The 72,089-nt window shown below is 42.8% G+C and overlaps 1 protein-coding gene and 2 pseudogenes across 7 annotated transcripts; 1 reads left to right on the plus strand and 2 right to left on the minus strand.

The window, feature by feature from the left end:
• Nucleotides 1-2,207: 2,207 nt before the first annotated feature.
• Nucleotides 2,208-33,692, minus strand: FAM221A (family with sequence similarity 221 member A; the record flags this gene model as incomplete). Of its 5 annotated transcripts, none has more annotated exons than XM_080701625.1 (7): nt 2,208-2,276; nt 7,813-7,913; nt 10,861-10,962; nt 20,171-20,377; nt 20,840-21,030; nt 25,764-25,937; nt 33,628-33,692. In XM_080701625.1, 7 exons carry the CDS (start codon nt 33,690-33,692, stop codon nt 2,208-2,210), a joined length of 909 nt encoding a protein of 302 aa, XP_080557751.1. The 5 variants fall into 5 exon arrangements, with proteins under 5 accessions (XP_080557751.1, XP_080557750.1, XP_080557753.1 ...); XM_080701624.1 differs by having other exon boundaries at nt 7,813-7,895; nt 10,837-10,962; XM_080701627.1 differs by lacking the exon at nt 25,764-25,937.
• Nucleotides 30,387-32,807, minus strand: LOC308267227 (follicle-stimulating hormone receptor-like; annotated as a pseudogene). Its single transcript has 2 exons — nt 32,795-32,807; nt 30,387-31,717 (listed from the first exon to the last, which is right to left on the minus strand). The product of its transcript is annotated as a follicle-stimulating hormone receptor-like (transcript).
• A 26,558-nt stretch (nt 33,693-60,250) lies between the features above and the next one.
• On the plus strand, nt 60,251-61,233 carry LOC308266758 (translationally-controlled tumor protein-like; annotated as a pseudogene). Its single transcript has 2 exons — nt 60,251-60,554; nt 60,787-61,233. The product of its transcript is annotated as a translationally-controlled tumor protein-like (transcript).
• The last annotated feature ends 10,856 nt before the right edge of the window (nt 61,234-72,089 follow it).

The raw sequence follows: 72,089 nt of genomic DNA on the forward strand, positions 1-72,089 counted from the left end.
TGGGGCTCCTGGAAACCCTTCTACCTCTGGGCTACACTCCCAAACACCTATTTTATTTGGAAACAGGGTCTCTTAAACCAGCGCGGCTGGCTCCGAACCAGCGCGATCCTCCTGTCTCCGCCTCCCAAGTGCGGGGATTACAGGCGTGCACCACCAGGCCCGACGATGGAGGCCCATTTTACTTATTACTTCTGTTTCTTTTATCTCATCACCATTACAGTATGTCAAGGTAGAAGCAGGCAAGTATATTCATCTAAAGTTTTAAAAGTCCTGAAAGTTATTCTCGTTTACCATGAAATATAGTTTATGAGACATATTTATCAGTTGGTTCTCTTCCTTTATTGCCCACATCAAATGTTCTTCGAGGTGAGGAATACTGTACATGTCTTAGGATGCTGTGCAGCGTTGAGCAAGAGGTAAATATGAAACATATTTGGGGTGTGTGTGTGTGTGTGTGTTGTGTGTGTGTTGCCGGGAATTGAACTCGGGGGCATTCGACTTCTGAACTACACCCCCCAGCCCTATTTTTTTTTTTTTTTTGAAACAGGGTCTAAGTTGCAGAGGGCCTAAGTTGCTGAGGCTGTCTTCAAGCCTGCAATCCTCCTGTCTCAGCCTCTCAAGTACTGGGATTACAAAGCGTGCACCACCACGCCCAGCTTACTTTTTTATTTGGAAACAGGGTCTCATTAAATTGCTGAGACTGGCCTTGAACCTGAAACTTACAAGTATTAGAATTATAGGTTTGTACCACCACACCTGGCAAAACTGTATTACAGTTGGCCACTACTACAGGTGGCCAGGTGCTCGATTCCATAGGGTTTCCGAGGAAGCTTAAGAATGCACCTCAGAGTTGCCTGGCCAGCAGTGCATTGGCTTCCACCTCTCACCAGTCACGGTTGGGCCTCACGTCCCATCAATCCTGCTTCTGTACTGGCCTTCCACTTCCCACTAGTCAAAGGTAGGTTACTTGCCCCTCACATCTTTGGGCTGCACATGTATGATGCAGAGGGGGCTGGGGAGGGGCACCCCAAGCCACATGTCCAGGATCCCTGTGGAGAAAGCGAGAGCCATGATGTAAGCCCAGGACAAGGTGCCATCCAATGGCGTCCATGTGTAGTTGTCAGAACCTGCTGAGAAGTGTCTGGCAACAATAGTGGAGGAGTGCCAGGAGGGCTTGAAGTGCCACAAAGAGGTGTCCAACAGTTATATACAACAAGCCGGGCATGGTGGCCCGCCCATACCTATAACCCCGGTGCCTGGAAGGCTGAGGCGAGGATCCAGGTTTAACAAGACCATTTCAAAATGTAGTTGGGCGTGGTGACGCATGAGTAATCCCAGTACTTGGGAGGCTGAGACAGGAGGATTGCAGGTTTGCAGCCAGCCTCAGCTACTTAGGCCCTCCACAACTTAGTGAGACCCTGTTTCAAAATAAAGGATAAAAAATAGGGCTGGGGTGTAGATCAGAAGTAGAATGCCCCTGGGTTCAATTCCCAGTACTGCAAAAAGAGAGAGAGGGAGAGAAGAAAAGTAAAAAAGGCCCGGGGTGTAGCTCAGAGGTAGAATGCCCTTGCGTTCAATCCCTAATACCAATAAAAAAAAAAGCAATTATGTACAATAGGTAGTTAAAGATACAATGTCAATAGATCACTAGAAATGACTGCAGAATTCTAAAGGACAGGATATTCCAAAGCTTGAAAAAATTAGTAATTTTAACTTGCTATTGTGAATGAAAAAGTGACCCTTATATATTTATTAAAAACCCTTGATAATGTCTTTAAGTTTTTAAGTAGGCTGAAACAATTTAATTATGATAGACTAAAAATATTTACTTTCAGGGTTTGAATCACATAAAAATAACTACAGAGATGGGTGTGGTGGCACACGCCTGTAATCCCAGCACTTGGGTGTCTGAGGCAGAAAGATCACAGCAGCTTAGTGAGATCCTCAGTAACTTAGCAGGACCCTGCACTTCCCAGTGGACAGAAGGAGGGACGGAGGGAGGAAGGAAGGAAAAGTAACCTCATTTGTTAAGAGAAAGAAAAGGTGTATGAAGTGAATTTTATTAAATATAAGGTAATCTTGCTCATCTCAATGTTGGAAAACACCCAAAAAGACATACTTTCATAGTTAAAAGAAAATGTATTATTACATTTAAGCAAACAAACATATATGTATTTTGATGATGGTTTGCATTTGTCCAGTAGGCTTCATGAAGGTTTTGTAGTTGATGGCAATGGAGCTTTTCCTTTCTGCTTAGCAGCCTTTTCCATTTTTATCTGTAAATTAAACATTTTATTGATATAGTATTTCATGAACATTCTGTGGGGGGGAATGCTATACATACCATATTTGGATTCATGCCTTATCACAGCCATGCCAAATACTTAAAAGCCAATTTACAGCTGGGCGTGGTAGCACAGGTAATCCCATCACTTAGGAGGCTGAGACAGGAGGATCTCCCAGGTTCAAAGTAGGTCTCAGCTACTTAGGCTCCCAGCAACTTAGACCCTGTTTCCAAATAAAATATACATTGGGGATGTAGCCCAGAGGTAGAAGGCCCCTGGGTTCCATCCCCAGTACCACAAAAAATAAAAGCCAATTTACAATTCTCATAAAATCCTTCCCTACTCCAAATGTTACCAATGATTAGCAAAGGACGGAAGTAAAAACCAGATGCCACATAGTGTTGCTCTTGAGAGGCGATGGGCCACGAGACACAGCTTTCCATCACCCCTTTATCCTCAACTGTTTTGGGGGAAAACACAAGTACTAACAATGGGCACCTATATGGCGCCGTAGTTTTATACCCCATTAATCAAAAGGATGGAAAGCTTATATGCTGTGTCAAGTCACATGGGTTAGAAAGAGTTTAAACTACATCTCACAAATCTACAAATTCCAAGTCTCCTATCAAGAAATACATATGGACAGGCCAGGAATAGCCTTTAAAACATTCAGAAGGAGCTGGGTGTGGTGGTGCACGCTTGTAATCCCATTACTTGGAAGGCTGAGACAGGAGGATCGCAGGTTTGCAGACAGCCTCCGCTACTTAGTGAGGTCCTCTGCAACTGAGTGAGACCCTGTTTCAAAGCAAAGTTAAAAAAGAATAGGGCTGGGAGTGTAATTCGGAGGTCAAATGCCCCTGGGTTCAATCCCCTGTACTGGAAATTCCCCCCCTACCCCGCGGGTCTGGAGATGGGACCCAGGGGCATTCGACCTCTGAGCTACACCCTCTGCCCTATTTTTTATTCTTTATTTTGAAATCGGGTCTCACTGAGTTGCAGAGGGCCTCACTAAGTAGCTGAGGCTGTCCGCGAACTGCGATCCTCCAGTCTCAGCCTCCCGAATGCTGGGATTACAAGCGTGCGCCACCATGCCCGGCTAAAAAAATTTTTCAGAAGTAGCTAGGCATGGTGGTGCACAACTATAATCCTAGTACTTGGGAAGCTGAGACAGGAGGATTGCAGTTCGAGGATAGCCTTAGCAACTTAGCGAGGCCCATAGCAATTTAGTAAGACCCTGTTTCAAAATAAAAATAAAATAGGGCTGGGGGGTGGTAGCTCAAAGGTAGAATGCCCCTGGGTTCAATCCCCAGTACCACAAAAATCATAAATAAGAATAAGCCGGTGTGGTGGCACACGCTTGTAATCCCCGCGCTTGGGAAGCTGAGACAGGAGGATCACACAGGTTCGAAGTCAGCCTCAGCTATTAGTGAGGCTCTCAGCAATTTAGTGAGACCCTGTTTCCAAATAAAATATAAAATAGGTCTGGGAGTGTAGCCTGGAGGTAGAAATTCCCTGGGTTCCACCCCCAGTACCACCAAAATAAAATAAAGAATAACTCTCGTTATCTTTCCACAAGCAAATACCGCTGGCATGTTCTCAACACAGTCAGCACTACCCCAAGCTTCTGGAGGAGGGACTGAGGAGTTCAAAAACCTAGGAAAACTAAAACTACTCTATGAATTTGTGTGCTGCAAGAATAGAGACCGAATTTATTATAAGCTTTCCTAGTGATGTTGCAAAAACAGCCTTTGATCACTTTGCTCATTTCCTCTCCTCCCTGATCCCGCCTCTCCCTCTGCGATGGCCAGAATGTTTGAGTCGTCCAGCACTCACATGCTGAAGCTTGAGCACTAGCATGAGGACATTAGGAGGCCCCGCCAGGGCAGTGCTGAGGTAATGAGAGCGGAGCCCAGGAGCTGGTGGTGCTCTCCTGCGAGGCCCAGAGAGCCTTGCCCTCTACCATGTGAAGACGCGGGAAGAGAGCGCCATCTGTAGAGCGGAGGCGGCTCACACCGGACAAAATCTGCCCACAGCTCATACATCTCAGCCATCCCAACCTCCAAAACTGTGAGAAATAATTTTTTTTTTTTCAGAACTGGGGATGGAACCCAGGGGCATTCTACCTCTGAGCTACACCCCCAGCCCTATTTTTTATTCTTTATTTGGAAACAAGGTCTTGCTGAGTTGCAGAGGGCCTCACTAAGTACCCAAGGCTGTCTGCAAACTGCAATCCTCCTGTCTCATCCTCCCCAGTACTGGGATTACAGGTGTGCGCCACCACGCCTGGCTTTGTGAGAAATAAGTTTATGTTGTTTCTAAGCCACCCAGTCTATGGCCCCTTGTTATAGTAGCCCAAACAAGTGAAGACAACCTTAAGCTAATGCTTTCTGAAAGAACTCTCTCCAGTGGTGGAAAAGTGTTTACCTGTGCTAGCTAGTAAGACAGCTATAGCCACAGTTGACCTCTGAGCACCTGAAACGGGGGTATGTGGCTGAGGGAATAGATTTTAGATTTTTTTTGTGTGTGGTACTAGGGGTGGAACCCAGGAACATTCTCCCTCTGACCTACAGCCCCTGCCCTATTTTTTTGTTCTTTATTTCGAAACAGGGTCTCACTAAGTTGTGGAGGGCCTCACTAAGTAGCTGAGTTAGCCGCGAACCTGTGATTTTCCTGTCTCAGCCTCCCAAGTCCTGGGATTACAAGCAGGCGTCACCACACCCAGCTTAAATTTAGATTTTAATTTATTTCAATTTAAATATATAGAATCACATTTGGTGAACAACTACAACAGCTATTTTTATCATTGCAAAAAGTTCCACTGGTTAGCTCTGCTTTAGAGCTCATGTCCAGGACTCTCCCCATCTACTTCAAGATTCTTCATCAGGAAAACCAAGCTAATCTACCTCTCACTTCCTCTGCTCTTGGATGGCGAATATATTTAATGTTCTTTTCCACATCTTCAGTTACTCAATGAGCTCCTGTCTAAAAGCTGTAGAAGAAGCTGGGCGTGGTGGCTCACACTTGTAATCCCAGCATTTGGGAGGCTGAGACCGGAGGATCGTGGTTCGCGGACTGCCTCAGCTACTACTTAGTGAGGCCCTCCGCAACTCAGTGAGACCCGGTTTCAAAATAAAGAATAAAAGCCAGGCATGGTGGCGCACGCTTGTAATCCCCACGCTTGGGAGGCGGACACAGGAGGATCGCGCAGGTTTGTAGCCAGCCATGCTGGTTTAAGAGACCCTGTTTCAAAAATATAAAATAAGTCTGGGAGTGTAGCCCGGAGGTAGAAGGGCTTCCAGGAACCCCAGTACCACCAAAAAAAAAAAAAAAAAAAAGAATAAAAAAATTGGGCAGGGGGTGTAGCTCGGAGGTCAAATGTCCCTGGGTTCCACCCCCAAACCCGCAAAAAAATAAATTAAATAAATAAATAAATAAATAAATAAAAATAAAAGCTGTAGAGGATACCCAGAAAGAGACAGGAGGGTGGGAGGATGTATCGCAGCATGTGTGAGGCCCTGGCTTCCATCCCTGGCACAATGAAACAAAACAGAATGAAAGGATAGACAGGATTGTCTCTATGGAGTTTATTACTTAATTGGAGAGATAATAACATCCACAACTGCCGGGCGTGGTGGCGCACGCTTGTAATCCCAGCATTTGGGAAGCTGAGACAGGAGGATCGCAGGTTCGCAGACAGCCTCAGCTACTTAGGCTCTTTGCAACTCAGTGAGACCCTGTTTCAAAATAAAGAATAAAAATAGGGCTGAGGGTGTAGTTTGGAGGTAGAATGCCCCTGGGTTCATTACCCAGTGCCGCAAAAATAATAATAATGATAATAATAATAATAATAGCCACACAGCTGAAATATTTCCCCAGACCTCCTGAAACCAACCTTCTTGCATCCAGCATGCATACATGCACACACACACACTCTCAAATAGAAGCAGTGCTATGAAACTTACTAAAAATATTAAGTGAAAAGGTATAAGTAAAAAAAAAAAAAAAATAGGGTCTCACTGAGCTGCAAAGGGCCTAAGTAGCTGAGGCTGGCTGCGAACTGTGATCCTCCTGTCAGCCTCCCAAATGCTGAGATTACAAGCATGCACCACCATGCCCAGCTTAAATTTTTCTCTTTTTTTGGTGGTACTGGGGTTCCTGGTGTAGTAACTCTGGGCTACATTCCCAAACCTTTTTTTTTTCATATTTTTATGTGGAAACAGGGTCTCTTACGCCAGGGCGGCTGGCTTCGAACCTGCGCGATCCTCCTGTCTCCGCCTCCCAAGCGCGGGGATTACAAGCGTGCGCCACCACGCCCAGCTCCCCAGCTTAAATTTTTAAAAATGTATAAGTAGTTGACATCTACGAAAGTGAATCTCAATTATAGGTTCTTTTTTTCAAATTTCCATAAATATTTATTGAAAACTTTTCATATATAAGTCGCTGTACTAGCTAATAGAGGAAACACAAAGATGAATAAAATACTATGCTGATACCCAAGATGTTTAAACTCTGGTGGAGAACTGATGAAGCTGGCCACTTCTGAAGCTGTGAAAGCATCAAGACCTGAGCCCCGGAAGTGTTAAATGTTTGCTTTCAGTGGTCTCTTTCTTAAAAGTTACTGGGTATTTGAACTTGAGTCTGGATATTAAAAAAAAAAAAAAAAACACTAAAAAAGAAATGCTACAAGCCGGGAGTGGTGGCCCAGGCCTATAACCCCAGTACTTGAGAGGCTAAGACAGGAGGATCACAGGTTTCAAGCCACTGTCAGCAACTTAGCAAGAACTTGTTTTTTTGTTTTTGTTTTTGTGTGTGTGGTACTGAGGGTGGAACTCAGGGGCTTTCTACCTCTGGGCTATACTCCCAGACCTATTTTATATTTTATTTGGAAACAGGGTCTCACTAAGTTGCTGAGAGCCTCACTAAGTAGCTGAGGCTGGCTTCGAACGTATGCGATCCTCCTGTCTCAGCCTCCCAAGCACGGGATTACAAGCTTGCACCACCACGCCTGGCTTTAGCATGAACTTGTTTCCAAATAAAAACAGGCCTGGGGATATAGCTCAGAGATGCGATGCCTGGGTTCAATCCCCAGTGCCAGAAAGAAAGAAAAAAAAAAGTGAAGAAAAAAAAAAACCCTGAGATGTTTCTAGGGCCTGGGTTGTAGCTCAGTAATACATCACTTGCCTAGCACATGAGAAGCTCCGGGCTCAATCCTCAATGCCACAAAAAAAGAAAAAAGATACATATAACTTATAAATATGCTATAGTATCAACTATAGTTGATAGTTATTGTTTCATCATATATTTTATCAATGTTTATGACCTTGTATATCAGCCAGTGTATCATAGATCTATTATGCATTAGCTCCGTGTCTTTCTGAACTATTCTAAAGAGTCTCACAGTAACACCAGCTGTAAGTGAGGACTTCACAAATCATTTTTTATCAAGTCCCACAAGCAGTGCATAATCACTCTATAGGGTCATGTTATAATTAAATGCTTATACAAGGGAATGTCCTCAAAAGCCTACCCTTTCCTGGTACCGTCTTTCAAAGAAAGCCATGTCATCCTCTTCAGGCCTCCTTGAGGAAGAAACTTGACTACTTGTACCTACTAACACAGAAAAAAGTTCTAAGTAATGATATACTTATAACATGATATATGTCCCCTAAAATTGAAAAAGAAACCAAACAAGAAGAAAAGTTTCTTTCCAAACCAGAAATGGTCCAAATGGCCCTAATACCAAATTCTTCTTGAAAAAAATGGCATCACAAGACAAAAGCACTCTATAGCAAACAGTACCCAAATATTCAACTGGCTCATATAGCTATTCCGGATAACAGTACAGTTAATTTTGTCTAACTACTTTTTTTCTAAAGATTAAACTCAGGGGCACTCTACCTCTGAACTACATCCCTCAGCCCTATCTTATTTTTTTATTTTGAAATAGGGTCTCACTAAGCCGGGCGTGGTGGCACACGCTTGTGATCCCCACGCTTGGGAGGCGGAGACAGGAGGATCGCGCAGGTTCGAAGCCAGCCATGCTGGCTTAAGAGACCCTGTTTCCAAATAAAAATATAAAATAGGTCTGGGAGTGTAGCCCAGTGGTTCCACCCCAAGTACCACCAAAAAAAAAAAGAAAGAAAGAGAGAGAGAGAGAGAGAGAGAGAGAGAGAGAGAGAGAAAGAGAAAGAGGGTTTTACTACATTGATGAGAGTCTCACTCACTACTTACTGAGGCTGTCCTCAAACCTGCAATCCTCCTGTCTCAGCCTCCCAACTACTGGGATTACAGGCATGTGCCACCATGCCCAGCTGTCCAACCACTTTTGACATTTTAGAACTAAAACTCAATGTAACACTCTCTGAGATAATGCACAGCTGTATGCCCCACTGGGGCTTTATAGCAGCAACATAAGAGATGACCTGGTTTAAAATTTTTCAAAACAAATATTTCATGATATTTACTTAGGTTTCTTTCTTTTCGGTACTGGTAATTGAGCTTAGGGGCGTCCACTGCTGGTCTAGACGTTCCCTCCAGCCCTTTTATTTGAAACAATGTCTCACGAAGTTGCCGAGACTGGCCTCCAACATGATACTCCTTTCTCTGCCTCCCAAGTACTGGGATTCCAGGGATGCACCACCACATCTGGCTATGGAATTGACTGTGTAAAAATTTAGCCCTAGTTTGTGGGCTGAAAGAAATTTAGAACTGCTTTAGTAAGGAAAATCTAGTTTTCTTTGTAGGTACTATAAAAGCCTAAAAGAAAAGTTCACCTTCACTACTGGTGAATGTCTCATTGAGTCTTTTTATTTCCAAAACAAATAGCAACCTGAACACCTGTTCTTCTAGTTTCTAAAGCATATGAGCTCACCGACAACCAGCAACATAAAAGTATCTAACTCCATTCACCACAGAGTAAAACCATATGTCAGTTATCCTTAACAAAGGCCATATCTAGATAAAAGAAAAGGAAAGAAAAAAAGAAGCGAAAAAAGAAAAGGAAGGAAGGAAGGAAGGAAAGATAGAACAGAAGAAGAAGCCAGGAATGGTGGTGCACACCTATAATCCCAGTACTTGTGAGGCTGAAACTGGAGGATCGCAGGCTTGAGGCCAGCCTCAGGAACTTAGTAAAAACCTGTTTCAACATAAAAAATGAAAAAGAGGCTGGGGGGGGGGGGGGTAGAAATCCCTAGGTTCAATCCCAGTACAAAAAAAAAAAAATAGCTTAGAATATGTGAGGAATAGCCAGACCTCTGGAAACTGTGTATGTTATGGTAGACCGTTTAGCTCAGCCTTCTGCATACTCTCCTTCACAGAGCTGCATTTTAATAGTGTATCATCAGACTTATCAGAGGTGACTGCGGACAACACACAGCCCTATGCTGGACTTGCTGACGAAGCCCTCAGAGGACACTGGCCACTGCATCGCGGAGGCCGCTGGGCGGCTTCTGTCAGACTCAGTGTTGATACGACGGCAACGGCACTGAGGACCTCGTGCCTCCTCCTTTCTAGTAAGGAAAAGTACTTACCGGGTCGATTCTGCCTCGCTACCTGTTATTACTCTCAGTTTAACCTGAAGCTTAACACAGCAGTTCTATCAGTCTTGAAAGCTACCACCGTTTTGTTCTCTTGGTTTTTATTTTTTATTTTAAGCTGTATTTTATCATTGCTTCACTGAATGTTGTTTTTGTAAGCAACCTTGTGGAGAATGTCAGAAGACATGAAACTACAAATAAGTCAAAAATTTCTCATTTTAAAATATTAAATATCAGCTGGGCAGTGGTGTATGCCTGTAATCCCAGTACTTGGGAGGCTGACAGGAGGATCACAGGTTCGAGGCCAGCCCCCACAACTTAATAAGGCCCTCTGCAACTTAGCGAGACCCTACTTCAAAATAAAAAATAAGGGTGTATTCATTTCAAGTCACCCCTCCATGCCAGTCTGGTATGGAGCTATATTTCTATTTTCTGTATTTCTATCTTTCTAATAAACTTCTTTAAATCTTCAAAAAAAATAAAAAATAAAATAGGACTGTCAGCCTGACCCTGGGTTCAATCCCCAGTACAACAACAACAACAAACTTTAAATACCTAATAAACTGTACAACGCCCAGGGCACTTGCCTAGTATTCATGGGCCCCGGGCTGGATTTCCTGCCCTGCTGAAAACCTAAACCAAAACCTTTTCAATTTCCATCTTCAATGTTTTTATTCTTTTTCTCAGTAAAGGAAATATAGGACACTAGTGCTTAAAATGAGTTCTATTTGCTTTTGATTCATAAACATCAAAATCCTAATTTGTGGCTATCGCTGATTTACATCCCTATGAGAAAACGCAGAGTTTAAGTAATCGTTCCACTAGAGGGCGCTCTTATGGCAACACCAGGACAACCTGTACCAGAAGCAGGCTTAAAACTTACAGTATTATCAGAATCCTTATAATTCTGAATCTTCAAAATGACCGATTAACTTGAAGTCAGACTGTGATAATAAGAGAAAAAAGAGGCCTAGTAACAAACCAAAGCACTGTATTCTTACTACATGCAAAAATACTTCTCATTCCGATTTCATTCCCACCTGCTAGTGTTTCTGGAGAGCTGGCTGGCGCCTGTAGTGCTTTTACAAATGGATGGTCCATGGCCGTAACTGGAGAGTCTAAAAACTCAACAGAGGGTGCACCTGAGAGCAAAACAGAGAATGAACACCTCTGCTGATAGAATTCACACGGGTATTTCTACAGACGTTACTTCTAATGTTAAATAATTTAGAACCTCAGAAGAATCATTAGAAACATCCTTTCTTTAGAAAAAAGGGATGTTTAAGCTGGGCGTGGTGGCGCATGCTTGTAATCCCAACACTTGGGAGGCTGAGACAGGAGGATCGCACAGGTTCAAAGCCAGCCTCAGCTACTCAGTGAGGCCCTGTTTCCAAATAAAGTATAAATAGGTCTGGGAATATAGTAACCCAGAGGTAGAAAGCCCCTGGGTTCCACCCCCAGAACTACAAAAAAAAAAGAAAGAAAGAAAGAAAGAAAGAAAGAAAGGAAGGAAGGAAGGAAGGAAGGAAGGAAGGAAGGAAGAAAGAAGAAAAAAGAGATGTTCAGTTGGTGCAGTGGTGCAACTCCTCAGGAGGCTGAGGTGGATCAGCTGAGCCCAAGAACTGGAGACCAGCCTGGGCAATACAAGAAGACCCCATCTCAAAAGAGAGAGACAGACAGACAGACAGAGAGCGAGCGACAGAGACAGAGAACACGCGCTGGGCATGATGGCGCACACTTGTAATCCTAGTACTTAGAAGGCTGAGACAGGAGGATTGCAGGTCCAAAACCAGCCTCGGCAACTTAGTGCAGCTCTCAGCAACCGAGTGAGACCCTATTTCCAAATAAGAAATAAAATCAAGCTGGGGGTGTAGCTTAGAGGTAGAATGCCTCTTGGTTCAATCCCCAGTACAAAAAAAAAAAAAAATTTTTTTTCAATTTTTACCTGCCACATAAAGGCAAATAGCTTAAGAGGTATTTTGCATTTCCAGATATTTGGGGGGAGAGGTTTGAGGAGCATTCTACCTCTGAGATACACCCCCAGTCCTATGCAATACCCCCATTCCTACTTTATTTTTTATTTTGAAAAAGGTCCCACTAAGTTGTGAGGGGCTTCACTAAGCTGCTGAGGCTGGCTGTGAACCTGCAATCCTCCTGTCTCCGTCTTCCAAGTGCTGGGATTACAGATTACAGGCATGTGCCATCATTCCCAGCTCAGAAACCTTTATTACAGGTAAAAGATATTTTACACTAATACACTAATGTAACTATGTCAGCAAAGAAGTACTGAACCCTAATATAGTTATAAAACGCTATCTAAACAAGACATTCCCACCCCAAACCACAAACTATAAAAACCAGCTGCTAAACGCTTTGACTCTTGAAAAGAAGGAAGCTGGAGAGAAAATGTAAATGGTCTAATCTCTCCAAGACTCACTCTTCCCCTTCAGTTCCATCCACATAGCATGGGTAGAGGGAAAGAAATGAACTTTTACTCCCAACTGGTTTAAAAATCAGTCCTCTGTTGTAATGTGAACAGTGCAGGACAGCTGTTCATCCTTCCCGGTTCCTGCACCTTCCTCTCCTGGGCTACCCTCACTGGGGCAGGCGAGATAATAAGGGCCTCGAGTCCACCGGTCCCCGTGCGGTCCTCGGCGGCTGCGTGTGCTACAGGCCTCAGGTGCTCAGCTGGAGTCAGCTCTCCCAGCTTGCCAGGCCCTGGCAGCCTCTCACTACAAGTACAGACCCCTCGGTGCCTGCCACGTCCTCTATCAAATCCCCAGCCCTGGGGAGCCACCTTCAGCTCTGCACTGGGGTCACCTTGCCCCCACTCTGACAGATGCCAGAACAGTGCATTACCGCCCAATGTAGCTGCCTCCCAACTGCTCTCTACGAGCTGGGAATTGCAGGCTCCTCCGTGTCGAAGAGGAACCAAATCCCAGCTAGAGGTCACCTCTGTCTCAGGGACCCAATGGCTAACAGAGCAGAAGCCCCTCTGCCCTGGAGTGCCCCACACCTGACACCAGGACAAACACATCCTGATATCTTCTCTCCCCACTCTCACCTTTGTCCTACCCCAGGGGCCAAGAGGGCAGGTTTTCTTTTTTAATACCATGAAGATAACTGAGTGATTAAAAAAAAAAACTAGAAATTAGAAAAAGACAATGATACCAGCTAGCACTCTTACTTAGCACTGTTATGAAAGTCATAGCCACTGAATTAATCAAAAGTACTGGTGCGGTGCTATGCACCTGTAATCCCAGTACAGGGAGGCTGCGACAGGAGAATCTCAGGTTCAAAAGCAGCCTCAGCAGCTTGGCGAGACTCTCAGAACCTTGTGAGACCCTGTTGCAAAACAAAATAAAAATAAAAAGGGCTAGCTGGGTGTGGTGGCACACGCTTGTAATCCCAGCATTTGGGAGGCTGAGACCGGAGGATCGCAGTTCATGGACAGCCTCAGCTACTTAGTGAGTTCTCCGCAACTTAGTGAGAGCCTGTTTCAAATTAAAAAGAATTAAAAAAAAAAATAAGGCAAGGGGTGTAACTGGGAGGTTGAATGCCCCTGGGTTCCATTCCCAGACCCGCAAAAATAAACAAACAAACAAACAAATAAATAGGGCTAGAGGTATAGCTCAGAAATAGAATGCACCTAGGTTCAATCCCCAGTAACACACACACACACACACACACACACACACACACACACACACACACACGAATCAAAACTAAAAAGGGCCATAAATACTGGAAAGAGGCAAAAAAAATAAACTAAAAAATTATTTAAAATTCTAAGTACCTAACCACGGAGGTAAAGACCTCTACAATGAAAATTATAAAACACTAAAAAGAAACTGAGGATCTTAAAAGATGGAAAGATCTCCCTTGCTCTTGGATAGACAGAGTAAATATTATCAAAATGGCCATTCTACCAAAAGTCATCTCCAGAGTTGATGCAATCCTTATCAAAATACCAGTGTCATTCTTCACAGACCTTGAGGCTGAGACAGAGAATCACAGTTTGCAGACAGCCTCAGCTACTTAGTGAGGGCCTTTGCAACTCAGTGAGACTTTGTTTCAAAAATAAAGAATAAAAAAATATATATAGGGCTGGGGTTGTAGCTCAGAGGTAGAATGCCTCTAGGTTCCATCTCCAGTACTACAAAAATAAAATAAAATAAAATAAAAACAAAACATTTCTGCTCATCAAAGGAAATCATCAAGAGTCTAAAAGAGAAAGCTTACAGAATGGGAGATCTTTGCCATTTATTCCCTCTCTAATATCTAGAATATACAAAGAATTTAAAAGACTTTACACTAAAAAAATCAAGAAATAGGCAATTGAATTGAATAGACACTTCACAAAGAAGAGATACAAAGAGCCAATAAATACATAAAAAATGTTCAACATCATTGGCCATCAGGGAGATGAAAATCAAAACTATACTGAGATTCCATCTAACCCTAATCAGAATAGCAATCAAGAAGTAAAATCAAGAAGTAAAACATAAATGTGGTGAGGATGTGGGGAAATTGCAACTCTTCAACACTGTTGGTGGGAGTGCAAATTAGTTCAGCCGCTATGGAGATCAGTGTGGAGATTCCTCAGAAAACTGAAAATGAGTCCACCATATGATCCAGCTATACCACTCCTGGGTATTTTTCAAAAGGAGATGAAACCAGAGAACTACAGTAATACATGCATACCCATGTTCATAGCAGCACAATTCCCAATAGCCAAATCACGGAACCAATCTAGGTGGCCACGAACGGATGAATGGCTTACAAAATTATGGGGTATCTACATAATGTAATTCTATTCAGCAAAAAAGAACAAAATTATGTCATTTTCAAGAAAATGGAAGAACCTGGAGAACATTATGTTAAAGGAGATTAGCCAGTCACAGAAAGTGAAGATTCACATGTGTTCTCTCCAGATAACGGGGAAGAAACCTCAGTGGAGCCATAGGTGGTCTAAGGGAAGGGGAGAGGGAAGAGTGAGGTTCACCGAAGGAATTACTACATGTGTGTGCATATGTGAAAATACCAACATCAATCTCAGTACTCTGTGTGGGGAAAGGGGAGCGGGGAGGCAGTGGGGGGCACCAAGTGTGTGTGCACGTATGTCACTGTCGGCATGATTTACATTCTGATGTGAGGCTATAATGTACCAATAAAAGCATATAAAAAAACATACACACAGATTTAGACTTTGTGTATATACAGTGTAATATATGAATGCATTTACAGTTAATCCTCCCAGAGACCCTCTGAATTAGGTTGTGCTGTTGTTAATACTATCCTTAAAATTTGGAAACTATACTTATACTGCTTAACTCATTCACCCATTAGGTCAGAAGGTGCACAGGGCCCCATGGGTTTCACAACTACAGCTACGCAGGTCTCACAAGCACAGCTGTGCTGATAATGCAGGGCAGATTGACCCAGTCTAAGGAGCAGTTGCCAAAACAAGAACATAGTCACAGGGGAACATTCCAACCCTGACCACCAAGGCCAGCCCCCACTACCCATGAGCAACCAAGCCCGGATGTTCCTGAAACCAGGCCCTACTCTCTCCCCTGAGCCCCTGATATAAAAATTTTCTCATTAACCCCTAGCACGGCTGCTTTCCTGCAAGAGACACCCAGCAGCTTAACTTCCCTGCAAGAAATTTTCCTAACTGGACTGGCCTCTGGGTTCTCTGGGTTCTCTAGTCTCTTGGGTCGTGCCGGTCACCATATATCTGGTGCCAAAACCTGGAAGGGTCCCCTGTCCCTGGACCACCTGGTCCTCAGACTGGCCCTCTGCTAGGCCGTACCCTGGAGAACCCTCCAGTAGCTGCCACTTCTCTTGGCCACTCCAATCCTTGGCCCTGTGGGTACCCCACCAACCACTCATCACCTGTCCAGCCTGTAGGAACTCCTCATCCTCCTAACTCCTCCTTTCTGACCGCCAACAATGGGTAAGTCCTCTTGCTGCACAGCCTGTGTGCGCTCTGTAAGTGTACCAGTACGCTAGGAGTCTCCTCTCACCCTGTGCTGGGCGCCCCTCACCCAGCCAGGGGCACTTGGTCTGAGTGAAATGGGCATTCTCAGGAGCCTGCTTCTCTTGCATGGGGATGCCCTCAAGAGACAGGGCCTCCTCCCTCTAGGTTCTTGCCTGCCCCATGGGTCCTCTTCCGGCCTCTGGCTCTTGTGTTTCTCTTTCTCACCCTCCTCTTTCTCGCCCTTTACATGGGCACTTCCTTCCTGCAGTAAACCTCCCTCAGATTCTCCTCTCTCCTGCCTTCTCAAGCCCCTCACCATTCTGGGACTTCAGGGATAAATTAAGGCTGCCATTTCATTTTTTGCTGCAACACTGTTTGGCCCCAATACAAACTCGATAACCAGTCCCAATGGCCTGAAAAGGGCACCCTAGATTTTCAAACTCCCAGCCCTCTCTCTGCACTTCCTGCTCTCTCCAGCAGCTTCTCCTGGCTAAAGGCCATCCCCAAGGGCCCCGCTTTCACAGACCTGCTGTCCACTTTCACCCCTGATATTGAGGACAGGGTGAATCTGAATTGACCCCAGAGTCCTCACGCTTCTACTCTTTGATTTGCTCCATACTAATGTGTCCAAAAGCCTTAAATCTGTATGTCTTCTTTGATCGTGGCATCCAATTCTAAGAATTTACCCTACGCAGCAATAATGGACATGTAAATGCAAAGATATATTTTAGAACATATATAATGATGAGAGCTTTTAAACACCTGGCTGTTAAACAATAGGTGATACGGTGAATATAAACCTTGTTCTCCAAGAGACTGTGGTCTTGGTTAATCACTCAGAATATATTAATAAGAGTAAAAAGCATATTACAAGCCTAAGGAAAGATGGTCATTCACTGTACTGTAGTATTAGAGATGAGATCCTGGAATTATATTTAATTATCATGTTTCCAAGGCTGTAACATGCTATTTTTTACTCTTATTTTGGAATAGAAAAATGGCATTTGGTTAAAACTGAGGAAATCTGAATAAAATACAGACTTTAGTTTAAAATGTATCAAAATTGGTTCATTTATTGTTACAAACGTTCCATACTAAGATAAGGTCTTAAAAATAAAGGAACTTTGGAGCCGGGCGTGGTGACGCACACTTGTAATCCCCGCGCTTGGGAGGCTGAGACAGGAGGATCTTGCGAGTTCGAAGCCAGCCTCAGCTGGCTTAAGAAAGCCTGTTTCCAAACAAAATATAAAATAGGTCTGGGAGTGTAGCCCGAAGGTAGAAGGCCCCTGGGTTCCATCCCCAGTACCACCAAAAAATAAAAAATAAAAAAAAATAAAATAAAATAAAGGAACCTAGGTATGGGGTACATTTTCAAATTTATACTATTTTCACATTTTTCTGCAAATCCAAAACTTTCAAAATTAAAAGTTTATTTAAAATGCCAAGTGTGGTAGCACACACTTGTAATCCCAGTACTTGGGAGGCTGAGATAGGATGATCTTGCAGGTTAGAAGCCAGCTTCAGCTACTTACTGAGACCGTTTCCAAATAAAATATAAAATAGGTCTGGGAGTGTAGCTCAGAGGTAGAAAGTCCCTGGGTTCCATCCCCAGTAACACACACACACACACACACACACACACACACACACACACATATGTTTATTTAAAACAAGTTACAAAGCACTATGTCTAAAGAAAAATATAATAAGTGCTATTTAAAAGCAAAAAAATAATAAAGCTCTAAATAATAAGACTGGTAAGAGAAGAAAAAATATTTGCTTTTTTTTTTTTGCAGTAATAGGGATGGAACCCAGGGGCATTATACCTCCGAGCTACATCCCCAGCCCTATTTTTTTTAGTCTCTTTTTATATTTGCAATAGGGTCTCACTGAGTTGCGAAGGGCCTCACTAAGTAGCTAAGGCTGTCTGCAAACCGCGATCCTTTAGTCTCCGCCTCCCAAATGCTGGGATTACAAGTGTGTACCACCACGTCCAGCTGCATATATGTATATATGTATATATGTATATATGTATATATGTATATATGTATATATGTATATATGTATATATATACACACATAACCAAAAACATAATGGAAGAAAAAACCCAATATATGGTATCTATTTAAAAAAATACTAGCTGGGCTGATGGCACACACTTGTGATACAGTATTGGGGATGCTGAGACAGGAAGATGGCTGATTCAAGGACAGCCTCAGCTACTTAGTGAAGCTCTCAGTAACCTAGGAATAATACCCAGTCACAGAGTTGTGAGGACTGAGAGAGGTGATGTTTGTGAAGTGGCTGGAACAACTCTTGCAATACAAAGCTTCTGTCATTATCCTCCTCATTACTTCTGACTTGTATTTGGGTTTTCTGTAGCTGTTACATGAACCTGCCCATTAAAACTGCAAAAGAATGAATTACTCACTAAAATTGCAAAATTAAGCCATGCGTGGCGGTGCATGCTTGTAATCCCAGTATTCGGGTGGCTGAGACCGGAGGACTGCAGTTCACAGACAGCCTCAGCTACTTAGTGAGGCCCTCTGCAACTCAGTGAGACCCGGTTTCAAAATCAAGAATAAAAAATAGGGCAGGAGGTGTAGCTCGGAGGTCAAATGCCCCTGGGTTCCATCCCTAGACCCGCAAAAATAAATAATAAATGAATAAATAAATAAAATTCCAAAATTATTTATGAGTTTTAACAAGCTTAGTTGTTTAATTACCTAGAATAAAGTGAATAAAAATATCAAGACAATCTTGAAATATGAGCATGAACAGGAGCAATACCGAATATCCAAACATACCATAAAGCTCTAATAATTATAAGTTTCCAGTTATTTGGGGAAGAATTGTGTTTAGATAGCCAGCCACCAATTTGGACAAAAACTGAAGTTACACATACCTACTTCATATTTTCACAAAAAATAAGTCCCAGATACATGAAAGAGCTAAACATAAACAGTAAGACAGCGGGGTGTGGTGGTGCAGCCTGTGATACAAGTACTTGGGAGGCTGAATCAGGAGTTCAGATCACGGGTTCGAAGCCAGCTGCAGCAACTTAGCAAGGCTCTCAGCAACCTAGCAAGATCCTTTTTCCAAATAAGAAATAAAATTGGGCTAGAGGTACAGCGTGGAGGCAAATGCCTCTGGGTTCAATCCCCAGGAACCCCCCCCCCACACACACACACACACAAATGAAGAAATGCATATTTATAAAAATTAGAGTAGAAAAACATTGAAACAGGGAAGGTCTATTAAAAAAAAATTTTTTTTTTCAGACCTGGGGATTAAACCCAGGGGCATTCTCCCTCTGAGCTACACCCCCAGCCCTACTTTTTATTCTTTATTTTGAAACAGGGTCTCACTAAATTGTGGAGGGCCTCACTAAGTAGCTGAGGCTGACTGAGAACCTGCTGAGACAGGAAGATCACTGGTTCAAGGACAGCTCTCAGTAACCTAGGAATAATACCCACTCACAGAGTTGTGAGGAGCCTCCCCAGCATTCAGGAGGCCGAGACAGGAGGATCACAGTTCACGGACAGCTTCAGCTACTTAGTGAGACCCTGTTTCAAAATAAAGAATAAGCCGGGCGTGGTGGTGCATGCTTGTAATCCCCGCGCTTGGGAGGCGGAGAATGGAGGATCGCACAGGTTCGAAGCCAGCCTCACTAGCTTAAGAGACCCTGTTTCCAAATAAAAATATAAAATAGGTCTGGGAGTGTAGCCTGGAAATAGAAGGGCTTCCAGGAACCCCAGTACCACCAAAGAAGAAAGAAAGAAAGAAAGAAAGAAAGAAAGAAAGAAAGAAAGAAAGAGGGAAAGAAAGAAAGAAAAGAATTAAAATTAGGGCAGGGGGTGTAGCTCAGAGGTAGAATGCCCCTGGGTTCCATTCCCAGACATGCAAAAAATAAATAAATAAATAAATAAATAAATAAATAAATAAATAAATAATCGGGCTGGAGGTATAGCTCAGAGGTTGTGTTCCATCCCCAGTACTGCAAAAACAAAACAAAACAAAAATACAAATAAAAAACAAGTGACACTATGAGAAAGTATCTGTAAAATAAAGGATTCGTTTAAAATACAGGGTAACAGGTAAACTGTATCATGTCAAAGGAACTATTTGGCTCTCACAAACAAGGGGGATACGGATTGGGATTTGGAATAGTCTCTTCCCTTGTATTTTTAAAATTTTCTCTAATAGCTACATCTCATATCATGGCAATAAATCTTTTTTAAATAATAAAAATCAAGTGAGAGAATAGAATATTTTCAGAATACAAACTGCTAAACAATCACCAGGCTTCAGTATTCTTAGCAGACACAAGAGCCTGAGGCAGGCGCACACCTGGTCCGCCACTCACCGACCCCACTGTCATCCAGCCGCATGTAGCCCTCCGCCAGTGAGCTGAAGCCAGTCAGTCCTCCCATGGCTGCGTAAGGAACATCCTGTCCCACTGGTTTTCCCTGGGCCAACCTTTCTTGCTTCGTTTCTACCACCGTGTCGTGGGCATATGCAGGCTGACCGCAGGAACAAGTGAAGCAGCTATGGAACCCAGAACACTTGGAACCTGAATCAAGATGGAAAGGAAGTTTATTTTTCTAAGTACATGCACTAATCTGGCCAACTCTATTTTGAAACAGGGTCTCACTAAGTTGTGGAGAGCCTCACGAAGCTGCCGAGGCTGGCTGCAGACCTGCCATCTCCTGCCTTAGCCTCCCAGGTACTGGGATTACAAGCGTGTCCGTGTCCCACCACACCTGGCTCCATGATACACTCTAAAGAAAAAGCAGCAGAATGCCCCTGGGTTCATTCCTCAGTCCCAATAATTATCTATGACTATTACTCAAATTAAATGAATTATACGAGACTAGAGCTCATCATTATCAAGGATACCAATAGCTGATTATCTACCCACTGAATTTTGCTTAGTTGTTTAACACTGACTCTGTAGCGGATCACACTGGTATAAAACACACTAAATATTCAATAAAGAAAATATTCTGGGTCTGTGTATAAAAACATAACTTACATGCACTGCATGTAAAACCAGGGGCAGCGCTGTGCTGATCAGCGAAGTGTTTGCACCTACAGCGGACGGGCTGGGACCCGTTCATCGGGACGTAATGGTAGGCCCGGCAGCGGCAGCCAGCCACGCGGCAGGGCAGGTCGACGGGGCGCTGCTGTGGGATCGTTTCAAAGTCAGTTTTGTGTTGTTTATACCTAAAAAACGGAAAGAAACATAAACACAATGCAGACACTGCCAAAAACTATAGTTTCTTTTTATCTTTGTTTTTGTTGTCATTCTTGTTAAGAAGGTAAAAGCAAACTCCTCTACATGCAGTATTTCCATCAGCGTTGGTCAGGAGAAATCTTCACTCTTTTAGATTTTTATTTTTCTTTATTTTAGGAGTTTCATAGCAATGCCAAATATAATTCCCTTAAATTTTTGCCATTAAAAATTCTTTAATATAGATGTATAAAAGTATAAAAAAAACTCTATAAAAATGTTTATTGAGAATCACAGGTTTGAGGCCAGCCTCAGCAACTGGACAAGTTTCTCAGCAACTTAGTGATCAAAATAAAAAATAAATAAAATAGGGCTGGGGTTGTAGCTTGGAGGTAGAAGGCCTCTGGGTTCACTCCTTAGTCACACACACACACACACACACACACACACACATTTCTTATCAGAGTGCATTGCACGGTGGCACACACTTGGAATCCCCCCCACCCCCCTGAAGCCAGCCTCGCTGGCTTAAGAGACCCTGTTTCCAAATAAAAATATAAAATAGGTTTGGGAGTATAGCCCGGAAGTAGAAGGGTTTCCAGGAACCCCAGTACCACCAAAAAACTTTTTAAAAATAAAAAATAAAATAAAATAAAATTGAAAAAAAGTATTAATATAATTTATTTTAATATAATTTAACTTTGATTTTAAAATAAACTCCCAATATTTTTAACGCTTTGGCTCTACTAAAACACTGTAATTTTTAGCCAGGTGTAGTGGCACAGCTACCCTTAATTACTTAGGCCCTTTGCAACTCAGTGACACTCTATTTCAAAATAAAAAAAAAAAAAGAAATAGGGCTGGGGGTGTAGCTTGGAGGTAGAATGCCCAGTACTGCAAAAAAAAAATTTTTTTTTAATTTTTTAAAAGTAGGTCACTTGTTTCCTTCTCATAATGTGCTCCTTAATAAAAATAATATTGAATATGTTATTCTTAATATTGATCTAAGAAATTTAAGTTAAATTAATAATCATTATTTTCCATTTGGCAAAGAGAGTTAAACTTTTTAAAAACTAAGTAATTTTATTATTATTATTTTATTTTTATTATTATTATTTTTTTTTTTTTGGTGGTACTGGGGATAGAACCCAGGGGTTTTCTACCTCCAAGCTATACTCCCAGACTTATTTTTTATTTTATTTGGAAACAGGGTCTTGCTAAGTTGCTGAGAGCCTTACTAAATAGCTGAGGCTAGCTTCGAACCTGCGCGATCCTCCTGTCTCAGCCTCCCAAGCACAGGAATTACAAGCATGTGTCACCACGCCCAGCCTAAGCAATTTTATTATTATGTAATCTATAATTACATATAGTAGCTGTCAAGAATGTTATAAAAAAAAAAACAGTTCCATTTAATAATGCTCCAAAAAACTAAAGAAGATCCATCCTTTAACCCAGAAAGTTCACTTTGGAATATACACCCTAAGAAAATAATCCTACATATAGAAAAAGCTCTGTGCAGAAAGAGTATTAGCAACAGTACTTATAATAGCAATGTACATATATACATACATATATACATATATATAAACATAAGGATATGGATAACTGAATTACCAGAGGGCAGTTTTTAAACTTTTTAGCAGTGAGACCCTTTCTTCAAATAAAATCGTTCATAGAACCATAATGTTGCACATAAAATAGATAAAAGCAGAACTGGTGAAAGCCAAGAAGGGGCAGGACTTGGAGTTCCCCTTCCCCCCCGCTGTTCCCCTGGCTCGCCTGGGTCTCACTCAGCTCGAGGGGACACAGGCCGCTGCCAGACTCGCAGGAGTAGGAGCAACTACAAAAACACTGAGATCACTACACGGCCACAGGGAAACATTTTTTTTTTTGGTGGTACTGGGGTTCCTGGAAGCCCTTCTACCTCCGGGCTACACTCCCAGACCTATTTTTACATTTTCATTTTGGAAACAGGGTCTCCTAAGCCAGCGCGGCGCGGCTGGCTTCGAACCTGCGCGATCCTCCTGTCTCCGCCTCCCAAGCGCGGGGATTATAAGCGTGCGCCACCACGCCCTTCTAAGATTCTGTCCTGAACAGTACTTTATACACATACAAAACTGACAACTATACAAACAAGGCAAAGAAAATATTATACAAAGTAACAAGTAAGAATAGGAGCTGGCTTTGGGTGGTGAATGTTATACTTCTGTATATATTTCCCATTTTTCTTTATGTTTCACAATTATTTGTTTCTTTTGTAGCACTGGGGATGAAACTCTTGGGCCTTCTACCTCCAGTCTACACCCCGGGGGGGCCTATTTTATTTTTTACTAGGAAATAGGATCTCGCAAAGTTGCTGAGAGCCTCACTAAATTTCTGGCTTTGAATCCTGCAATTCTCCTGTCTCAGCCTCCCAAACACTGGGATTACAACAGTGCACTGCCATGTCCAGCTCTGCTCTGTATTGCATTTATAATGGGGGAAAATAGTTTGGATAGGGATTTCACTGGAGTAACAAATGCTACAAAAAATTTTCTCCATTAAAGTTGTATTGGTTTTGTGTGTTATTTGTTTGTTTGTTTGGTACTAGGGATTGAACCCAGGGGCATTCTATCTCTAAGCTACACCCCCAGCCCTATTTCTTTTATATTTAGAAATAGAGCCAGGCAAAGGCACATACCTGTAATCACAGTACTTAGGAAGCTGAGACAGGAGGATCATGCCTCAGTAACTTAGCAAGAATCTGTTTTAACATAAAAAACAAAAAGGGTTAGAGGTATAGCCTGGAGGGAGAACACCCCTGGGTTATATCCCCAGTATCAAAAGTAAGTAAGTAAGTGAGTAAATAAATAAATAAATGGTCTCACTAAGTTGCTGGGGCTGGCTATGAACCTGTGATCCTACTGTCTCAGCCTCTCAAGTACTGGGATTACAGGCAAGTGCCACCATGCCCAGCTTGGATTGGGTTTTTGAGAGTCAAATCCATGCTGTATAAATTATGCACAGATAAGAAACCAGCATTAAGTTTTCATAAGAATAAATGCTAGCCGGGCGTGGTGGCACACGCTTGTAATTCCAGCATTTGGGAGGCTGAGACAGGAGGATCACGATTCGTGGACAGTCTCAGCTACTTAGTGAGGCCCTCTGCAACTTAGTGAGACCCTGTTTAAAATAATGAAAAATAGGGCTGAGGGTGTAGTTCGGAGGTAGAGTGCCCACGGGTTCCATCCCCAGTAATGAAAAAAAAAGAATAAATATTAAAACTATCACAAATTTACCAAACCTCTCTTCAATTCTGAAGGATATCAACATATCCCTCATTCTCCATTCCTTCAGTGTTTTTAATTGTGGTTGCTAGATAAGTTTTGGGGGTTTTTGTTTGTTTGTTTGTTTTGTGGTACTGGGGTTCCTGGAAACCCTTCTTCCTCCAGGCTACACTCCCAGACATTTGGAAACAGGGTCTCTTAAACCAGCGCAGCTGGCTTTGAACTTGCAGGATCCTCCTGTCTCCGCCTCCCAAGCACAGGGATTACAAGTGTGCGCCCCCCCCCCCCCAGATAAATTTAAAGCCAATATATATACAACATTGCTTATCCTAGCAACTAACTAAAACAACCTCTGGCAAATTGCAACTCTGTAAATAGCAACTATACAAAAAGCCTGTCATAAATAAGCCCAGAAATTGCTATTAAAACAAGGTGGTTAGCCTGGCATGGTGGTACATGCCTGCAATCCCAGTAGTACTTGGGAAGCTGAGACAGGAGGATCATAGATTCAAGACCAGCCTCAGCATGTAGTGAGACTCTCAGCAACCTAACAAGCCCCTGTTTTGAAACAAATAAAAAAGGACTGGAGGTGTAGCTTAGATGCAGAATACTCCTGGATTTAGTCCCCTGTAACACCACACACACACACACACACACACACACACACACACACACACACACACAAAGACAAGGCAGTTACCCTTCTATGGTTTCCTTAAAGCAAAAAGTTAAAGTGTTGCCTGCAAGCAGATAATAGGCTCACTGGCTTTTCTGTAAAGCAGTGTAGGTGTGGTCATTTCCATCTTTACAACTGTGAGACAATAGGAAAATGGGAGGTAGTATGTGCAAACAGCAAAATGCAGACCTCAGACACGGGCGGCACGCAGCAGCAACAGAAGCCTCAGGTATGTCCTTTCCCTATGTGAGCTTCGTGAAACATGACCACTTGTAATAAAAAGCAGTGTGCTGGTGTGTCTGTTTGCTTAAAGAAAGGTGTCAACAGGCAGTTCCTTAAGACGCGAGGGGTGATTAGTAAATCTGAGGAGAAATGCTTGTTTGTAAGCGGTAGCATGATCAGTGTGGATCAATACTCAAGCATCTCCCGCAGCAGCTCTGCAGCCTGACTGCTCTTCCTCCGCCTTCTGCAATGATGGGACAGGCCGACTCCACGCCCAGCCAAACTAAAGAGGCCCTGGCAGAGCCACAAGGCACCAAGATCTTTACTTACCAACAGCAAAAGAAGAGTTGATTAAGGCAACAGATTCTGAGAGTCCTAACAGGATATGGCAGAAATTTTTTAATTATGGCTTTAAAAACCTTTAGCTATTTCTGCTGTATTATATAAGGGCCTACTTTTAAATATTTCTTAATCATCATAGTGTTATTTATAGAAAGAGGATATGTTCTGTTATCATTTTTATTCTCTAGCCAATATAGACAACAGCAATATAATACCTTACCTGTGTGTACAAAAACACAGCGTCTCTGGGCCAACAAGCTTACAGTCCATTCCTGTTGGTGACCGCCAGCTCACAAATAATCTGTTTTGTAAGCGCAGAGGTAAAACTTTCCTCTTGTATTCTTCATATTCTTCAGGGGTGAAAAGTTTCCCTCCATCATCCTCACCAACAATTCTACAAAAAAAAAAAATAAATATTTTCCTTAAGCCTTAAATAGTTCCCAGATTAAAAACTACTCAACTCCCAAACTATACTTGTTTAGACTTATATAGTCGCATGTTAATAACCAACCAAATTACACGCAACGGCATTAGAGCTTTTGATATTGAGAGAATTCAGAACCTGACGCAGAACGGCCATTTTCACCTTCTCTCTGAAGCAGGTCACACAGCATTCATTCCAGAGGCCATCCCTGCGCCTGCGTGAGAGCAACACGCTTATCCCTGGAAGACCTGAGCAGAGAGCTCGCTCAGTCCCGCCCGGTGTGCTACCTTCAGTCCTTCGGTCATACTTCTCCATGACTCCAGTCTTCATTGACCCTAAGCATAAAAATGCTGCACATGATTTTCTGTTGGGGGGGATTCCTTTTCTGAAGGCTCCCATGTCACATAAAAGTTTTAAGTAAATCTACAAGCTTTTTTCTTGTTAACCTATCTTGTACTATAGGTGCCTTAGCCATAAACCTAGTGGTAGCTGAGGAAAGAAATCTTCACTCCCCTGTTCTTCCCAGATGAAAGGTTTATAAATGAAGTCAATGATTTCATAACATCTGACTTGACTGATCAAGGTTTACCAAGGTAGAATTACCATGTATTCATTTCCATTTCTTCTCTGTTTCTGAAGCAAACATGATCATTCTCATTAAAAGCTGGAACCTAAGCCAGGTATGGTTGCCCACGTTTGTAATCCCAGCCCTTGGGAGGCTAAGACAGGAGGATCACACAGGTTCAAAGCCAGCCTCAGCTACTTAGTGAGGCTCTCAGCAACTTAGTGAGACCCTGTTTCCAAATAAAGTATAAAATAGGTCTGGGAGTATAGCCCGGAGGTAGAAAGCCTTCTGGGGTTCCACCCCCAGTACCACCAAAAAAAAAAAAAAAAAAAAAAAAAGAGCTGGAACCTAAACTGCTAGAAATTCTAATATTTAAACCAGGCATGGTAGCACACACCTATAATCCCAGTACCTGTGAAGCTAAGGAAGATTACAGGTTCGAGGACAGCCTCAGCAATTAGGTAAGGCTATCAGCAACTTAGTGAGTCCTTGTTTCTAAATAAAGATTAAAAAACAGGGTTGGGGCATAACTCAGGGGTAGAACACTCCTGGGTTCAATCCCCAGCAACATACACACACACACACACACACACACACACACACACACACACACACACATTCTAATTTTTCATCCTTTTAAATGGTACCAAGCCAGGCGTGGTGGTACATACCTGTAATCCCAGTACTGGTGAGGCTGAGACAGGAGGATCAGAAGACCAACCTCAGCAACTTAGCAAGACCCGGATTCAAAATAAAAATAAAAAAGGGTTGGAGGTGAAGCTTGAAGGTAGAATGCCCCTGGGTTCAATTCCAAGTACCAAAAGAAAAGAGAAAGAAATATACAAAAAACATCAGTGCAGAAGCCAACATGACTAATATCACATCCCATGCCCTGGCCAAGAGATTAACCTTACATGGGCTCTAAAAGCATGCTTGGATTTGTACAAGTTGAAACTCGCATCTGTGTATTGGGTAATTAGGTGTTTCATTATTTGATTTCAGGTTCCAAAACTGTATGGGAAAAATTGAGTTCTAATTTCTTTTTTTTTTTTTCTATTTTATTTGAAAACAGGGTCTCACTGAATTGCTGAGAGCCTCACTAAGCTTCTGAGGCTTTGAACCTACCTGATTCTCCTGTCTCAGCCTCCCAAGTACTGGGATTACAAGTGTGCACCACCATACCCAGCTTGAGTCCCAATTTCTATTAAAAAAAAAATAGTTAAGTTTGCGTCTCTGAAGGAAACAAAGGTACAGTTAAAGGAAGCTGTTCTAAATGGAAGCAATTTCTCCTTTAGAAGTTATATAAAGTGTTGTTTGAGTTGGTTGTGGTGGCGCACCCTTGTAATCCCAGTATTTGGGAGGCTGAGACAGGAGGATCGTGCAGGTTCGAAGTCAGCCTCAGCTACTTAGTGAGGTTCTCAGCAACTTAGTGAGACCCTGTTTACAAACAATATAATACAGGCCTGGGAGTGTAGTCTGGAGGTAGAAGGCCCCTGGGTTCCATCTCCAGTGACACACACACACACACACACACACACACACACACACACACGTATTGTTTGTAGGATGCTACATACATAACCTGTTAGATCTGAAGTAGAAAGTAAAAACCAATTCATAAGCTATGAAATCAACACAAGCATCTTCCTTAACTTAATCTAGATATAAAAGAGTAAAAAAAAAAAAAAGCACTTACGCTGAGATAAATTTTGGGTCATTTCATTTTATTATAACTACCAAGAATACCAATAGATAAGCCGGGCATGGTGGCACATGCTTGTAATCCCAGCATTTGGGAGGCTGAGACCAGAGGATCATGGTTCACAGACAGCCTCAGCTACTTAGTGAGGCTCTCCGCAACTTAGTGAGACCCTGTTTCAAAATAAAGAATAAAAAATAGGGCAGGGGGTGTAGCTGGGAGGTCGAATGCCCCTGGATTCCATCCCCAGACCCACACAAACAAAAAGAATACCAATAGAGCCAGGCATCATGGTGCATGCCTAAAATCTCAGTACTTGGGAGCCTGAAACAGGAGGACCACAGGTTTGAACAGCTTCAGCAAGTAGTGAGACTTTCAACCTAGCAAGATCTTGTTTAAAAATAAAATAAAATATGTATGTATGTATGTATGTATGTATGTAGAGAGGCAGGGAAGAGAGAGAGAGAGGGAGGGAGGGAGAGAAAATGAACTGTGGATGGGGCTCTGAAGTAGAATGTCCTTGGGCTCAATCCCCTGTACCCCCACACAAAGAATTCCAACTGGGGCTGGGCCTAGTGATGTACGCCTGTAATCCCAGTATTTGAGAAGCTGAGATAGAAGAATCTTGGTTTCGAAGCCAGCCTCAGCAATTTAGCAAGGCTCTGAGCAACACAGCAAGACCTTGTTTCAAATAAAAAATAAAACAGAGCCGGGCGTGGTGGCTCACGCTTGTAATCCCAGCATTGGGGAGGCTGAGACCAGAGAATCGCGGTTTGTGGCCAATCTCAGCTACTTAGTGAGGCCCTATGCAACTCAGTGAGACCTGGTTTCAAAATAAAGAACAAAAAATAGGGCAGGGAGTGTAGCTCAGAGGTCGAATGCCCCTGGGTTCCATCCCCAGTACCAACAAATAAATAAATAAATAAAAATAAATAAATAAAACAGGGCTGGGGTTGTAGCTTGGAAGTAGAATGCCTCTGGGTTCAATCACACAGTGCCAAAAAATAAAAAATAAAAAAAGAACATAACAATAAGTGGGGAAAAAGCTTAAATGCTGTCTTTTTGGTTTTTGCTTTTTTTTTCCAAGTACCAGCCCCCCACTTCTTGCTTTTTTTGGTGTACTGTAATTACGCACCATAGTGAGATCTGAAATGAACAAACATCCATGCACACATCACTGGGCGTGTTTCCTCTGTCCCTCCCGTGAATGTTGTAAGATTGGCAGTTATACCCTCACATGGACGTAACCCTTTTGGAACCATTCCCTTCCTCAAGCCTTATTTTTCTTCCCCCACCTCCCGCCCCAGTTCCCTTCCACTATTCTACTGGTTTCTTTCCCTTTTCTATTTTCATTCTAGCTTCCATATATGAGAAAAAGCATAAGACCCATGATTAGCATAATATTCTCTAATTCTGTCCATTTTCCTGCAAAATAACATAATTTTATTCTCCTTTATGGCTAAGTAAAATTCCATCATGTGTACAAAACATACTTTTATTACCCATTCATCTGATGATGGACATCTAGGTTGGTCCCATAATTTGGCTATTGTGAATTGTGCTGCTATAAACATGGATATGCATACATCACTATTGTATTCTGATTTAATTATTTTGAAAATGTGCAAGGAGTGGTATGGCCCTATCTCATCACCCTCCTTTATTTATTATTATTATTATTTTTCTTTTTTTGGTGGTACTGGGGTTCCTGGAAGCCCTTCTCCCTCCAGGCTACACTCCCAGGCCTTTTTTTATTTATTTGGAAACAGGGTCTCTTAAGCCAGCGAGGCTGACTACGAACCTGCATGATCCTCCTGTCTCCGCCTCCCAAGCGCAGGGATTACAAGCGTGCGCCACCACACCCGGCCTATCACCCTCCTTTTTTGTACCATGGAACTGAACACAGGAACATTCTACCTCTGAGTTACAACCCCAGCCTTGTTTTATTTATTTACTTTTTTAGTGTCATATTACTTTAGTTTTTATTATTAATAATTTACTTTTCTACTACCAACATGAAATTAATAGTCCCTGATCAATTTACCTTACAGGTGGCCAGAAAGATTAAATTAAATGAAATATGTAGAAATACAGTCAGGTATTTCTTGGCCTACAAGACTTGTCGAGCAACATACTGATACATTTTCATGTTGTTTTAGTTTTGAGCCAAATGGCTTGAGGCACAAGTACGTAACTGGAACCACTAGTGACTGGGAGCTGACGAGTAGTGGCCATCCCTTGGATGAGACTTGTGGGCACTAGATGAAGTTTCCATCCTATAAATTTGGGCTTGCATTTCAAAACAGCCAAACTTGCTCAGCAGAATAAAGAAATGCCTTTGTAAGTTTAGTAAGGATGGCATAAAGGAAAGGATTGGCACAGGAGTCGATGGAGTACAACAGGACCAGAAGGATCCGTGCCTTGGACACAGTGATGAGAAGAAAGAAATGGGCACCCTGCAGAGGAAGTCGGTAAAGATGAGTGTGGCCATGGGCTTGGCGATCTTGGTGTCGCTAGGAGGAGGACATGCTCTTACAATTCCTCACGGTGAGGTAGATGTGGGTGTAAGCAGCCAGAGATGACCACAAAGGTTAGGACGTTGAGCACAAAGAGGGACATGACATACAGCTCTGTCAAAGGGCAGATGCTCGCCTTCATGTATCTGCTGATGCCAAACACGGAAAGTTTAGCTGCAAAAGCAAAATTCCAGCCCATCACCATGATGCTGGTGGCATGGCGGAGCTGCACCTTGCAGTCCAGCTGCATGGCATGGGTGATAGTGTGCCACCTTCCAGGCTGATGGCTATCAGAGTGTAGACGGAGAGCTCACTGGCAAAGATGGTGAAAAAGCCAGTGGCATTACAGCCTGCTCCAGTCTGCCAGTCAATGGCATAGTTGTGGTACTGGCTCTTGGTGTGGATATCAACTGATGCTATGAGCAGCAAGTAGATTCCAATGCAGAAATCAGCAAAGGCCAGACTGCACATAAGGGACCGGGGACCATGAGTTTGTATTGGCTGGTAGTCAGGATCACCAGTTCCCAGTGTTGGCCAGGATGCTAATGAACCGGATCAAGATTCTAAAGGATGCTAGACCCCATTATAGTTGCACATGGGTTAAATGCATCTGGCTTGGAGGAACAGGTGACATCAACCACTTCATTACATAAGACATAGTCAAATTTACCGTACATCATGTCAAATCTTCTGCTATAAGTGGAGTCATCATCTTCTGTTGACTTTCTGACCCCGAGGCAGAGTCATATCATCAACTTCTTGCCTTAATATAGATTAACTGCAAATTGGATGAAGCTCAGAGATTTGACATCTCCAGTTTGCAAAGGCACCGCAGTAGCTGGGGTAGGCGAGGCTGTTCTCCACAAACAGACCAGGAAGCTTTATAAGTTGTAAGTTGACCTGGCCCTCAGCTTCTTAAGATTTTCTAAGCCATAGCTGGGCTGGGAATGAATCCTCACTCTTGAAATATCTGGTTTTGGGTTCAGTCCATGTGAGCCTGGGAACCGTGGTTCTCAGGGCATGGTGGTGACAGGAGGAGAGCGGGAGAACACATGTGTTCTTTACACCATGGAGGCCAGAAGCAAGAAAGCTTATTTATTTACTTTTTGAAACAGTTAAGTTGCTGAGGGCTCACTAAATTGCTGAGGCTGGCCTCAAACCTGTGATCCTCCTATCTCAGCCCCAAGTACTGGGATTACAGGTGTGTGCCACTATGCTCAGCTAACTGCAGGGTGTGTGTGTGTGTGTGTGTGTGTGTGTGTGTGTGTGTGTGTGTGCGCGCGCGCTAAATTGCTGAAAGCCTTGCTAACTTGCCAGAGCTGGCTTCAAACCTGCAATCCTCCTGTCTCAGCCTCCCAAGTACTGGGATTATAGGTGTGTGCCACCAATGCCTGGATGCCCCCACCCTTCTTTTGTTTGTTTGTTTGTTTGTTTGTGGTACTGGGAATGAAACTCAGGGGTTTTCTACCTCCAGAAAACCTATTTTTCCAAGACCTATTTTATATTTTATTTGGAAACAGGGTCTTACTAAGTTGCTGAGAGCCTCACTAAGTAGCTGAGGCTGACTTCCAACCTGTGCGATACTCCTGTCTAAGCCTCCCAAGAGCTGGGATTAAAAGTGTGCCCCATTATGCCCGGCTGACCCAGCCTTTTTTTTTTTTTTTTTTTTTTTTTTGGTGGTACTGGGGTTCCTGGAAGCCCTTCTACCTCCAGGCTACATTCCCAGACCTATTTTTTATAAGTTTTTATTTTTTATTTTACTTTCCTTTGAAAGAGAAATGTTTCATGCTTTTTTAGCTTACAAAAGTTATATCCCGTCAGGCCTGCCCCTATCATTTTCTGGGCAAGAGACAACTAAAAGCCCAGAATCTATGCATCTAAATATCAAAATTCTTAGTTAACACCAGGGCTGAGTCATTTGCTCTCAGGGAAACACACACACACACACACACACACACACACACACACACACACAGAAACTGCTCAAGGAGCCAGATCCTGGGTAGGATCGGTGTCAGTTTCTATTCCCTGCCTTACCTAGACCCACCTGCACCAGGCATGAGGACTAATCCATTAGGCTTCTTCCTTCACCTTACTATTCCAGCTCAGAATTTCCAGGCATTTCTAAACATTATCCGAACCCACACTAGCAGGTGAGGACACCGTTTGCTCGGACACCCTAGGGTGATTTGTTTCGACTGCTTTTGCTCAAGGTCTCCCAGGCCAAGTCAGGATCTCACGTATCATTTATACACACACTTTCTCCAAGCCTCAACCTCGCATCCTCTTGCCAGTCCATTCCCGTAATTCCCATTTTCCCAAATGGCTAAAACCATTCTTAGGAGATGGGGCGGGGAGGGGGGGTACTTCGACTCAGGTGCATCTGCCTTTGGCAGAGCCGGGTCAATGAATCGCGTCCTCGAGCCAGAGAGCTACAGCTTTCCTGTTTCGGGAAAGACGTTTCTCCAAAACTACCAAAGGACACCCGCTGGGGTCTTGCTCCTGGAATCCAGCCCCTCGATGCTGGGAGCACGTTCCAAGTTCGCGATTTTCCCTATCACTGGATTAACACGCAAACTTGATGTCTACGGCGTGCTCAATAAACAATTATTCAATGGCTGGGGGGGGGGGTCTGGCAAAAATACACAGTTAACAATTCAGAGGGAGACCTCTGAAGTAGCCTCGGAGGCGCCTCCTCACTGACTAGATGTCAGCACACCCATTACAGAAAGATGAAAGGAGATCAACGCAGGCCTCGCTCCACAGCCTGGGAACGCACCCCGAGTCCCATCGCCCCTCCGCGCACCAGTCCTCCCGAGGGCGCGGGTCAGCCCGAGGCCTCGCCGGGGCGGGCCGCAGACCCCGCGCCACCGCCCTCACCTCCGGTACTCCAGGTACTCGTCCACCGCCGCCGCGCCGCCCGGAGGCCCGCTCAGCCGCTCCATGGCCCGGCCGCGGGGAGCCAAACGCCCGCCCGCCCCGCCCGCCCCGCTCGGAGCGCCCATTGGCAGGCCCGCCAGCCCCGCCCTCCCCGCTCGGGGCTCCCATTGGCTGGCCCGCCCTCCCCCCCCCCGTCCGCTCAGCACGGGGCTCCCATTGGTCGGCCCGCCAGCCCCGCCCGGAGCTCCCATTGGTTGGCCCGCCCACGAGGCTAAACCATAGGCTCGCTGCTGCCTGGGCGCCGGCTGGCAGGGACTTGGAGCTGCCCAGTCGCAGGCCAGCCGCCTGGGGTGCAGTCTGCAGCCCTTCAACCTTACTCCGTCACGGCCCCTCCTCGCGAGTCACCTGGGAATTAACCAGGCAGTGTAATGCCCTCCGTACAATGGAGTCATAAAAAATCACTTTTATTTTTTTCATGGTAAAGGAGGATTGAGCCCAGGGGCATTCTACCTCTGAGGCTACACCCCAGCCCTTTTTATTTTTATTTTTTTTTTGAGGGTCTGGGTATGGAACCCAGGGCATTCGATCTCCGAGTTACACCCCCTGCCTTATTTTTTATTATTTATTTTGAAACAGGGTCTCACTAAGTTGCGGAGGGCCTAAGCAGCTGAGGCTGTCCGTGAACTGCGATTCTCCGGTGTCACAAGCTTGAGCCAGAACGCCCGGCTTTTTTTTTTTCTTTTTTTCTTTTTTTCTTTTTTTTTTAGCAGGGTCTCGCTAGCTTGCTAGGATCTCATTAAATTGCTGAGACTGGCCGGGCGTGGTGGTGACCCACGCTTGTAATCCCAGTACTTGGGAGTCTGATACAGGAGGATCCCAGGTTGGAAGCCAGCATTGGCAATTTAGCAAGGCCCTCTGCGATTAACATCCTGTTTCCAAATAAGAAATAAAATCGAGTTGGAGGTATAACTTGGAGGTAGACTACCTCTGGGTTCAATCCCCAACACACACACACGCACATGCACACACACACACACACACACACACACACACACACACGCCACTTTTTTGGTACTGAGGATTGAATCTAGAGGCATTCTATCAGCTACACCCCCATCCCGTTTTTTTATCTTTTGTTTAAACAGGGTCTTGCTAGGTTGCTGAGAGTCTTGCTAAATTGCTGAAGCTGGTCTTGAACCTGTGATCCTCCTTGTCTCAGCCTTCCAAGAATTGGGATTATAGGCATGTGCCACTATGCCCAATTATACATTTTCCTTATTCGTTCACCTGTTGACAGACATCTAGATTGTTTCCATATTTTGGCTATTTTAACTTTGCTGCTTTAAATGCGAATATGCATGTATTACTATAGTATTCTGACTTTAATTCTTTTGAAAGGAGTGGTATAGCTGGATTATATGGTGGTTTCATTCCTAGCCTTTTTTTTTTTTTTTTTTTTTTTTTTTTGGTGGTACTGGAACCCTTCTACCTCCCAGGCCTATTTTATATTATTATTTGGAAACAGAGTTTCTTAAACCAGTGAGGGGCTTCGAACCTGCGCAAGCCTCCTGTCTCCACCTCCCAAGCCGCGGGGATTACAAGCTTGCGCCACCATGCCCAGCTCATTCCTAGCCTTTGATGAGCCTCCATACTGATCTTCATAGTGAGTGGTTATATTAATTTACAATCTCACCAACATTGTATGAGCGTTCCTATTTTCCCACATCCTCACTAGCATTTATTATCACTTGTATTCTTGATGACTGCCACTCTAGTTGGAGTTACACAGAATCTCAGTGTAGTTTTGATTTGCATTTCCCTGATTGCTTATGATGTGAAACTTTTTGCATATATTTATTGGCTATTTATATTTCTTCTTTTAAGAAGTATCTATTCAGTTCAATTGCCCAGTTTTTAATTAGGCTATTTGTTTCTTTAGTGTTTTTAAAGTTTTTTGTATATTCTAGATACTAGTCTTCTATTAGAGGAATAGCTGGCAAAGATTTTTTCCCATTCTGTAGGCTCTCTCTTCATTCTTTTCTTTTACTTTTTCTTTCTTTTTGTTTTTTTTTTTTGTTGTTGTTGTTGTTTGTGGTACTGGGGATGGAACCCAGGGGCATTCTACCTCTGAGCTACACCCCCAGCTCTATTTTCTTTTATTTTTTATGTTGAAACATAGCCTCACTGAGTTGCAAAGGGCCTCGCTAAGTAGCTGAAGCTGTCTGAGAACTGTGATCCACCTGTCTCAGCCTCCCAAATGCTGGGATTACAAGCGTGCACCACCACGCCCAGCATCTTCAGACTGTGGATTATTTCCTTTACTGCACAAAAACTTTTTAATTTGATGCCAACCCATTTATTGATCCTCAGATTTATTTTCTGAGTTTTGGAAGTCTTGTTGAGGAAGTCCCTACCAGTGCCTATATGTTGGAGAGCTGGTCCTGTTTTATTCTAGTAATTGCAAATTCTCTCATCTGTTTTCTAGGTCTTTGATATATCCTGAGTTGACTCCTGTGTGGAGTGGGAGGTTGGGATTTAATTTCATCCCTCTGCCTTTGAAAATCTAGTTTTCCAAACACCATTTGTTCAAAAAGCTGTCTATTCTCCAACATACGTTTTTGGCTCCTTTATCAAAAACCAACTGGCTGTAAGTGTGAGATTTGTCTTTTTATCTTCTATTCCATTGATGTATGTTTCTGTTTTTATGCCAATATTATGCTGTCTTGTTACTATAGCTTTGTAGTACAATTTGAAATTAGGTGCTAAGATACCTCCAGCATTGATCTTATTGCTCAGAATCATTTTGGCTGTTCTAGAATTTTGTTCTTTCATATATATTTTAGAACTGTTTTTATCTAGCTCTGTGAAGAGTAGCATTGGTATTTAATAAAGATTGCACCGAATCTGTACATCACTTTGGGTAGTATGTTCATTTTGACAATATTTATATTCTGCCTATTCAAGAACATAGGAGGTCTTTCCATCGTCTCAGGTCTTCTTCAATTTCTTCAGTGTTCTATGGTTTTGTCATAGAGATCGTGTGTGTGTGTGTGTGTGTGTGTGTGTGTGTGTGTGTGTGCACGTGCACACACACAAATGATTGAACCTAGGGGCATTCTTCTTCAGAACTACACCCTTTTCTTTTATTATTTTGAAACAGTCTCACTAAGCTGCTGAGGCTCAATCCCCAACACACACACACACACACACACACGTGCGCACACACACACACACACACACACACACACACACACACTGCTGAGGCTGGTTTAGAGCCTGCAAACCTCCTGTCTCAGCCTCCCAAGTAATGAGATTACAGGTATGCACTACCTTGCCCAGCTGTAGAAGTCTTTTGCTTCCTAGATTAGATTTATGCATAATTTTTCTTGAGTGGTTTTGTTTTGTTTGCTATTGTCTTTGAGGCTATTGCGAATGGAATTATTTTCCAGATTTTTTCTGTGGATTTATGGGTAGTGAATAGAAATGCAATTTATTTTTGTATCTGGTTACTTTGCAGAATTTATCAGCTACAGAAGTCTTATGGTTGAACTTTTTTGTATTCTTTAAGTATAAGATCATGTCATCTGAAAACAGACATATTTTTTAACAATTTTTTATTGAACATAAATAGTATACATTTAAACTATATTTGGTGTCCTCTCCCCCCCCACCCCCGTTTTCTCTTCCCCCCTCCCACCAATGGTTGTCCAGGTTAACCATGTCTTATTCGTAATTTTACACGTATTCAGATGTAGACCCTCATTAATCAAGATCAGCCTTCCTCCTCTCCTATCTTTCCATTCAAACTTTGCTGGTATTTCCCCTCCATTATCTTGAGTCCCACTGGTATCCTCTGTGTTTCCTAGTTTGGGCATATTAGAGGAAACATATGTACCTTCTCCTTTTGTGCTTGGCTGATCTCACTTAACATAATGTTCTCCAGGGCTTTCCATCTTCTTGCAAACGATATAATTTTGTTCTTCTTTATGGCTGAATAGAATTCCATTGTGTGTATTTCCCACAGTTTTGCTATCCATTCATCTGTTGATGGTGATCTGGGTTGGTTCCATATTTTGGCTATTACAAATTGTGCTGCTATGAACATAGGTATGCATATGTTGCTGTAGTTCTCTGAATTCAACCCCTTTGGAAAGATACCCAGGAGTGGTATAGCTGGATCATATGGTGGATCTATTCCCACCTTTCTTAGGAATCTCCACACAGATCTCCATAGTGGCTGAACTAGTTTGCACTCCCACCAACAGTGTAAAAGAGTTCCTCTTTCCCCACATCCTCTCCAGCATTTGATTTCTTTATGCTTGCTACTCTGACTGGGGTTAGATGGAATCTCAGTGTAGTTTTGATTTGCATCTCCCTGATGGCCAGTGATGAAGAGCATCTTTTCATGTATCTATTGGCCCTTTGTATCTCTTCTTTTGTGAAGTGTCTATTTAGTTCATTTGCCCATTTCTTGATTGGGTTGTTTGTTTTGCTAGTGTAGAGTCTTTTGAGCTCTTTGTATATTCTGGATATTAGCCCCCTATCAGAATGGTGGTTGGTAAAGATCCTTTCCCATTCTGTCGGCTTCCTCTTTAGGTTATTGATAGTTTCCTTTGATGAGAAGAAACTTTTTAGTTTGATGTTATCCCACTTGTTTATTCTTGCTTTAATTTCCTGAGCTTTGGGGGTTTTGTTGAGAAAGTTACTGCCTGTGCCAATATGTTGTAGTGTTGAACCTATGCTCTCCTCTACTAACTTCACAGTCTCAGGTCTAATTTCTAAGTCTTTGATCCATCTTGAGTTGATTCCTGTGTTTGGTGAGATATAGGGGTTTAGATTCATCTTTTTACAAATGGTTAGCCAGTTCTCCCAGCACCACTTGTTGAAAAGGCTGTCTTTTCTCCAGCGTATGTGTTTGGCCCCTTTGTCAAAGATTAATTGACTAAAGATGTGTGGGTTTGTTTCTGTATCTTCTATTCTAATCCACTGGTCAGTATATCTGTTTTTGTGCCAGTACCATGCTGTTTTTACTACTATTGCTCTATAGTATAGTTTGAAGTCTGGGATTGTAATGCCTCCTGCATGTTTCTTATTGCTGAGAGTTGCTTTGGCTATTCTGGGTCTTTTCTTTCTCCATATGAAGTTCATGATTGATTTTTCTAGGTCTCTGAAGAATGTCGCTGGTATTTTAATGGGAATTGCATTGAACCTATAGATCAGTTTTGGCAGAAAAAACAGACATATTTTTAATACTTCTTTCCCTATTTGTATCTCTTTAATTTCCTTCTCTTGCCTCTTGCTAGAATTTTAAGTACTATATTCAATAGGAGTGGTAATAGTGGACATCCTTGTCTAGTTCTTGATTTTAAAGTGAATACTTCTGGGCGTGGTGGCGCACGCTTGTAATCCCCGCGCTTGGGAGGCAGAGACAGGAGGATCGCGCAGGTAATAGACCCTGTTTCCAAATTTAAAAAATATAAAAAATAAATCTGGAAGTGTAGCCCGGAGGTAGAAGGGCTTCCAGAAACCCCAGTACCACCACCAAAAAATAAAGTGAATACTTTCCGTTTTCACCATTCAGTTTAATGTTAACTTATTATATATTGCCATTATGATGTTGAGATAAGTTTCTTCTATCTCTAATTTCTTCTGGGTTTTGTTTGTATTGTTTTGTTTGTCTGCATCAATAGGTTTTGGATTTTGTGTGTGTGTGGTACTGAGGGTGGAACCCAGGGGCTTTTCTACCTCCAGGCTATACTCCCAGACCTATTTTTTTTTTATACTTTATTTGGAAATGGGGTCTCACTAAGTTGCCAAGAGCCTCACTAAGTAGCTGAGGCTGGCTTCGAACCTGTGTGATCCTCCTGTCTCAGCCTCCCAAGCGCAGGGGTTACAAGCGTGCACCACCACGCCTGGCATGGGTTTGGGATTTTGTCAAATACTTTTTGTGCATACATTGAGACGATCATATGATTTTTGTCCTTGGTTCTACTTATATAATGAATTTACATTTATTGTTTTTTGTTTGGTTGGTTGATTTGGTTTGTTTATATTTTGGTATTGGGGATTGAACCCAGGAGCATTCTACCTCTGAGTTATACCCCCATCCCTATTATATATACATATATATATTTTTTTGTTTCAGTACTGGGGATTGAATTTAGGGCATTCTAACTCTGAGCTATACTCCCAGCCCTATTTTTATTATTTATTTTGTAACAGGGTCTCACCAAGTTTCCTAGGGCCTCACTAAGTAGCTGAGGCTGGCTGAGAACCTGTGATCCTTCTATCTCAGCCTCCCAAGTACTGGGATTACAAGCGTGAGCCACCACACACAGTTTTACTTACCTATTTATTTATTTGTTGTACTAGAGATTGATCCCAGAGGAATTCTGTCTCCGAGCTATCCCCCCCAGGCCTATTTTTTTTTATTTTGAAAGAGTCTCACTAAGTTACATAGGGCCTCACTAAGTAGCTGAGGCTGGCCCCAAACCTGTGGTCCTCTTGTCTCAGCCTCCCAAGTACTGGGATTACATGCGTGTGCCACCATGCCTGGCTTATTTTTTATTTTGAAGCAGGGCCTCACTAAGTTGCAGAAGGCCTCATTAATTTGCTGAGGCTGGCCACAAACCTGCAATCCTCCTGCCTCAGCCTCCTATATACTGGGATTACAAGCATTCGCTACCATACCCGGCTTTGATAAGTTTTAAGGAGAAATTTTCAGTTAAGTTTTTGATGTTTGGTTTTGGTTACTGTCATGTTTGTTTTGTTCTGTGTGTTTATTGGGGGGTGGAACCAGGACCTTGCACATGCTAGGTAAGTAAGTGTTCTACCCCTGAGCTACATTCCCAAGGTTGTTTTTTTTTTATATATATATATCTTGCATATGTGTAGGGGGGAAGGGTATTGGGGATGGAACCCTGAGGCTTTCTACCTCCATGTTAAACCCCAGAGCTATTTTATTTTTTATTTGGAAACAGGGTCTTGTTGAGAGTCTCACTAACTTGCTGAGGCTGGCTTCGAACCTTCGATCCTCCTCTCTCAGTCTCCCAAATACTTGGATTACAGGCATGTGCCACCATGCCTGGCCCAAAGGTTTTGTTTTGTTTTGCTTTGTTTTAACCTTGGGAAAGACACTCCATGAAACCCATATAAAAGTTTAATTGCCATGTGATTGGTAATTTGGCCATAAATTGACTTAGCAACCTGAAAAGGGGTAGGAAATCCATCACTGCTCAGGAGGGGGAAGTCCTTAAACTCTGAGGCTCAGCGTCAGGCCCTTTGTAAATCCCAGGCACAATTCCTTTTCCTGCCCTTTGCTTTATTGTGCTTCACTGATATTGCAGGCTTGTTTTTGTTTTTTAATAAATTAAATATTTGTGACAATCCCATATCAAGTAAGTGTAGCAGGGCCATTTTTCCAAGGTCTATCTATTCCTTCAGGTCTCTGTCACATTTTGGTAATTGTTATATTTCAAATTTTCATTATAATTATGGTGACTTTTTTTGCTACTAGGGATGGAACCCAGGGGCATTCTACCTCTGAGCTACACTCCAAGCCCTATTTTTTAGTATTTATGTTGAAACAGGGTCTCACTGAGTTGCAAAGGGCCTCACTAAGTTGCTGAGGCTGTCTGCGAACAGCGATCTTCCTGTCTCAGCCTCCCAAATGCTGGAATTACAAGCATGCAGCCAGCTAATGATGGTGACTTTTGATCAGTTATCTTTGCTGTTACTATTGTAATTGTCTAAGGGGCACCATCAACTGAACCTTGTAAGATGATGAACTTTGTTTTGATTTTGCTCCTTGTGGTGCTGGAGTTCAAATCAATGGTTGTGTGCATACTAGGCAAATGCTCTGCTTCTGAGCCAAACCAGCTAAGGACGATGGACTTAGCCAATAAATGTCTGTGTGCATTATGACTGCTCCACCAACCTTCCATTTCCCCTCTCTCTGCATAGGCTCCCTACTCCCTGAGATGCACCAAAATTGAAGTTGGGCAAATTAAGAACCCTACTGTGGCCTCGGGTGTTCAAGCGAAAGAGTCTCACATCTCTCACTTTATTTATTTGTTTATGTGTTCATCATTTATTTATTTGTGTTACGGCACTGGGGTTTTAACCCAGGGGCATCCTACTTCTGTGTATAATTCACTTTAAGTCAGAAGCTAGAAATGATTAATCTTCGTGAGCAAGGCATATAAAAAGCCAAGACAGGTCCCAAAGCTAGGTTTCTTGTACCAGTCAAGTTGTGAAGTAAGAAGACAAGTTCTTGAAGGAAATTAAAAGTGCTACTCCAGTCAACACATGAATGATGGGAAAGCAAGATAGATTTATTGCTAACGTGGAGCAAGTTATAAGTGGTCTAGGTAGAAAAATCCAGCCAGCCACAACATTCCTGGAAGCCAAAGCCCAACCCAGAGCGAGGCCCTGGCTCTCTTCAATTCCGTGAAGGGCTATGTAAGGTGAAGAGGCTGCAGAGGTTGCCTGGTGAGGTCTAAAGAAAGAAGCCGCCTCTGTAATGAAACTGCAAAGTGGAGCAGCTCGTGCTGATGTAGAAGCTGCAGACGAGCTGGCTGTAGGAATTGGTGAAGGTGACTACATGAATCCACCGACCTTTAGTGCAAATGAAATAGCCTTATATTGGGTCAAGAGGCTGTCTAGGTCTGTCATAGCTGGAGAGAAGCAATGCCTGGCTTCAAAGATTCACAGATTGACTGTCTTAATAGGGGCTAATGCAGCTGGTGACTAAATTAAAGCCAATGCTCATGTATCATTCCAAAAATCTTAGGTCCATTGGCAATTACACTAAATCCATTCTGTCTGTGCTCTATAAATGGCATAACAAAGACTGGGTGACAACTAGACATGGTGACACATGCCTGTAATCCCAGTACTTGGGAGACTCTGACAGGAAGATCACAGGTTCAAGGCCAGCCTCTGCAAAATAGCAAGACTCTCAGAAACCTGGATATCTGTATCTGAGTTTTTTATGAGGCTTACTTCCTTATCAGAGGTCTTTTGCACTCTCCCAAGACACTCATTTATACATATCTTACACTCACAGCTTCCAGGATGACCCAAACACCAAGGAAATACTGTGCTATCTCTTGTGGTGTTTCTTACCTTGGTTCATGCACAATGTATCTGTGCCATCGTGTCTGCTTAGGCCTTTCTCTGCATTGCTGACTTTTACCACTGGGTCTCAGCCAGTTAGGGACCTGCCAGGTTTCCCCCTACATTCTAGGGCTACTCATGGGGAACCCATGACACTCACTTGAATGGTGGGTATCCCAGATGAGCCCCCAATTGTTAGAAACAGATTTTAGGGGAGCCAAAAAATAAAACTCATGAAATTGAAAGTAACTCAGCAAGGCAATTTACTTCTGTGCAGAAGGCTTCAGCAAGCACACTGGGCAGGCATCCACTCAGCTTTTATTCCCTAATGTGAAGGCCACTGTGCCAGTGTGGTAGTTGGGTTTGAAGTACCACTGTCCCCATTGGCTGGAGTACAGCTTTACAATCTAACCCAGTTGGCTGCTTTTCTCTGAACAGATTTTACAAAAGGAAAAATAAAACCTATACATCCTGAGTGAAACATGTAGACACATGTACAAAAGTTACAAAATGGAAGCTAGACAGTTTCTATGTGATCTTGTAACATTGATAGAAAAGATTGCTTTTTTTTTTTTTTGTGGTACCGAGGGCAGAAACCAGGGGCATTTCTACCTCCGGGCTATACTCCCAGACCTATTTTATACTTTATTTGGAAACAAGGTCTCACTAAGTTGCTAAGAGCCTCACTAAGTAGCTGAGGCTGGCTTCGAACCTGTGTGATCCTCCTGTCTCAGCCTCCCAAGTGCTGAGATTACAAGCGTGTGCCACCACGCCCAGCAATTGCTTTCTTTTCTTACAAGTCCCCAGTACCAGAAAGGGGGGAAAAAAGGAAAAGAAAATGAAACTGTCACCGATTCCCCATCCTTCACAACTACCACGCTGACGATGCAGCAGCCAAAAAAAATCACAGCAAGACCCTCCACCAGAAAAAAGATCACCACTCTCTGAAGGCTCAGATGGTTGTTAGCATTTTAAATCATGTATATTATTTTTTAGACACAATGAGATTGTATAATAAGATACCAGTATAATATAAACATAACTTTGATATGCACTAGAAAAAAAGTTTGTGTGACTTATTTTCTTGCAATATTCAATGTATTGCAATGGTTTGGATTTTGTTGTTGTTGTTGTTTTGGTGGTACTGGGGGTGGAACCCAGAGGCTTTCTACCTCCAGGCTATACTCCCAGACCTTTTTTATATTTTATTTGGAAACAGGGTCTCACTAAGTTGCTGAAAGCCTCACTTAGTAGCTGAGGCTAGCTTCAAACCCATGCAATCCTCCTGTCTCAGCTGCCCAAGCGCGGGGATTACAAGCGTGCGCCACCACACCCGGCTTAATGGTTTGGATTTCAACCTATATCCTCAAGGTATGCCTGTTTAAGTTTTCTAAGAGAAAGAGAATACACAAATAACAAGAAAAATAATTCACTGGAGTACAATGCTTTATTTCAAAAGTACTTTCTTAAATATTTCAGATCCAAAAAGTAAAATGTTATGTAGGTAAATTGTTTGAGTGCTGTTATGAGATGTTATAAATGTTATGAGATAAATTGCATCGCTTATGAAGTTGTTCTGTTCAGGCAGTCCCCATTTGCACTTAGACTTCCTCTCTACTGTTTATTAACCAACACGTAATAACTCAGCCATAAGCCAATAAGCTTGGAAGCCTCCTAGGCATATGTGCATTATGTAGAGACTTTTAAAGGTCAACAATGTGTTTGATAGTCAGATAAATTAGCAATCCTGAAATTGAGGTCACATTCAGAGGAGGAATTCCTGCTCATAATACTCTCCAATCACTACTGTGGTTTGCTCTTCCCAGTTTTACCTCTTTATGAACACCTAGACCTGCTTTTCAGCACCATCTAAATTCACAAAGAAATTTAGCTACAAATACTAGGCTCTGTGAGCTTATTAAAAGTGGCAGGGGAGTATCTGTGTAGGCAAGTAGTATTTAATAAATCTACAGAGAGATCATTAAAATAAACTTAGCACAATTATAATCTCTTCCAGGAAGGTGCTGGAGCAGTAAACACTTCTGGCCAAAGAAGTCAGCAAAAATATTAGGTGCAACAAACAAGAGTATGCAAAACAAATGCTATCCCAATCCTCAACTGACACCTTTGCTAATTATAATCCTATACGTGGAGTTTTATATATATATATATATATATATATATATATATATATATATATATTTTTTTTTTTTTTTTTTTTTTTTTAGTGGTATTGGGGGTTGAACACAGGGGCATTCTACCTCTGAGCTACATCCCCAGCCCTATTTTTTATTTTTTATTTTGAAACAGGGTTTCACTAATTGTGGAGGGCTTCACTAAGTAGCTGAGGCTGGCCTCAAACCAGTGATTCTCCTGTCTCAGCCTCCCAAGTACTGAGATTACAAGCATACAGTATCATGCCTGGCTACAATTTATAATTTAGATAGCTAAATTGATGTAGGAGATAGGATGGATAGAAAGGGCATGGAAATTGCCTAGTCAAGATCATCAAGGCTCTCAGAACTTAGTGAAATCCTATTTCAAAAATAAAATAGAGCTGGGGGTGTAGTTCAGGGATAGAATGCCCCTAGGTTCAATCTCAGTACCACAAAAAAGTGTTAGATGTTTTGTATATTAAATATTCATAAAAATTTATGAGAAAGAATCAGCAGCATTTTGCAGTGATACATAAATTCGTGATGGTGCATGTCGATAATCCCATGACTTGAGAGGCTGAGACAGGAGGACTGCAGGTTCACAGCCTCAGAAACTTAGTGAGGTTCTCTGCAACTTAGTAAGACCCTGTTTCAAAATAAAAAATAAAATAGGGCTTGGGGTGTAGTTCAGATGTAGACTGCTCCTGAGTTCAATCCCCAGTAACACACACACACACACACACACACACACACACACACACACAATAATGAGAATAATGGCTGTAATGATGGCTAGCTGAGCAAGGTGTAATATTCCCTTTGTTCCAGTACTTAGGAGTCTGAGACAAGAGGATTATGAGTTAGAGGCTAGCCTCAGCAACTTGATAAGACCCTTGGCAACTTAGTGAGACTGTTTCAAAATAAAAATAATAAAATAGGAGCATTTAGGAGGCAGAGACCAGAAGATCATGGTTCGTGGAGAGCCTCAGCTACTTAGCGAGGCCCTTCGCAACACAGTGAGACCCTGTTTCAAAAAAATAAAAAGAGGAAAATGGCAGAATTAGAGGCAAGATGACAGTATGGCACCTGCTGCCGCAAGAAAAGTGATTTTTGGAAGAACATCCCAGAAGAGATTAGAAAGTAGACTGCTCCTGCCGGGCGTGGTGGAACACGCTTGTAATCCCTGCGCTTGGGAGGCGGAGACAGGGGGATTGCACAGGTTGGAAGTCAGCCGCGCTGGCTTAAGAGACCCTGTTTCCAAATAAAAGATATAAAATAGGTCTGGAGTGTAGCCCAGAGGTAGAAGGGCTTCCAGGAACCCCAGTACCACCAAAAAAATTAAAAAGAAAGAAAGAAAGAAAAAAGAAAAAAAAAAAGAAAGTAGACTGCTCCTGCCGCACATGCTCAGGAATTCTTTTTTTTCTCTCTCTCTCTCTCTTCTCTCTCTCCTTTTTTTTTTCGGTACTGGGGATGGAACCCAGGGTCATTCTACCTCCAAGCTACACCCCCAGCCCTAGTTTTTATTCTTTATTTTGAAACAGGGTGTCACTGAGTTGCAAAGGACCTCGCTAAGTAGCTGAGGCTGTTCGCGAATCCGGATCCTCCTGTCTCAGGCTCCTGAATGCTGGGATTACAAGCGTGCGCCACCACGCCCGGCTGCTCAGGAATTCTTGACAACATACTCTGTAAGAAAAATGTTTGGGGCAAGTCAGAGGGAGCCCAGCATGGCAGGGCCGGGATCAGCACACCTCACATGCTGGGGGCCAGGGTGTACACTTGGAACAACAGCTCCTGCTCTCCACTCTTGGTGGGGAGATAAAATCCATTGCTGCTAAGTACTCGGGCTCCCAACTTCTGCAAAAGACCTGTACTGTATTCTTTATTAAAAAATACTGAAGGACTTCCGGGAAGATGGCGACGGAGGAAAGCGGCACTTACAAGTCCCGCTAACAATCCAACTCTACTACCACAAAACCAGCGCCTTTCAGAGCCAGAAAACACCACCAGCAAAGAAATAAAAACGGTAACTACAAGGGACAGAGAAAAAGGGCTGGAAAAACAAGACACCAGAAAAAAACCAGCCCGAAGTGCCGCGCCCGCGCGGCGCTGAGCGGCCAGAGCCGCAGCGCGGATTCGGGGGAGCCGCAGAGTGGAGCTGCCTGCCGGGTCGTGGAACCGCCAGAGCAGCCGGAGTGGCCAGACCCGCGGTGCAGAGCAGCCGAAGCCGCGGTTCAGAGCAGCCGAGTAGAGCGGCCAGAACAGCCAAGCGGAGCGGCCAGAACAGCCGGAGCAGCCAGAGCCGCAGCGCGGATTGCCTGGAGCGGCCGCGCGGATTGCCTGGAGCGGCCGCGCGGAGTGGCCAGAGCCGCGGAGTGGAGCGGCTGGAGCAGCCGGAGCGGAGCGGCCAGAACAGCTGAGCGGAGCGGCCAGAGCAGCCGAGCAGAGCGGCCAGAACAGCCGGAGCGGAGCGGCCAGAACAGCCGGAGCAGCCAGAGCCGCGTTGCGGAAAGGCCGGAGCGGCCGGAGTGGCCAGACCCGCGGTGCAGAGCAGCCAGAGCCGGGCGCAGAGCGGCCGGAGCGGCGCGGCCTACATCTCCCCTAGCAGCACCAGGCTCCAGAGAGGAGGGAGACTCAAAACAGAGCTCAAATCCAGAGAGGAGGTACTTTGGCCTCGCGGCCTAGGACGCAGAAGCAGCGTCTTACTGCTGGCGGCAGCGGGAACATCTAAAGCTCCCAAGGGCCGAGCACAGCACAACTGGCAAGGACTCAGAGCGGAGTTCAAAACCAGAGAAGAAATACGCCGCATCACGGCCAAGGGCGTGGCAGTGGTGCCATATTGCCAGTGGCGGCAGCAGCGAATCCACCAAGTTCACTACAGCTCCATCAGCGCACTCAATAACCGTGAGTCAAATTGTGACCCCTAGGGAAGAAATCCCAGTACTGCGCTCCCAGGGACTTGCGCAGATAGTCTCCCTGGGTCGGAGATTTTAGCAGTGCAGCCCAGGGGGGGAGTGGCAGTGGCAGAGATATCATACCATAGTCACAACTCCCCACTGGAGAACGCCCAACTTGGCACTCCCCACGGTCTAAGCAGCCTTGATTGACTCCCTGGGTCTGAGACTTTGTGATACAAACCAGTTAAGGAGTAGTGGTGTCTGAGATACCACAGACACGAGATCCAGAGCATCTTAAGTGAACTCGTAGTGACTCAGGGAAGAACCCAGAGAAGGCACAAACTTCCAAAATCATGGGAAAGAGAAATAACAATGGAGCAGTGAATGCCAACAACCCCACAACATCAGAATCTGATAACACAGAAACCCAAAGATCTCTAGAAGATCAAATTAGGAAAATAACTTTAGAAATAATAGAGGACTTTCGAAAAGAATTTAGAGAGAGTCAAAAAGAGATAAAGGATGCAATTAATGAAGTAAAGGCCTCAATTCAAAGTATAAACAACAGATTAGACCACATGGAGAATAGAATCTCGCTCCTTGAAGATGATCATTCTAAAAATGAACGCATAGTTTCTAATTTAGAAAAAAAAACCCGACAGCAGGAATCTGACATTGAAGAAATATGGGCCCATTTCAAGAGAGCTAACCTAAGAATAATTGGAATAGAGGAGGGAAAAGAAGGTGAAACCAAAGGGATCAACAATCTCTTCAAGGAAGTAATAGCAGAAAATTTTCCAAACATAGAGCAAGAGGTCGATACACAGATCCAGGAAACATATAGAACTCCCTTTAGACAGGATCAGAGAAGAGGATCCCCACGCCACATAATTGTCAAAATGACTAATGTGGAAGCCAAGGAGAGAATCTTAAAGGCAACAAAAACAAAAGGCCACGTGACATACAGAGGCAAACCAATTAGAATCACTCCAGACTTCCCAAACCAAGTAATGAAAGCCAGAAGGGCTTGGAGTAACATATTCCAAACTCTGAAAGAAAACAACTTCCAGCCAAAAATTTCCTACCCAGCAAAACTATCCATCAAATTAGATGGGGAAATAAGAAGCTTCCATGACAAACAGCAACTGAAGGAATTTATGTCTTCAAAACCAGCGCTAGAGAAAATACTCAAGGAGATTAACTGCAAAGAGGAAATGGGTAATACACGCCAGAACCAAAGAAACAAGAATTCCCATCCAGCAGACAACTAAGCAAAGAAGAATAAACAGTATCTTAAACAGAAATAAGATCTTAACATGTTGGGAATTAAAAATTATCTCTCTATAATCACACTTAATGTAAACGGCCTCAACTCCCCAATAAAAAGACATAAAGTGGCAAAATGGATTAAAAGCCAGAATCCATCCATCTGCTGCTTACAAGAAACACACCTTACAAGTAAAGATAGGAACAAACTCAAGGTAAAGGGCTGGAGCAAGGTAATCCATGCTAATGGTACTCGAAGACAAGCAGGAGTAGCAACTATGATATCAGACAAGTTAGACTTCAAACCCAAACTTATTAGAAGAGACAAAGAAGGTCACATCTTACTGGTAAAAGGAATAGTCCAGCAAGAGGAAATAACAATAATCAACATCTATGCCCCAAACATAGGGGCAGCTACTTTCATAAATCAAACTCTTTGTGATATGAAGTCACACATAAAGCCCAACACAATAATACTGGGAGACTTCAACACACCTCTCACAATACTAGACCGATCTTCCAGACAAAGGGTCAGTAAAGATGTCTCAGAACTAAAGAACACCATTAACCAAATGGACCTGTTGGACTCATATAGAATATTTCACCCAACTACAGCAGAGTTTACATTTTTCTCAGCTGCTCATGGAAGCTTCTCCAAAATAGATCACATCCTGGGACACAAAATGAGCACTAGCAAATTTAAAAAATGTTACATACTTCCCTGTGTCATTTCAGACCATAATGGAATGAAACTAGAAATCAACTATAAGAAGACTCAGAGAAACAACATAAACATGTGGAGACTGAACACCACACTTCTGAATGAAGAATGGGTCATAGAAGATGTAAGAGGTGAAATCAAGAAATTTCTAGAAACAAATGAAAATAAAGAAACAACATATCAAAACCTCTGGGACACTTTGAAGGCAGTATTAAGAGGAAAATTTATAGCACTGAGTGCTCACATAAGAAAAACAGAAAATCTTCAAATAAATAGCCTTATGACACACCTCAAAGCCCTTGAAAAGCAGGAACAATTGAACCCCAAAGCCAGCAGAAGACGGGAAATTATTAAAATTAGAGCAGAAATTAACGAAATAGAGAATAAAAAAACAATACAGAAAATCAACAAAACTAAAAGCTGGTTTCTTGAAAAAATTAACAAGATTGATAAACCATTAGCCAACCTAACTAAAAAAAAGAGAGAATCAACCCAAATTATGAAGATAAGGGATGAAAAAGGAGACATTACTACTGACAGCGTAGAAATCCAGAGGATTATCAGAAACTACTTTGAAAAACTATACTCCAACAAAATGGAAAACCTGGAGGAAATCGACAACTTCCTAGATAAATACAACCTTCCTAAACTGAGTCAAGAAGATATAGAACACTTAAACCAACCAATAACAATCAAAGAGATTGAAACAGCAATAAAGAGCTTACCATCAAAGAAAAGCCCAGGACCAGATGGTTTCCCAAGTGAATTCTATAAAACCTTTATAGGAGAACTAATCCCAATACTACTCAAACTATTTCGGGAAATAGAAAAAACCGGGACTCTCCCAAATACATTCTATGAAGCCAACATCACACTAATACCCAAACCGAATAAAGACAGTTCAAGGAAGGAAAACTACAGGCCTATATCTCTGATGAACTTGGATGCAAAACTATTAAACAAAATACTAGCAACACGCATTCAAAACCACATCAAGAAAATCATTCACCATGACCAGGTAGGGTTCATCCCAGGGATGCAAGGCTGGTTCAATATACGAAAATCAATCCATGTAATTCATCATATGGAGTGGGGTCTCAACACATAGATGCCGAGGCAGCAGGCGGTCTTGGCAATGTATGACCACAGCTGAGCATGCTGGCACACGCTTGTAATCCCAGCATTTGAGAGGCTGAGACGTGAAAATCACGGTTCGCAGACAGCCTCAGCTACTCAGTGAGGCCCTCTGCAACTCAGTGAGACCCAGTTTCAAAACAAAGAATAAAAAAATAGGGCAGCCGGGCGTGGTGGTGCACGCTTGTAATCCCCGCGCTTGGGAGGCAGAGACAGGAGGATTGCACAGAATCCAAGCCAGCCGCGCTGGCATAAGAGACCCTGTTTTCAAATATAAAAAAGTATAAAATAGGTCTGGGAGTGTAGCCCGGAGGTAGAAGGGCTTCCAGGAACCCCAGTACCACAAATAAATAAATAAATAAATAAATAAATAAATAAATAAGGCAGGGGCTGTAGCTCGGAGGTCGAATGCCCCTGGGTTCCATCCCCAGTACTGTAAAACTTGATGTAACCCAACTGCCTTTCTGTGACTTGCTCATCGCCAACAGAATCTAGTAGCATTTAGATGTCACTTCTATGACTTCCATTCTTCTTTAAGCTAACTTCTCTCCACTGTCTTGGTGACCAGCACAGTTTGATGAAGCAAGTTGGAAGGCTACACATATGGGAACCAGAGCAGTCTCCAGCCAGTGGCCAACAAAGAGCCCTCAAGGGACCGGATCCGGGCAAGGGTGGCCTCGTGTGGGAGTCCAGCCTCCAGAAGCCTAGTGCCTGACTGCTCCTCCTGTGGCACCAACTCAGCTTACCTGAGCCTGGACTCCTGATCTGACAGAAGCTGTGAGGTCATAAGTGAGTTTTGCTTTAAGCTGCTTTTTTTTTTTTTGCAGTGTGTGTGTGTGTGTGTGTGTGTGTGTGTGTGTGTGTGTGTTTTGTTTGGGTTTGGGTTTTCTGGTTGGTCCTGGGGATGGAACCCAGAGATTTCTACCTCTGGGCTATGCCCCCTACCTATTTTATATTTATTTTGAAACAGGGTCTCACTAAGTTGCTGAGAGCCTCACTAAGTAGCTGAGGCTGGCTTCGAACCTGATCCTCCTGTCTCAGCCTCCCAAGTACTGGGATTACAGACATGCATCAACACCCGGTTTCAGTATTTTTTTTTCCTTTTAAATTTTTTTATTGGTGCATTATATTCAAACATCACATTGGGGTAAAAAAATTGTGTGTACATACATGTACACATCACTGATTTAACCCCTACCCAATTCCCACCCCATTCCCTCCCCGTCCCTCCTTCCCTTGCTTGGCTTAGTGATTGACTTCGATATGTTTAAGTACATTGTGTGTTTTAGAGATTTTCCTTTTCCCCCCTCCTTTCTCCTCCTTTAGGTTGTCTTGTTTGCTCCTCTATAGAATTTCCTTTTTTTTTTTTCAAGAGTTCCTCCTATGACCCATTTCTCTCTAACTCTCACATATTAGAGAAAGCATCTGATTTCTTATTTTTTGTGACTGACTAATCTCACTTAGCATAACGTCCTCCAGTTCCATCCATTTCCCTGAAAATGATGTAATTGAGTTTTTTCTGATGGCTGAGTAAAATTCCATTGTGTACATATCCCACAGTTTTGTAATCCATTCATCTGTTGATGGACATCTTGGCTGGTTCCATAGTTTGGCTATGGTGAATTGTGCAGCTATGAACATAGATACACTTGCATTAGTTTGGTAGTTTGGTTTCCTTTCTTTTGGGTAGATACCCAGAAGTGGTATTGCTGGATCAAATGGTAGATTTGTTCCCATCCTTCTGAGGATTCTCCATACTGTTTTCCAAAGTGGTTGCACTAATTTGCAATCCCACCAACAATGTCTTAAGAGTTCCCACTTCTCCACATCCTCACCAGCATCTGTTGTTGTTTGTGTTTTGAATGATTGCCATTCTAGTTGGAGTTAGGTAGAATCTCAGGGTAGTTTTGATTTGCATCTTTCTGATTGCCAGTGATGTTGAGCATTATTTCATGCATTTATTGGCCATTTGAATTTCTTCTTTTGTGAATTGTCTATTTAGTTCATTTGCCCATTTCATTATTGGATGCTTTGTTTTCTTAGTGTTGGGTTTCTTGAGTTCTCTGTATATTCTAGATATTAATCCTCTATTGGTGGTGTAGGTGGCAAAAATCTTCTCCCATTCTGTTGGCTCTCAATTGAGGTTCTTGATAGTTTCCTTTGCTGAACAGAAGCTCTTCAGTTTCATGCAATCCCATGTATTGATTCTCTTTTAATTTGTTGTGCCTTTGGGGTCTTGTTGAGGAAATGTTTATCTGTGCCTATGTGTTGTAGTATTGGACCTATGCCCTCTTCAAGGAGCTTCAAGATCTCTGGTTTAATTTCCAAGTCTTTGATCCATCATGAGTTGACTTTTGTACAGGGTGAAAAAGTGGGATTAATTTCCAATTTTCTGCATATGGTTAACCAGTTTTGCCAACACCATTTGTTGAAGAGGCTATCTTTTTTCCAGTGTACGTTTTTGGCCCCTTTGTCAAAAATCAATTGGCTGAAAGTGTGTGGACTTGTTTCTGGGTCTTCTATTCTGCTCCATTGGTCTATATTGCCGTATACCAACTCAGTCCAAATGGGGCGCGAGTCCACTCGCGATTGAGAATCTCAGAAAAGATTGGGAAGGATAGGGTGACATACTGCAGCCTCTTATCTGCAGCGATTCTTTCCCTTCTAGAAAATAAATTTCTATAAGTTCCTATTAGCGGCGCTTCTGAAAAGAACCTGACATGGATCAATGCTTCTTGTGCAATCGAACACTTTATTATAGACACAAGATTTTTTATATATTCCCATCTCCCAGTGATTCTCTAGTAAAAAAAAAAAGTGCAAAACACCCAAGGTACAATAGAGATATACACATGCAGATTACCAACCCTGAACAAGACAAAAGTAAGGCCTGTGATATCACAGGTCTTTGTGATTGAAATCAGTCCCATTACCCCAGGTGGGTCTTGTGCTCGAATTAGCCCCTTTGGCCTTGCAGCTGCAGAGGCTTTTAATAGGCTAATTCCAGAAGAACAAAAGTCACACCCAAAATCACTTGAGGAGTCCAGTTTTTAAGAGTTTTCTTTAAACCTTTCGGAACTTTTATTCCTAGGGCTTAGTCCAATGTCCTTCTCTATCTAGCAACCTCCTTTGAGCTGAATGGGGGATGAAGTCCGAGATTCCAGCTTTCATATAGTTGGCATAGGGAAATCTGTGTTCCTTTATGATGATTTAGAGAATTTCGATGAATGTCTGCTGGATTTTGTCTGCAATACAATCTGCTGTCTGAAAGCTTAAGCAAACTCATAACACAATTTAGCAGGTAAACACCAAGAAATAATATGAAGTTTTTAGATTTAGTTGTCAAATATACTTCTCTAGCAGCTGAGCACTTTTCCTCAAACGATAGGCTTATTAGGCAGCGCTATTACTAGGTGCAAAGGTCAAGATTCCTTTCAGCCCTTGGCTAATGAAGGTCAAAGATAGGGGAGGAGTTCTGCATTTGTAATTACTGACTGGAATGCTGCCACTGCATCTGAATTCTAACTAAATTTTTATTACCATTTGAACAAAGCCGAGGACGTTTACCAGAAAGTTTATTTTCCACGGACTCAGTTTCTCTCACAGTCCTGATCTTACACCACCGGAGCAATTCGTGTGGAGAGTTAAAAGAATCATTACCAAAAGAATAATAGTTATGAAAGAATATCTAAAAATGGGAAGAACTTTAGCCAGAGACCACACCTTCTCTCGGGGCTATATGCCGATTTGACTACGTGGGCGTGGGGGCCCACGCAGATGCCAAAAGGAAGTAGATCCCAGCACTATATATCTGTTCTTTTGCCAATACCATGCTGTTTTTATTACAATGGCTTTGTAGTATAGTCAGGTATTGTGATTCCTCCTGCGTGGTTTTTGTTGCTGAGAACTACCTTGGCTATTCTGGGCTTTTTGTTATTCCAGATAAATTTAAGGACTGATTTTTCTATGTCTGTGAGGAATGATCTTGGTAGTTTCACGGGCATTGTGTGAAATCTGTAGATCACTTTTGGGAGGATGGCCATTTTAATGATATTTATTCTGCCAATCCATGAACATGGAAGGTCCTTCCATCTTCTAAAATCTTCTTTGATTTCTTTTTTCAGTGTTTTATAATTTTCTTTGTAGAGATCTGTTACCTCCTTGGTCAAGTTTATTCCTAGGTATTTTTTTTTTTTTGTGGGAGATCCTGAGTGGAAGTGTTTTCTGAATTTCTTTTTTCAGTGGATTTATGGTTGGTGTACAGGAAAGCTTCTGATTTTTTAAGATTGATTTTGTATCCAGATACTTTGCTGAATTTGTTGATCAATTCTATAAGCCTTTTGGTTGAGTTTGTTGGGTTTTCTAAATATAGTATCATGTCATCTGCAAATAGTGAAAGCTTGAGTTCTTCTTTTCCTATTTGTACTTCTTTGATTTCCTTTTCTTGCCTTATTGCTCTGGCTAGAGTCTCTAGTACTATATTGAAGAGAAGTGGTGATAATGGACATCCTTGTCTCGTTCCAGTTTTTAGGGGGAATTCTTGAAGTTTTTCCCCATTTAATATGATGTTGGCAGTGGGCTTATTGTAGATTGCCTTAATAATGTTGAGAAATGTTCCTTCTATTCCAATTCTCTGCAGTGTTTTTATCATAAATGGATGTTGAATTTTATCAAATGCTTTTCAGCGTCTATTGAGATGATCATGTGGTTTTTGTCGTTGATTCTGTTTATATGATGAATTACATGAATTGATTTTTGTATATTGAACCAGCCTTGCATCCCTGGGATGAAGCCTACCTGGTCATGGTGAATGATTTTCTTGATGTGGTTTTGAATGAATGTTGCTAGTATTTTGTTTAATAGTTTTGCATCCAAGTTCATCAGAGATATAGGCCTGTAGTTTTCCTTCCTTGAACTGTCTTTATTCAGTTTGGGTATTAGTGTGATGTTGGCTTCATAAAATGTATTTGGGAGAGTCCCGGTTTTTTCTATTTTGTGAAATATTTTGAGTAGTATTGGGGTTAGCTCTTCTATAAAGGTTTTATAGAATTTACTTGGGAAACCATCTGGTCCTGGGCTTTTCTTTGATGGTAAGCTCTTTATTGCTGTTTTAATCTCTTTGATTGTTATTGGTTGGTTTAAGTGTTCTATATCTTCTTGACTCAGTTTAGGAAAATTTCTTCCAGATTTTCCATTTTGTTGGAGTATAGTTTTTCAAAGTACTTTCTGATAATCCTCTGGATTTCTACACTGTCAGTAGTAATGTCTCCTTTTTAATCTCTTATGTTCATAATTTGGGTTGATTCTCTTTTTTAGTTAGGTTGGCTAGTGGTTTATCAATCTTGTTAATTTTTTCAAGAAACCAGCTTTTGGTTTTGTTGATTTTCTGTATTGCTTTTTTTTATTCTCTTTTCATTAATTTGTGCTCTAATTTTAATAATTTCCTGTCTTCTGCTGGCTTTGGGGTTCAATTGTTCCTGCCTTTCAAGGGCTTTGAGGTGTGTCATTAGGCTATTTATTTGAAGATTTTCTGTTTTCCTTATGTGAGCACTCAGTGCTATAAATTTTCCTCTTAATACTGCCTTCAAAGTGTCCCAGAGGTTTTGATATGTTGTATCTTTATTTTCATTTGTTTCTAGAAATTTCTTAATTTCACCTCTTACATCTTCTATGACCCATTCTTCATTAAGAAGTGTGGTGTTCAGTCTCCACATGTTTATGTTGTTTCTCTGGGTCTTCTTATAGTTAAATTCTAGTTTCATTCCATTATGGTCTGAAATGACACAGTAAAGTATGTAACATTTTTTAAATTTGCTAGTGCTCATTTTGTGTCCCAGGATGTGATCTATTTTGGAGAAGGTTCCATGAGCAGCTGAGAAAAATGTAAACTCCACTGTAGTTGGGTGAAATATTCTATATGTGTCCAACAGGTCCATTTGGTTAATGGTGTTCTTTAGTTCTGAGGCATCTTTACTGACCCTTTGTCTGGAAGATCGATCTAATATTGTGAGAGGTGTGTTGAAGTCTCCCAGTATTATTGTGTTGGGATTTATGTGTGACTTCATGTCACAGAGAGTTTGATTTATGAAAATAGCTGCCCCTATGTTTGGGGCATACATGTTGATTATTGTTATTTCCTCTTGCTGGATTATTCCTTTTACCAGTAAAATGTGACCTTCTTTGTCTCTTCTAATAAGTTTGGGTTTGAAGTCTAACTTGTCTGATATCATAGCTGCTACTACTGCTTGTCTTCGGGTACCATTAGCATGGATTACCTTGCTCCAACCTTTTACCTTGAGTTTATTCCTACCTTTACTTGTAAGGTGTGTTTCTTGTAAGCAGCAGATGGATGGATTCTGGCTTTTAATCCATTTTGCCAATTTATGTCTTTTTATTGCGGGAGTTGAGGCCGTTTACATTCAGTGTGATTATAGAGAGATAATTTTTAATTCCCAACATGTTAAGATCTTATTTTTTTTTTGAGATACTGTTTATTCTTCTTTGCTTAGTTGTCTGCTGGATGGTAATTCTTGTTTCTTTGGTTCTGGCGCGTATTACCCATTTCCCCTTTGCAGTTAATATCCTTGAGTATTTTCTCTAGTGCTGGTTTTTTTTTAATTTTATTTTATTGGTGCACTGTATTCATACATCATAGTGGGATACAAACTTTTGTAGACATACATGCACACATCACCCAGTCAGCCCCCACCCGATCCCCACCCCATTCTCTCCCCATCCCTCCTTCCCATGCTTGGCTTAGTGGTTGACATCTAGTATTATAGCAATTTATCCAAAATTAAAAATGATAATCTCACATAACAGTTTCATTTGTCTGATACCAAGCTTTTGATGACTTAAAGATAACATTTCAATATTTCTTTTTGCTTTCTTTCTTACCAGAGGATATTTTTTTTCTGTTTTTTTAGGTGAAACTATCATATATTTATATATTTATTTTTCAGAAAAAAATCTATCCTAATATGGAATATGGATTCTAGATACCCAAAACGATCTTGAAAAAGAACAAAGCTAGAAGATATATATTTTCTGATTTCAAACCATATAAAGCTACAATAATTGAAACAGTGTAGTACTGTTCTAAAGGCAGATATATAAACCATTGGAGTTAAATACAAGCCTAGAGCTAAATTCTTCCCTATATTGTCAAGTTATTTTTGACAAGGTTTCCACGAACATTTGGTGGTGGAAATAATAATCTTTTAACTAAATATTGTTGAAAAATAATAATTACATGGAAAAGAATAAAATTGGACCCTTACCTAATCCCACATACAAGTATTAACTCAAAATAGATAAAAGGCCTAAATATAAATCTTAAGACTATAAACTTTTAGAAGAAAATCTGGGTCATAAGACCTCACAACATTGAAATTGGCAGTGATTTCTTGGATATTATTTCAATGGCACAGGCAACAGAAGAATATACAAACTCCCTAAAAAAATAAAAAATATTGTATATCCAAAGACAATGGATATACATTCAACCTCTGAGCTACACCCCCTGCCCTGTTTTTATTCTTTATTTTGAAACCAGGTCTCACTGATTTTCAGAGGGCCTCACTAAGTAGCTGAGGCTGTCCGCAAACCGCAATCCTCCGTTCTCAGCCTCCTGAATGCTGGGATTACAAGTGTGTGCCTCCACGCCCAGCTTTACCTTTACTTTTATACATGGCCCTGCCCTCACATGGGCTTGGGGCTTAAATTCATGGTAATTGTCTGGTATTGAACAACCAAGGTAAGAAGATAAAAATTAGTCCTGGACTGATAGCAACACTCCAAGAAAGCAAATACAAAATCCTTGTCAAAACCCAATTTTAATTTTAGGCCTGGAAGGATTTTCACTATAAAAGCAAATTTGAACATAAGATCACAATTTAAAACAAGAAAGCGTCTATGGTAAGTGAATGCCAATATTTGCAACAAACTATAAGATTAGACCAAAAGAACTTTACATAATAGGATTATTAGAGACATGAAATAAGTACATTTATTATTATTTCTTTTAAATTCCATGGCCGGCCGGGCGTGGTGGCGCACCCTTGTAATCCCCACACTTGGGAGACAGAGACAGGAGGATCGCACAGGTTCAAAGCCAGCTGTGCTGGCTTAAGAGACCCAGTTTCCAAATAAAAAAGTATAAAAATAGGCCTGGGAGTGTAGACCGGAGGTAGAAGGGTTTTCAGGAACCCCAGTACCACCAAAAAAAAAATTTTTTTTTCCATGACTGGGTGTGGCGCACGCTTGTAATCCCAGCATTCGGGAAGGAAGCTGAGACTGGAGGATCGCAGTTCGCGGACAGCCTCAGCTACTTAGTGAGGCCCTCCGCGACTCAGTGAGACCCGGTTTCAAAATGAATAAAAAATAGGGTAGGGGCCGGGCGTGGTGGCGCAGGCTTGTAATCCCCGTGCTTGGGAGGCTGAGACAGGAGGATCACGCACGTTGGAAGCCAGCCTCAGCTACTTAGTGAGGCTCTTGGCAACTCTGTGAGACCCCGTTTCCAAATAAAGTATAAAATAGGTCTGGGAGTATAGCTCGGAGGTAGAAAGCCTCTGGTTTCCACTCCCAGTACCACCAAAAAAAAAAAAAAAAAATAGGGCAGGGGGTGTGGCTTGGAGGTTGAATGCCCCTGGATTCCATCTTCAGACCCACAAAAAGAAAAGAAAAAAAAATTCCTAAAGTATGAGAAAAAGTACCCTTTTTTTGAGTGCTGGGAGTTGAACCCAGGGCCTTCTGCATGCTAAGCTCCCATCTTCACATTTTTAAAAAGCCAGTCATAAGGTGTATTCATTCGAGTCACCCCTCCATGCCAGTCTGGTATGGAGCTGTACCTATCCTCTGTATTTCTATCTTTCTAATAAACTTCTTTAAATCTTCACCAAAAAAAAAAAAAAAAAGCCAGTCATATTTGAAAAAAGGACTACTTTCGGGTCATGATGGAGAAGTAGAAACTGTATTTATCCCTTGTGGAAAGTTGCATAATGACCCCCAAAATAGTCAAGTCCAAAACCCTGGAACCTGTGACATTTACCTCACAGAGCAAAAGAGACCAAAGATTAAACTAAGAATCCTGAGATGGGGAGATTGTCTTGGATTATCTAGTGGACACTAAATGTAATTACAAATGTTTTTACCTTTGTAAGGCAGAGAACAATTGTGCCACAGAACAAGATAGCGCCTTTCCCGCCCGCTCCCCCTACCCCAGCCGCGCGGCGCTGGCTCCGAGCTCCTCCAAGCTCCAGCTGAGCTAGTGCCGCCGCCAGCTCCCTTGAGCAGCCATCACGATCATCTACCCGGACCTCAGCAGCCACGATGAGATGTTTTCCGGCTTCTACAAGATCCTGGAGGTCGCAGACTGGCTGTGCCTGGAGGTGGAAGGCAAGATGGTCAGTAGGACAGGGTACCACTGATGACTCGCTCACTGGTGGAAATGCCTCCGCTGAAGGCCCTGAGGGCGAAGGGACCGAGAGAACAGTGGTCACGGGGTGGACACTGTCATGAACCGTCACTTGCAGGAAACCGCTTCACAAAGGAAGCCTGTAAGAAGGACATCAAAGATCACATGGAGTCAATCAAAAGTAAACCTGAAGGACAGGGAGCAGAAAGAGTAAAACCTTTTTTTTTTTTTTTTTTTTTTTTGGTGGTACTAGGGTCCCTGGAAGCCTTTCTACCTCCGGGCTACACTCCCAGACCTATTTTTACATTTTCATTTGGAAACAGGGTCTCCTAAGCCAGCGCGCGCGGCTGGCTTCGAACCTGCGCGATCCTCCTGTCTCTGCCTCCCAAGCGCGGGGATTACAAGCGTGCGCCACCACGCCCGGCGGGAGTAAAACCTTTTAAACTGGGGCTGCAGACGAACCCAGCACACCCTTGCTTATTTCAAAAACTACCAGTTTCTATTGGCGAAAACATGAACCCAGACGGCACGGTTGCTCTCCCGGACTACCGTGAGGATAGCTTGACTCCATTTATGATTTTCTTTAAGGATGGTTTAGAAATGGAAAAATGTTAACGAATCTGGCAGTTACTTTGGATCTGTTCCCTGTCATCAGAACTGGCTGTTGCATATCATCCACACAACACAAATGGGACTCGTCATCTTGAGCTCTTCTTTTGACTGTGGTTTATTTGGAATGGAGGCATTTTTTCTTTTAAAGAAAAAAATGTCATGTAGGTTGTCTAAAAGAAAAGTGCATTTAAACTAAAAAAAAAAAAAAAAAGCAGTGATGATTGAAGAAAAATGCTACACTGTTGGCTCTAGATATGGAAAGAGGGACCGTGAGCCAAAGAATGCAAGGAATAAAACTCAGGAAGCCAGGAAGGGCGAGGAAATGTGTTCTTACCCACAGCCTGCAGAGGAAGCTCAGCCGCCCACACCTTGACTTCAGCCTGTGTCGCTGATTTCAGGTTTCTAAACTCCAGAACCCTAAGAGAATAAGCGTTGTTTTACCCCACCAATTTTGTGATTGTTTTTAAAAACAATTGTAGGCCGGGCGTGGTGGCGCACACTTGTAATCCCCGCGCTTGGGAGGCAGAGACAGGAGGATCGCGCTGGTTCGGAGCCAGCCACGCTGGCTTAAGAGACCCTGTTTCCAAATAAAAAGTTAAAAAATAGGTCTGGGAGTGTAGCCCGTGGGAGTGTATCCCAGAGGTAGAAGGGCTTCCAGGAACCCCAGACCACCACCACCAAAAAAAAAAAAAAAAACAGTTGTAGAAAATGAAAACATCCTCCACCTGCCAATTGGCGCGCCATGCCATCGCATGCTTGGTTCACATAAATGCACCATCATGGCACTGCATGCCGTTGCGCATGCGTGGTTCACTTGGATGCACATCCTGACACTCTTATGTCACCATTCTGGCTCACTCTATGCCGCCACGATGCACGCCCAAACACCCAGCCATCCTAGTACTTGAGAGGCTGAGACAGGAGAACCACAGGTTCGCAGCCAGCCTCATCTCCTTAGGCCCTCTGCAACTTAGTGAGACCCTGTTTCAAAATAAAGAATAAAATAGGGCTGGGGGTATAGCTCAGAGGTAGAATGTCCCTGAGTTTAATCCCCAGGGCCACAAAAACAAAACAAACAAACAAACAAACAAATAAACCAACCTGGCCATAGGCAAGGCGTCGTAGCCCAACAGCGACCACCCATTGCCAGTAAACTAAGCAGCTGGTGGATACAGACACTTTTGTTCAATGTGCCAGCTCCGGGAGGTATGACGGCCGTGCACACTGTGAGTTCTCCCACCCCAGGCCCTGTGTTGCCTCCAGACAGGCCTACAAGGGAGGGGCTCAGACTCGGGGTCTCAGGGCGCACTTCCAGGGGGTGGGTAAATGCTCAGGAGCAGCAAGGCTAAAACCCAGCAAACAGGATCAACTGTAGCGCTTTCAACAGCTCTCTACCTCCCTGCTGGTCTCTCTCCCCCTTGGACAAGGTTTTCTAAGGACTTATTCTCCTGTTTGCTCCCTTGCACTCTGGAAGCCAATCCTAGATTCCTAGGGCTTTGCAACTTAACCCCCTTCTAACAGAAGGAGGGTAGCCAGACCTGGTGGTGCATGCCTGTAATCCTAGTACTTGAGAGTATGAGACAGGAAGATCACAGGTTCAAGACCAGCCTCGGCAACTTAGTGAGACTTTTAGCCTGCTGGTGAAACCCTATATTAAAATTTAAAAGGGCCTGAGGGTATAGCTCAGAAGTAGAATGCTACTGGGCTCAATCCCAGTAAAACACACACGCACACACACACACACACACACACACACACACACACACACACAGAAGGCATCATAGTAGCACACTCCTATAATTCCAGTACTTGCGAGGCTAAGACAGGAGGAGCACAGGTTGGAAGCCTGCCTCAGCAACTCAGTGGGGCTCACATCAAGTTAGTAAGACCCTGTTTCAAAATAAAAACTAAGCCGGGAATGTGAGGCTGAGACCGGATCGTGGTTCCCGGACAGCCTCAGCTATTTAGTGAGGCCCTCTGCAACTTAGTGAGACCCTGTTTCAAAATAAAAAATAAAAAATAGGGTAGGGGTGTGGCTCAGAGGTTGAAAGCCCTTAGGCTCCATCCCTAGACCTGCAAAAATAAATAAATAAATAAATAAATAAATAAATAAATAAATGGATATGTATACAATGGAATTTTACTCAGCCATAAAACACACACACAATTACATCATTTACAGGGAAATAGATGGAACTGAAGGACATTATGCTAAGGGAGATTAGTCAGTCAGTAACAAAAAATAAGAAATTGGATTCTTTCCCTAATACACGAAAGCTAAGGAGAAATGGGTCATAGGAGGAACTCTAGATGAAAAAGGAAATCCTATAGAGGAGCAAATAAGACAACTTAACTGAGGGGATGGGAGGGGAGAAGAAGGAAACTCTAAAACACACAATGTACTTAAAAATATCAAAGTCAACCACTATGCCAAGCATGGGAAAGAGGGAATGGGGTGGGGAATTGGATAGGGACTAACTGGGTGATGTGTGCATGTATGTCTACACACAAGTTTTTTACCCCATTATGATGTATGAATACAATACACCAATAAAAAAATTATAAATTAAAATAAAAATAAAAACTAAAATAGGAGCCTCAGAAGTAGTGAGATTCTCATCAACCTAGCAAAACTGTTTCCAAATAAAAAATAAAAAATAAAATGGGTCGGGGGTGTAGCTTGGAAGTAGAATGCCTCTGGGTCCAATCCTCAATTCCACAACGGATAGATAAATAAATAAATAAATAAATAAGTAAGTAAGTAAATAAATAAATAAGGCCAGGCATGGTGCATGTTTGTAATCCCACCATTTGGGAGGCTGAGACAGGAGGACTGCGTTTTGTGGACAGCCTCGGCGTAGTGAGGCCCTCTGCAACTCAGTGAGACCCTGTTTCAAAATAAAGAACAAAAAATTGAGCAGGAACTGTAGCTTGGAGGTCAAATGCCTCTGGGTTCTATCACCAGACCTGCAAAATAACAAATAAACAAACAAACAAACAAACAATAGTACTGGGGGCGTAGCTCAGAGGTAGAAATACCCCAGTGCTCAATTCCTAGCACCACAAAGAAAAAAAGAAAGAGAGAGAATGAAAAGAAAGGGAGGTGACAAGAAAGTCTGCTTGGGTGGGCACCTGTCATGTACAAATGTAGGTAAAGTATGCCCAGAAGTCTCCTTTATGTGCTGGACCATTCTTGATTTTGTGGGCTCTAACACTCTTGGGATATTTAGTCTAACTCTGATCTGTGTTTCTTTTTACTAAATTGACTATAACCATTTCATTTTTTGGCAAAAATTTCTTTTGTCTATTTTAATTCATGATTTTGGGTTTTTTTTGTTTTGTTTTGTTTTTGTTTTTGTTTTGTGGTACTAGGGATTGCGCCCAGGGGCATTCCACCACCAAAATAAACCTCCAGCCCTTTCTATTTTTTGTTTTAAAACAGGGTCTCAATTACCGGGTGTGGTGGCGCACGCTTGTAATCCCCGCGCTTGGGAGGTGGAGACAGGAGGATTACGCAGGTTCGAAGCCAGCCGCACTGGCTTAAGAGACCCTGTTTCCAAACAATAAAAAAAAATATAAAATAGGTCTGGGAGTGTAGCCTGGAGGTAGAAAGGTTTCCAGGAACCCCAGTACCACAAAAATAAAAATAAAAAATAAAACAGGGTCTCAAGCCGGTGTGGTGGCACATGCTTATAATCCCAGCATTTGGGAGGCTGTGACAGGAGGATTGCGCGGGTTCGAAGAAAGCCTCAGCTACTTAGTGAGGCTCTTTGCAACTCAGTGAGACCCTGTTCCAAAATAAAGAATAAAAATAGGGCTGGGGGTGTAGATTGAAGGTAGAATGGCCCTAGGTTCTGTCTTTAGCACCACTAAAAAACAAAAAAAACAGGGTCTCATCAGGTTACTGAGAGTCTTGCTATGCTGGTCTCAAACCTGCAATCCTCCAATCTCAGCCTTCCAAGTACTGCAATTAAAGACAAGTGCCACCATGCAAGCGCATATTTTGTTTATGGTTTTTTTCCTGATGAATTTACCTGGCTTAAACGTATATTTTTGTTCTAATTTGTTTTTGTTTTGTCTAACTAGAGCCTTTTTGGCTCTCTTTCGGGGTTTTTTCCTCACCTGCTGTCTTTACTGAACAGCTATTTGAGCATTACCTCTCTGTTCCACCTGGGGTTAAAAGTTGCCCTCCACAATTTAGTGAGACCCTGTTTCAAAAATTATACAAAATTGCCGGGCATAATGGCACACACTTGTAAAACCAGTGCTTGGGAGGCTGAGACAGGAGGATTGCACAGGTTCAAAGCCAGCCTCAGCAACTTAGACCCTGTTTCCAAACAAAATATAAAATAGGTCTGGGAGTATAGCCTCAAGGTAGAAAAGCCCCTGGGTTCCACCCCCAGTACCACCAAATAAATAAATAAATAAATAAGATGCAAAAAAATTATACAAAATTGAACTGGGGGTATAGCTCAGAGGTAGAATGACCCTGAGTTCAATCCTCGGTACCACAAAAAAAAAAAAAAAATTACCAACACATGCATTTTCTTTTCTTAGGTGGCTAACCAATCAAGATTATGTTAGTATCTCTAAAATAGTTTGTACTACAATGTCCATTGCTTTGGGGGCTTTTCTTTGATAGGAAAAATAGCTTAAGATGCTAACATTGTTCATCTAGTATCTTGGTTTTCAGAAGTAATCTATAAATAACTTTAAAAGTGAATTAGGCAAATGCTAATAAGAGAAATGCTTCTTGGGAAAATTAAAAGATTTGACAAATGTAGGTTTCCTCCCACAGCACAGGATAGGAACTTGAGAAGACCAGACAGGGCTTTCAGGATGTGGCAAATCCAGCTGATATACTACACCCTCAGTTACTGGGCATCAAAAGGATACCTTTATTAGCCAGGCGTGGTGGCGCACGCTTGTAATCCCTGCCCTTGGGAGGCTGAGACAGGAGGGTCACACAGGTTCGAAGCCAGCCTCAGCTACTTAGTGAGGCTCTCAGTAATTTAGTGAGATCCTGTTTCCAAAAATAGGTCTGGGAGTATAGCCCGGAGGTAGAAAGCCTCTGGGTTCCACCCCCACTACCACACACACAAAAATAAATAAAAAATTTAAAAATTTAAAAAAAGGATACCTTTATTACCTGGGAAGAGGGTTAGGCTGAGAGCAGGCAGGGATGCCCGCTCTCTCGAGCCATCACATCTTCTCAGTTGAAGGAGAAATTGGATGGCAGTGCCTCGAGATTCTCCTCTGGGATATATTCTAGGGAATTGGAAGCAGTTTGACTCCAGAACCTTTTTTAAAAAATATATTTTTATTGGTGCATTGTAGTCAAACATCACAATGGAATACAAGACTTGTGAGGATATCCAAGTACACATCATCCAATTAGCCTTTATCCAATCCCCATCCCACTCCCTCCACTTCCCTCAATCCCATGCTTGATTTAGTGATTGACTTTGATATATTTGTTTACGTACATAATGTGTGTGTTTGTTTGTTTGTTTTTGGTTGTACTGGGGTTCCTGGAAACCCTTCTACCTCCGTGCTACACTCCCAGACCTATTTTTTTATATTTTTATTTGGAAACAGGGTCTCCTAAGCCAGCGAGCCTGGCTAAGAACCTGCGCGATCCTCCTGTCTCCGCCTCCCAAGCGCGGAGATTACAAGTGTGAGCCACCACACCCGGCCTATCATGTGTTTTAAAAAGATTCCATCTTCCCCCATCCCATCCTCTCTATTGATCACCTTAATTGCTCCTCCATAGGGTCCTTTCTTCCACTAGATTTCCTCCTATTACCCATTTCTTCCTAGTTTTTGCATATTAGGGAAAGCATCTGTTTTATTATTTTCTGTGATATTTCTCTGTGTATGCCACATTGCAAGTTCTGATCCCACTCTTGAAGACCCCGGCACTGGCCTAGCCACCCGGCAGACTCTGATCCCAACCTCACTGGCTCCAGCACCAGCCTTGCCTCATGGCAGGCTCCAATCCCAGCCTCGGAGGCTATGTATTGGGCTCTGGTCTCTGTCACTATGAGCAGGTCATCTACAGATGTTCCCTTTTTTCTTCCTTTTTTTTTTTTTTTTTTTTTTGGTGGTACTGGGGTTCCTGGAAAACCTTCTACCTCTGGGCTACACTCCCGGAGACCTATATTTATTTATTTATTTATTTATTTATTTATTTATTTAGTATTTTTATTTAGAAACAGGGTCTCTCAAGCCAGCGAGGCTGGCCTTGAACCTGCGTGATCCTCCTGTCTCCGCCTCCCAAACATGGGGATTACAAGCCTGCACCACCACGCCCAGCATTCTTCGATTTTTTTTTTTAATATGAGAAAGCAGTACATGTCTTTTGCTAAAGCTGGGACCCCAAATACCTAGTGGCAATGAATTTTGTCTTCCCTCCAAAGGCAGAGGTCCATAGCTTCACTTCGGAGAGCAGGCTCTGCTGCTCCACATGCACCCTGGCCTCCCGCTCTGCGCAGAGGAGCACAGTGCCCATGAGAGCTGATGACTCCCAGAACACGAAGCATGGCGGCCCATCCTGGCTATGCGAGGCTCCCTCTGAAACCCCCCAAACCCTTTGCCACTTAGCATATTGTCTAGAACTCCCGAGCATGTGTGGCAGGAGCAGTCTACTTTTGGGCATATTTCCTCAAAAGTTCAAGGTGGACTGGACTGGATCTGTCTGCCCCTCCAAATTCTGGTCACCACCACCACCGCTGCCTCCACTGCTATCTTGGTTCTCTCCTGAACACTTTTCCCACACAGTTCGTTTTCCAGAATTCCCGAGCATGTGCAGCAGTAGCAGTATACTGTTGAGGATATTTCTTTAAAATTATGAGGTGGATTGGATTGAATCTGCCTCTACCAAATACTGACCACTGCTGCCGCTGCCATCTCGGTTCTCTTCCGAGCACCTTATTCACACAGCGTGTTGTCCCAAATTCCCGAGTGTGCGCGGTGATAGCATTCTACCTTTGGGGCAATTTCTTCAAAAGATCAAGGTGGATCGAATTCGATCTCTGCCCCTCTTGAATACTGGCCGCTGCCATTGCCGCTGCATCCACCATCTCAATTCTCTCCCAAACACTTTTCCTATACTGCATGGTGTCCAGTATTCCTGAGCATGTGTGGTGGTAGCATTCTACCTTTGGGGCAATTTCTTCAGAAGATCAGGGTGGGTTGGATCAGATCTCTGCCTCTCCCAAATACTAGCCTCTGCTTCTGACACCACCACCGCCGCCACTGCCCCCGCCTTCCTCCTGGTTCTCCACTGAGCTCCTTCCTTACATGACATGATGTCCAGAATTCTTAAGCCTGTGCGGCAGGAGCAGTCCCCCTTTGCAGGGATTTTTTTCCAAAAGTTCCAGGTGAGTTGGATAGGATTTGTCTGCATCTCCTGAATCCTGGCTGCCACTGCCGCCATCTTAACCCCTCTACAATATATATATATTTTTTTAATAAGAGAAGTCAGTATGTGTGTTTTGAAGAGGTTGTGGGATCGAGCACTCAGCAGCAATGAATTTTATCTCCCCTCTAAGAGCAGAGGCCACAGCCTCATCGCATAGAGCAGGATCTGCTGTTCTGAGCACATCCCGGCCCCCAGAGCAGCATAGAGGAGCGCGGCGGCCAGGCGCACTGAGCTCCCCGGGACATGCGGCTCCGCTTCCCGCCCGGCACTGCTGGGCTCCCTCCACCATGCCCGGATCATTTTTCTTACAAGGTACGTTGCTAAGAGTACCCAGCATGTGCGGCTGAAGCGGTCTTTTCTCTAATCCCTTCTGGAATGTTCTTCCAAAAATCACTTTTCTTGTGTGGCACGCCTCCTTGTCATCTTGCTTCTAGTTCCACCATTATCCACTCTCTCTCCTGTGTTCTAGATACGTAGTCACAGCTAGAAATGTTTCCTTAAGTTGTCCCAATCAGATATTAAACCAAAATCTGGTGTCCAGGGCTTCTCCGAGGAATGCATGTCCTTTTCGGCGGCTGTGGCCAACACCATCTTGGACCTTCTCTGACTCCAGAACTTTAAAGTGAAAGTGACTCATGTTCTTTTTTTTTTTTTTTTTGCGGCTCTGGGGATGGAACCCAGGGGCATTTGACCTCCGAGCTACACCCCTGCCCTATTTTTTTTTTATTTCTTATTTTGAAACCAGGTCTCACTAAGTTGCAGAGAGCCTCACTAAGCAGCTGAGGCTGTCATCGAACCACAATCCTCTGGTCTCAGCCTCCTGAATGCTGGGATTACAAGCGTGCACCACCACGCCCGGCTGACTCATGTTCTTTTGTAATGCTAGTTGTCCCCTACACCAATTAAATGATCAAGAAGCATGGTTCTTAAATGGAAGCCATTTACTTATTTATTTATTTATTTATTTATTTATTTATTTATTGGTACTAGGGATTGAACACGGAGGCATTCTACCTCCAAGCTACACCCCCAGTCCAATTTTATTTTATTTATTTATTTTTTTGGTGGTACTAAGGTTCCTAGAAGCCCTTCTACCTCCAGGCTACACTCCCAGACCTATTTTTTTAAATATATTTTTATTTTTGGAAACAGGGTCTCTTAAGCCAGTGCGCTGGCTTTGAATCTGCGTGCTCCTCCTGTCTCCACCTCCCAAGCACGGCGATTACAAGCGTGCACCACCATGCCCGGTTTTATTTCTCATTTTGAAACAGAGTCCCACTAGGGTTGCTGAGAGCCTTGCTAAATTACCAAGGCTGGCTTGCTTATTTATTTATTTATTTATTTATTTATTTATTTATTTATTTTTGTAGTACTGGGGATTAAACTCGGGCATTCTACCTCTGAGCTACACCATCAGCCTTATTTTTTATTCTTTTTTCATTTTTTATTTATTTATTTTTTGATGGTAATGGGGTTCCTGGAAACCCTTCTACCTCCAGGCTATACTCCCAGCCCTATTTTTTATATATTTATTAGGAAACAGGGTCTCTTTTAAGCCAGTGCGTCTGGCTTCGAACCTGCATGATCCTCCTGTCTCTGCCTCCCAAGCACAGGGATTACAAGCGTGCGCCACCACGCCTGGCCCATTTTTTCTTTATTTTAAAACAGGGTCTCACTAAGTTGCAGAGGGCCTCAGTAAGTAGCTGAGGCAGGCCACAGGCCTACGATTCTCCTGTCTCCCCCTCCCAAGTACTGGGATTACAAGCGTGTGCCACCAGGCCCAGCTTGAAGCCTTGATTTTAACACCATACTCTAGCTATATCTTTTCTGGCATGATCAGAAAAAATGCACATTGGTTCCATATGTGTCCAGGCCTTTATGATCCTAAGAGATAGCCTTGCCAGGCATGGTGAAGCAGCTGTTAATCCCAGTATTTGGGAGGCTGAGACAGGAGGATCACATGTTTGTGGCCAGCCTCAGCTACTTAGTGAGGCCCTCTGCAAGTAAATGAGTCTCTGTTTCAAAATAAAGAATAAAAAATGGGGCTAAGATGTAGTTTGAAGGTAGAATGTCCCTGGGTTTCATCCCCAGTACTGCAAAAAAAAAAGACAAAAGAAAGAAAGAAGATGGAAAGAAAGAAAGAGAGAGAGAAAGAAAGGAAGGAAGGAAGGAAGGAAGGAAGGAAGGAAGGAAGGAAATTACCATTTTCCATTTTGGTCTTCAGGGTAGGGGAGAAAACTAAACCCCAGATGAATATAGTGCATCTTCTCATACTATACGCTGAGATCCCTTCTTCTTTTCAGATATACCCTCTATAGGAGGTACAGGCCCAAGGGGCCAAACTATTAGAGTAAAAGAATCTTAGGTAAAATAGAATCTGGAAAAATTCTCAGATGACCCTGAGTGGTATATTGAAGCATTTTTAAAATTTGACTACTGTATTTCCTCCTGATCCCCATTGGGATTATAATAATTTAGGAAGGAATTTAGGCAATATATCACCTGATATTTTATCTATTGAGAGTTGCAACACAGACCAAGGTAAAGCCTATGAATTATAACAAACTGGCTACCATAGATTGAGGCTTTAATGAAAATTCCACAGCCAAGCTGGACATGGTGATCCACACCTATAATCTCAGGATTTGGGAGGCAGAGACAGAGAATCACTGGTCGGAGACCAGTCTCAGCAACTTGGGGCAGTCTCTTCTCCAGCAATCTGACCTTTCCATATCTCAGAGGTAGAATGCTCCTGGGGTTCAATCCCTCAATCTCTAGTAACACACATACACACACACACACACACACACACACACACACACATACACACACACACTGTTTCTGTCTCTGTCTCGACAGCCTTTGGAGAGGTCTCAAAGGACCTTTTTTTTTTGTGGTACTGGAGTTCCTGGAAGCCCTTCTACCTCCGGGCTACACTCCTAGACCTATTTTTACATTTTTATTTGGAAATAGGGTCTCCTAAGCCAGCACGTGCGGCTGGCTTCGAACCTGTGTGATCCTCCTGTCTCTGCCTCCCAAGCGCGGGGATTACAAGCGTGCGCCACCACGCCCAGCTCAAAAGACCTTTTTTAAGCCTGAGCCAAGCACAGAAAGAGAAGGGACGTATGTTTTCTCTAATATGCTCAAGCTAGGGAGTATTAAGGATCCCAGTGGGAATCCAGACAATGGAAGGGAAACCTCAGTGATGCCAGGAAGGAAGGGTAGAAGAGGAAGGAGGCTGAGGTTTATTAATGGAAAAGCTACATGTGACTATGTGATGTGAATCTAACATTGCTAACCCGGACACTCAGTATTGGGAGTGGGGACATGGGGATGGGGGAAGGGCACCAAGTACTGTGTGAATATATGCCATTGTCAACATGATCCACATTATAATGTGAGACTATAGTGCACCAGTAATAAAAAAAAAAAAAGTCTGAGACTTAACTCCCATTAAATGGCATTAGTTCTAAACAAAACCAGGATACAGAGGATATGAAGGAAAAGCAGGCCCAGGGCTGGCTGCCTTACAAGTCCAACAGCCAAGTCCAGGTAGCCCCCACCCTAGGGAGATCCAGCGCCAAGGAAGCTGTCAGCCACGGGGAAGCCCATGGTAAAGCAAATGTCTGGAAGAGACAAGGGTGCCTGAGCACGCTGTCCTCAGAGTGCTGGAGGAGACTGCCCCGAGGACCAGAGGGACCATAGATCGGACTAACCTCTGATG

This window comes from Muscardinus avellanarius (assembly GCF_963383645.1).
Source record: "Muscardinus avellanarius genome assembly, chromosome: 9".
Lineage (NCBI taxonomy): Eukaryota > Metazoa > Chordata > Mammalia > Rodentia > Gliridae > Muscardinus > Muscardinus avellanarius.